Here is a 72,089-nt window from a genome sequence, read left to right as displayed (position 1 = left end):
ATCTTTCCCACCCACCCCTTACCTCTACTCACATAATCACCACCCTAGCTAAGGCCCTTGTCACCTTTTGTTGTAACTAATGATATGACCTATTCCTAATAGGTCTCCCTGATCCTGATATCTCCCTTATCCAATTCATCATCCACAGTTTTTAAAAATGGTCTTCCTAAATCACAGGTATGACCATCTCACTTTCCTGTTCAATAAACTTTGGTAGTTTTCAATATGCTTTGGTAGCAAAATGTTGTATCACTTTGAAGCCATTCTTGGTCTGACTCCAACCTACTTTTCCAGATTAATTTCAAACTATTCCCTTTATCTCACACTATACTCTAGACAAACTGACCTATTATGTGCTGATCCCCAAGCAAAAGGTTTCATCTTCCACCTCTGTCTCTGCTTGATACTCGAATGCATTGCTCTTTCACCTTTACTTCTTAGTATCAACTTCCTTCAAGGCTCAACTCAGGTGCCCCCTTTCATGTGAAGGTTTCCTGGTCCCCCTTGTTGTCAGTGTTCGCTCCTTCTTTAAATTATCTTGTATATACTGGCCTGTGTAAATGTCATGTTCCCTTAAATAAAATGTAAGACCCTTTAAGACTGTTTTTTATTTTGTTTTTGTATTTCTAGCATCTAGCACAATGACTTATGATGGTAGGTGCTTTAAAAGTGCTTACTAAATTGCATGGTTTTAATTGATGTTTTTATTTTAATTGCTTTTACCTCTAGATCTTTACTTTGTTTTTAAAGGTAAAAGTGCACAAACCCATTTTTGTTCTTAAGAAATTCTTAATTAAGAGTTAAATTCTTAATTCTAAGATTAAGAACTACTAAATTGGCTCAGGGGAGCAGACAGGATAGACACAAGCCTAAAGAATCCAAAATGATGGACCAGTGTTTCATAGACCTCAAAACATACATACTGGGAAGCAGGGCTCCCAATTTGACAAGAATTTCTTAAAAAATTGGTTACTCCCCTCCATCTGGTGCCTCCAGAGAAGCTACCAGGGCTTATTATCAATGTATCCTGTGAATCAGCACATTCAAAAATTTTAGCTACTTGAGCCCCCAACAATTTGCGTACTCTTATCAGCCAGTCATAAGGCACATTATTCCAAACAAACAAAATTAAATAGCAGAGCAAAGAAAGTAACAAGAGATTACTACCCCTCACCCTCTGTGCCCAATCTACACTTTGTACCTTCTTTCCCACATTATTTGGGGTAAGGAAACACATGCAAAAACTATGTGTACATGGAAGGCACATGTGGAAGGAACATGGATGGCCCAACATCTATGTCATTGATGGGCACATTGTCACTTACATGACCAGGACAGATTTTTGATCAGACTGCTCAAACCTCAGATGACATAAGGTTGATGATGTCCTCTGTTGATATCCTCAGGCTGGTCCCTGCTTTTCTCTGCTTGGCTTTGCAACTCTCCTCTCTATTAGGTACATCACTGCACTGGTCTTGTGGTTGCTTCGGGGCATGTTGTCTCTGTAGGACATTGCTCCATTGATCTAGTGACAGTCCATTATACCAGACAACTCCCTTACTTAGGGTTAGAAATTCTTAATATTCTCTCCAGGTTAACATGAATTTGAACCAGAACAACAACTAAATATAAGGAGCAAGGTTTTTGTCTTCAGTCTTCCCAGCCTGTTTTTTCAACTACTTTATATACCTCTGTCAGGAGCAAAAGACTCTGGTTTGGGACAATATTCTGGCCAAAAAAGAAGTCAAAAACTTTAACATCTCATTCGACTTGCAAAGAGAAGAGAGGAAGGAAGGAAATAAGTATTTATATTGCACCTACTATGTGTCATGTAGCCTATTCATACGTAGTATAGGTTCTGGAGCTAACCTCCCAAAGCCCCATTTGCACAGGTAGGGTAGGTCCTTCTTCTCCTTCTCATTTAATACTGGGAGAGTCTGAGGGGATAGGGGCAACTTTCTAATGAAACAGCTCGCAAGGCATCACTAGTACGCTTCCCTATAATGATTTTCGGTTGGCATCAATTAGCAAGCCAGACAATTTGTTTTTAGAAATGAATATTAACTAAGATGATATGGCAAGAATAATTGACACAACTATTGCCCCAAATAGGAGGCACAATCTCCCACAAATACATATAGAAAGTAAGGGAAAGCAGCCTCAAGATTAGAAGACATGTGATGAAGGGGGAAGTTGGTATGTAGAGCTTCTGAAAGGGGGCAGCCAGGTGGCACAGTGGATAGAGTGCTGGGCCTGGAGTCTGCAAGACTTGAGTTTGAATCTGGCCTCAGATACATACTAGCTATGTGAACCTTGAGCAAGTCATTAAACTTTGGTTTTGTTATCTGTAAAATGGGGATAATAAAAGCACCTGCCTCCCAAGGTTTTTGTGAGAATCAAATAAGATAAGACTAGTAAGGTACTTGGCATGCTGTGTCTGGCACACAGTAGGGATTGTTATTAGTTATTATTGTTCTGTCCTTCATACGGCCTTTATGAAGTTCCCCTTTCATGTGGCAAAGCTTTCTTCTGGGATCCTTGTAAAGTCCTGAAGCTACTTTTCCTCTGTGTGTCTAATTTGACCCTGGTTTCCATCACCAGTCACTGCTGTTCTGGGGATACTGTCAGGATACTGATAACAAATCCAAATCCTTCATCCTTCCAAAGTTCATAAGATCTTTCTACGGACCTGGGGTGGGGGATGTGACAGAAACTGAGGTTCACCTCTTTCCTCTTCTTCCTTCCCCCAACCAAGTGATTTCCTCTCTCAGACTTGGCTGTGCTGTTCTTTCTTCTAAGTTGCCAGGCATCCAAATTCTGGGTTAGGAGCTGGCTTGTTATTTTATAGAGGGCTCAATTTACTTCTGCCTTTCAGTACTATAACCCATTACCTTTCCTGATGTCTTCAACCAAAACATCTGAGAAACCTCAGCTGAATAGTTTGTATACACACAAACATCATACTGTTGGCTGCTGGAAGATTCCTAAAACTCTCCAAGTCATTGCATGAAATATAGAGAAATGATGGCTTCTATGCTAAAGGAGTTTGCATTCTGACATTTTGGTAATTTTATTATTCCTTCAATGTACAGCACTTTTTGGTGAATTATCTTATTCAGAGACTGCAAATGGAGGAGGTAAACCTTTTGAAAAAGTTGAAATCAGATTTTAGAGTTCAATAAGTCCTGAGACATGCTACTAGGCTCAGAAATTTCTGACTTTTTATTTCATTGCTGGCCAATTAAGATGAAATGATCCACATTTCCTTGAATCTTTTCCTGTGGCATTTGATCATTAGCTATTCTTACTTACATGAACTCAGTAATCATTGGCTCACTTAACATTTCTGCTTTGCACTTGTTAGAGTCAAAGGTAAGAATGATTGCTTTCATGGTTTATAATTAATTCATTTTCCTAGTTGGATTAACCTGATTTCAAAATTTGATAGAACCTTGAGTGATCTCATTGGCAGTGCACTCTATAAACTGAAGTTATTCTGAGGAAGAAAAGTATGTGTAATATTTATTCTTTGGATGAGGCAAGCTTTTTATCTCAGAGTTGGAAGAGACCTCCGAGTTTCTGTAGCCCTCTCCACACCTAAAATAAAATCTTCTTTACAACAATCCTGGCAAAAGATTGTTCAGCCTCTGCTTATCAAAAGTGGGAGGGACTCAATTGTCTCCCAAGATAGACCACAAATTTGGGATAATTCTGGTGAGTAGAATGTTTGTCCTCACATTGAGCCTATTTTTGTATTTTTATAACTTCTAGTCATTATTTCCAGTTCTGACCTCTGGAGAAAAGTAGAATAATCTATTCTCTCTTCAAAATGACAGCTCTTTAAGTTCTTGAATATAACTCTCATTTGTCCTCTAAGTCATCTCTCCTCTAGGCTGACCATTTTCATTCCTTTTAACCAGTAACAGGATCCTGAGGGTATTTATTATCCTGGTAATCCTCCTGTAATCAACATCTTTCCTACAATGTGGCACCTAGAATTGAACACAATACTCCAAATGTGGTTTAACCATAGAACATTAAGCTAGAAGGGACTGTATAAATAATGTATTTCTAGCTCTTTCTTTTTACCATTTCTAGAGGAAGGAATGGAGGCCTTGCTTAAGGTCACACAACTAGTTATAGAGCTGGGACTTCAACCTAGTTCATGGCTATCTGCTTTCACTGTATTGAATGCAATATTGTTGTTCATCTTTTGTTTTTGAAGAGGATCAGTGACATCACAGGTGATGTCTTGACTTGTGCATGAATTGGACATAAGGGAGTCAGAGTTGCACAAAGTCGGCAGTCTCCCTTTCTCTTCTAGAGTCATTGAAGTCCAGTGGCAGGACAAAAGTCAAGACCAGTGGTGATGGCCTGGAATGCAGTGGATAGCCTTGGTATCTTTAATCCCTGACCAAGCCCTAAGTGTTCCACAGAACAGACTTTAGCAGCCTTTATGGTCATTTGAACAAATTTTTCTCATCTACCCATTCTGCAGAGGAAGTCTTCACATGCTTGGAGTAGACATTCCCCTAACTCACCCATGCATTGAGGTTAACCTCAACCTGATTTGGCTTATCTGCCAAGATGGTTTTATCAAGGTATGGCCACTGCATATGTTACAGCTTCTTGGAGTCATAGGTGTGCGTTGACTGCCAGGTAGACACCAAAGGTGGATAGCAGCCTCGAAAGAGGGTCAGCAAGCCCTTGTACCACAGGTGCAAAGTCCTCCTTCAACACCTATACACCATACACACTGAATGCAATAAAACCTTACCTAAATATCTTGGGACGCTCAGAACAAAGGCACTGACTGTGAGACCCCAAAGAATTCACTTAAATTCTTTGTCTCAGGTTTTTCTTCTGTAAAATGAGGATATTAATTGTTCCTGCCTCACAAGGTTGTTTTGAGGATCAAATGAGATAATACATGTAAAACACTTTACAAATATTCATGTGTCATATAAATATTAGTTATTGTTTTTATTATTATAGTTGGAATTTCATCTGTCTTTGAATGTTTATATGGACAGAAGATTTTGAATTGTGTTTATTTGTACAAACTGTCATAAAAGTAGAAACCAAGTATGAAAAACAGTACTACTCTATCCTTAAATTCAGACAAAAAACTCATCTGTTAGGTGTTAGAAAGGTCATTTGTGATACAGGGGAAGAGCCTGACTTGGGCTTTGAAGTCCAAATATTCATTCCATAAAAATATGTCCATTCATATCAGGTTAAGAAAATGATGATCACACTGCTTGACAAAACAGAAGTGTCACCTGCAATGCATTTCTGGCTAGAGAGAATACCTATGTAAGACAGTTTAATGGTCTCTTTCAATCCTCAGTAAATCCCAATCCAAGGATTAGGGGATGTGATCATGCCTGAAAAAGCAACTTACTTCTCCCCACCTTGACTGTTTTTTCAATCCTAAATACCACGTTATTGCAGGTCACATACTGCCTCCTATGTAATGGTTTATTTTTAACTATGACTAAAAGGTTATTATTATTTTCTATACTTCATTCTTTAATCCATTCAAACAAGTATTTGTGCAACTACTATTTGGAAGGCTCTCAGCTAGAAGCTGTGAGGTATACAAATGTGCCATAAGCCTGCCCTCAAGAGACTTACAAAGAGGGTAGAGAAGATGAACACATATAATTATAATGTACCCCAGGAAGGGAGAACAATTCCATGAGAGAGGTAGGAATACAATATAATGGACTTCTACAGAAAAGAAATCATTTCTGGTTGGGCTGATTAGGAAGATATCAGGGAGGAATGAAAATTCTTGAAGTGGGTTTCAGAGATAAATCATCTATTCCAACCCCATTGTTTGTTAGATGATATGAGAACTTGATAGTGGCTGAGCTAAGATTAGAATCAAAGTCTAATGATTTCCTGATCAGAGTTCCTTCCATTATAACTTACCATCTGGTATTTGAGCAGGGGCTGAATGATGAATAAGATTTTAACAGGCAGACTTGGTCCTGAGGACAACTGGAGGTGGAAGACCATGGCATGAGCAGAAAAATAGGAAATATTTGGGGAACTGTGAGAGGAATTCAGTGTGGCTGTGCTATGGAGTTCTCACAAGGCCCTAGGGGAAAGGAAAGCAGAGATCAGATTGGAAAGGACCTTAATTACCCTTCAAAGGATGTCATTCTTTATTCTATAGATATTGTCACCCTAGAAAATCCCATGGAAAACACTGTTCTCATAGCAATTTCTAATCCTCCCCTATCCCCAAGGTAAATTCATGGGAATCCCTGTTGTGGCCAGCAATTTCCACCTGCCCTTGCTACCAAACAGAGATAGTTCCAAAGGACACTTCTGCTACCCTCCTTGAAGTTTAGCTATTCTGTTGACCTAACAGGTGGCCCTGGCTTGGGGCCCAGTCAGTGGCCTGCCTCTGTTAGGTAGAAGCAGCTTAAAACAGAAGCTCTGATTTTTCTGGGAATGTGCTATCACTCTGCGATAAATAACTTGTGAACCACCCATTGCTCCATCTTCCTGCCTACCTAGCCACCCCTGCTGAGCGCATATTATCTCTGTTTGTAACTTCTCTCACTGAACTTCCTTGTTTAAGACAGTGCATTTTTCCAGATTGCAATTCTTTGACTCTCAATAAATGTTTTACTCTATTAACCTTGTTAATCTTGTTTTTCTATAGGCTTGACAGTATTGAGGAGCCACTAAAGTGAGGGCTGTTAATCTGGGGTCTGTGTAATTGTCTTTAACTTTAAAATATTCTGAAAACTGTATTTCAATATAGTTGATTTCCTTTGTAACTTTATGTAATTTATTTTGCGTATTTATCAACCTTGGGCTTCACCAAACTGCCAAAAAATCCATAATACACATAAAAAAGATTAACAACATATGAAATAAAGGCTTTTGGGCAAAAGAGTACAGCAAGATAGATAGGGCAGTATGAAGTAGTGGGTACAGTGTTGGATATAGAACAAGACGTACGTAGATTTGAATTTTGCCTCTAACATGTTGAATTTGCCTCATTTCCTGGCTATGTAACCCTGAGCAAGTCACTTAAATTCCCAGAGTATCAATTACTTATCTGAAAATAGCACCTACCTTGCAGTGTTGTGAGAGTCAGGCTCTCGGCAAACCTTAAAACACTATATAAATGTGAGCTGTTACTAGTGTTGTGCTTGCAAACCTATGTAATGTAGACTAGAGTCAGGGTGGGGAATGGAGACAGGCCAATTAGGAGGCTATTATGATAGTTTAGGCGGACAAAAGTAATAGAATTGGATGTAAGAGATCTTGCAGAAAGATTATTGAGAGGTCTTAGAAAATAATTGGATGTAATGGGACAGGATGACTGAAATTTTGAGCTTGGGTGATGGCTATTTGGAAAATTTTATGAGAAAGAAAAACAACAAAATTACTATTGTGCTGGAATCAGGTTAACATTTTGATCTATATCGTGCAGGGACACTGGGCAAATACCTTGGTGACTAAGAGAGCTCTCAGTTTTTATCACTTTTATGAACCTTTGCCAAGAATTGATGAGATAAGGAAGAATGGTTAAAGCACATAGCACCTGTCCAGGGTTGATTAGAAAAATATTCTGTGAGAATTCTGGAATGATGGCAGAGTGAGAAGTAGCCTAAGGACAGTGCTGTCCTCACATCCACCAAGTAATATAAGTAAAGAACTTTCAATTGCAAAAACAAACAAACAAACAAAAAAACAAACCCAAAAAACAAAACAAAAAACCCCTTATCAATACTAAGAAAAGTAAAGGGGAAAGAATACGCCACAAATGATTCTTAAAAAAAAAAGTAACTTAAGACTAACTCATCAGCTCCTTTGTACTGGTTCTTCCATTGTGTTCCTCTTTCCCCTAACTTTTTCATCTCCCACAATTTTTTATATGGTCTGGGACAACTCTGAGACCCTCATGCTACAATTTTAGGCAAAAAAAACCTTGAATATTAACCATTTGGAAGTCTTGTGTGTTTGGGAGTGGAGCATAGTTCTTTCTCCCAGAGTGAGTTGAGATCCTATCTCTTCTAGCCCTCTTGCTCCCATGTTCTCCCTTGCCCTTACCAAAGCATTCAGGCTGGTTTGGATCAACCCTATGATCCTTTTGGTTATTACAATTTTTGGCATAGACTTTCAGAGTCAAATCTTAAGCAGCGTCTGCAGGGACAACTCTGATGGGCTGGCCATGTTGTTTAAATGAGAAATTTACATTTGCCTAAAAGATCATTTTATGAAGAACTTACATGAAGCAGGCTCTCCCATGGTGGTGAGAAGAAGCAATGCAAGGACATTCTCAAGGTCTCTCAGAAGAACTTTGGAATTGATCACGAGCCATGGGAGACTTCGGCAAAGGGATGCCCAGCATGGCATGCCTTCATTAAAGAAGGTGCTGTGCTCTGTGAGTGAAACAGAATTGCAGTAGCACAAAAGAAACATGAGGTGTGCAAATTTAGAGACAGCTCCAATTCAAATGTTCATATGGATTATTTGTGGTAGACATATGGTAGAGCCTTCTGAGCTCATCTTGGTCTGATCAGCCACAGTCAGACATACTGTAACTTGACTCTAACATAGTGATGTCATTTTCGTCCTCTTTGAGAATGAAAGACAACAACCAATCAATCAGAGAAATGCAAATGAAAGCAACTCCTGTCCCACTTCACACTCTCATCAGATGGGCAAAGAACATGTTGAAGTTCATAGTGAATCAACTCAGTCCCAAGGCACAAAAAGAATGAAATGGGCTTGTGTAGTAATAAGAAATATGGGGGATAAGAAAGTAAAATCAAGGTGTGGGGGGGAACTCTTACTATAATACTGGTTACAACTATTTGTAATAAGGGTCTGACCCATGCACAGACCCCATCAGGTTGTTCCATTGATACAACCTCTGCACGTGGAAGATGCTAGAGAGCCTGCTTCTAGGAGAAGCGTAATGATATATAATGGAAATGCTTTAGAAAAACTATAATCGTGTAATTCATTCCTAATAACTAACCTCATGGTGAATGTGAGTCTCTGATTGGCTATGGAGACATGCAAAAGGTTTTTGTTGTCTTTTTCTTTGTCTCTCTTTGGTGTATGATTCACTCATAGTGTCTGGTGATAGACTAAGTTTTAAGGGGTCTTCTCTCTCCTGAGGCCATATGTCCTTGACTTTTTCATTTATTCTTTTCTGTTCTACTAAAGGGAGTGGAATTTACAAACTTGGTGAGGAGAGCGAGTCACAGGAATGTAAGAATCAGAATTCAGGCTAAGTTGTGCAGCCAGCATGGCATCAGTGCCCCAAGGAGTAGAGAACAACTTTTGAGCGTAACCTTCAAGACTCAAGCCCAGTAATAGCTGAAATAAATGTATACTCATATGGCAAGGATTACTTTTAGACAATCATTTTTAGACAAGAAATTGATGAGACAAATGCAATCTTTGCACATGGAAAACCCTAGGGAGTTTACATCCTGAATAGTTATGACAATATATATGTTTACTTGCTATATCTTTGAAGTAAATATTTCTTTGTAAAAGTTAATTGATTTTAAGTAGTTAAGTGGAACTTAAATGCTAGAAACTGACCCCTGACAATGAGGAGGAAAATAGCCAGGGACACTTGAGCTAATGACAATAGTGAAGAGACTTTCCAAATATTCAGGGTTACCCTCTAGGATCCTTAAGGGAGATGTACCTTTTCTGGCTCTGGGAGAGAGGGTCAGAGCACACACAAGCTACATATTTAATGCAATACAGGAGGAAACAAGAAACAAGAGTGAGAGAGAGATGTAAAGAAGATCAAAGTGCAAAAGTTTCTTAGAGCACCTCTCTCTGCAGTGTGCCTTCACCCCAGGAATCTGGGGCCAGTCTAGGAACTAAAGAAAATCAGCTACAGATTCGATGATGAATTCCATAAAAGTAAAACTAGTGAAAGTTAAGAATAGACCCAGATAGAGTGGATGTTTGGAGTTTCCCGACCGCAGTGTTTCAACTGGCCAACATATTTCTCTGGGGGACCTAAACCTTATCTGAATCTGGTAGCATGAGAGAAGAGGAACTAGGCATCGAGATGTACAACATTCTTGGTACTTCAGAAGGTAAGGATTGACAATAAGTAATGTTTTCAGCAAGGGCAGCATAGAAAAACCAGCAAAGTAACTGATAATTATAGAGGAAAGGTGAATGAGGGAAAAAAACGAATAAACATTAGGAGAAAAGAACCATCTCAATGGACAAGTAGTTTATAATAAGATAAATTGTATCAAAATCTCCAGAAGCATGGGATAGTAGTACATTAAATTTGGCAAGGCTCTCTCACATGACTATGGATCTACTCCAAGAACCCCAGAAATGATGCAGAAGAGCAATCACAGAATTAGCTTCAAATCTTAAAGATAGATGGGTAGAAATTAAGACTCTTAAGGAAGAAATCAGCAAGTCTAACTGGAACATTTAGAACAAAAGATAGATTTTCTGAAAAGGGGGATTAGACAATTGAACTGGAAAAAAATGCTGGGGTAGAGAGAAAGGATAATAGCAGAGAGGTAGGTGCAAATCAGGAAGAACTTAGAGTTTGGAAATAGATCCCACTTAATATACTATATTACTTGATTAAAAGTCTGCTTCATAAAGAGGCTAAAAGCAGACAGATAAAATAGACTCTTAAGGGCCTAAGAAATCAGTCCATAGTACAGGGAAAGGGGAAAGCAGAACCTGAAAAGGGGGATGGAATGGCAAATCATGGACAGCATTTTCAGGGGGAAAAAAAGAAACAAACAACTACGGGTTAGCTTTTGCACCAGGTCTTAGCAGTATGCTGCACAAATGACCTCTGTCTCTCTCTTAAGGAAAGCAGTTTCCAAAGTCAGCTCGCTGTTTTATTTATCTGTTCTTTGTAATACAAAAAGAACTAATGATGTTATTGTGAGGCAGGAAACTAGGGGGAGGAGACTTTCCAGCAAGTTTCTTTGATAAAATCTCATTTTTAAGTTATATAGGGGATTTATTTCAAATTTATAAGAATAATTCGGTAATTGATAACTGACCAAATGATGTGAAAAGGCAGTTTTCAGAGGAAGAAATCCAGGTTATCAATAGTTACATGAAAAAAATCTTCCAAATAACTAAGATCACCTGGCAAGATAAGGTACCAGGCACTGAGGTTCTTTCTTGAGTTAAACTGGCAAACACTCAAATTCTACTAGAGTGCAGCTCTGATGGGTTGGCCACATTGTTCAAATGCCAAATGTACCTTTGCCTAAAAGACTATTTTACAAAGAACTCATACAAGGCAGGAACTCACATGGTGGTTAAAAGGAGAAATACAAGGACATTCTCAAGGTCTCTCTGAAGAACACTGGAATCTATTGTGAGACATAGGAGATGCCCAGCATGGTGTGCCTTTGTCAAAGAAGGTGCTGTGTTCTGAGTGAAGCAGAATTGTAGTAGCTTAAAAGAAACTTATGAGATGTGTAAATTTAGAGACAGTTCCACTCCAGTGTTCATATGGACTATTTGTGCCCGACCTGTAGTAGAGCCTTCCAAGCTCATAGTGGTTTGATCAACCACAGTCAGACTTACTGTACCTTGACTCCAACACAGTGATGTCATTTTAGTCCTTTGAGAATGAAGGACAACAACCAATCAGTTAGAGAAATGCAAATAAAAGCAACTCCTGTTCTACCTCACACTCATCAGATTGACAAAGTTGTTTGAAAATGACAAATAGTAATGGGACTGTGCAGAGAAAATATATTGTTGGTAGAGTTGTGAACTAGTTCAGCCTTTCTGAAACTATGCTCAGAAAGTTACCACACAGCAATACAAAGACAAAAGAAAGAGGAAAAGGACCCAGCTGTAAAAAATGTTCATAGTGGCTCTTAGAGGCAAAAATTGGAAACTAAAGGATTGTCTTCCTTTGGGGAATAGCTAAACAGTTACAGGATATGAGTATAATGGAGTGTTAATGTGCCATAAGAAATGATGAAATGGACATTTTCAGAGGAAACTAGGAAGACTCTTTGAAGTGATGAAGATTGAAGTGATCAGAATTGACTGGTTAGAGACAAACAACTATGAAAGACTTTAGAACTCTGACCAATACAATGACAAATCATGAATCCATAATCCTGAAGAGGAAGCACACCACTCACCCCAGAGGTTAAGAACTTAAAATGAAGATAAATGCATTTTTGGATATGAGCAATATAGGACCTTATTTTACTGGTCTTTGTATGCTAATGCTGAGTTTTCTTTTTCTTTCTCTCTCTCTTTTCTTTTCTTCTCTTTTTAAAAATTCAATGAGGGTAGACATTAGGTGAGACAGATTGCAAATGTATATAAAAATAGATAATTGTATTCTTATAAAGATTTGATATCTAAGATGTATAGGAAAGCCTCTAAATATATAAGGACAGGCAGCATTCCCAATAAATAAGCAGTCAAACTTATGAATCCTCAGTTCTCAAAAGAAGAAATGAAAGCTATCAATAGCAGATGAAAAAAAAAAGCTCCAAATTACTAGCAATTAGAAAAATGCAAATCAAAACAACTCTGAGTTTCTAAATCACATCTATCAGATGATCAATGATAAAAAAAAAAAGGAAATTATTGGAGGGGCTCTGGGTAGACAGGCATACTAATGGGCTATTGGTTGACCTGTGAATTGATCCAACTATTCTGGAAAATAATTTGGAATCCCAAAAGTCACTAAATCATACAAATCTTTTGATACAGGAATATTAAGGTTAAGTTTTTGTTCCAAAGATATAATGAAAGAGAGAAAGGAACATATGTACAAATATATATATATATATATCAGTATTTTTTGATAACAGTGAAGAATTGGAAACACAGTAGGTGTTCATGAATTGGGGAATGACTAAGTCAGTATGGCATATTAATGAATGAAAAAAAATTTACTGAATGCTTACTTTGTGTCAGGGGCTGTGTTAAGAGGCAAAATAAAATAAATAAGTTAAATAAATAAAATAAGTTAAAGAGGTAAAATAAAAAGCAAGACAGTTCCTGCCCTCAAGGAGCTGACATTCCAGCAGGGGATAGAATATTGCATTGTAAACTGATGAAAGAAATTGATTCAGATATTATGGAAGGCTTATACGAGGTGTAGCAGAATGATATGATCGGTACTAGAAGAATAATTTGTATGCAATTACTACAATAATGTAAAGGAAAGCAACTTTGAAAGACTCAAGAACAGTGATCAATGTAATGACCAATTAAAATCTTGACTTCAGAAGACTAACAATGAGGAGAGATTGATCTGTAATGCCTACTAAAGCTGTCTACAAATGTAGTCCTACTGAATGAGGGCAAACCACAGTGCTCACTCTCACCATTGGTCTGGTTTCTGTTGAATTGGGAGTCATCGTCTTTTTTTTTTTTTTTAAGGCAAGGAATGAAGGGATGCTGGTAAATGTTTGACAACTTTTTCTCTGGAAAAATGAATGTAGGCAAGACAAATTTCTAAGTTTAATCTCATTATCAACATTTTCTTAAGTCTAGACAATCAGCAAAACAATAAATCAAGGCTTGATTTGTAGAATTTGCTGATTTCTGAGGGATAGCTAGAGGTAGATAAGTGATTCAGTGGATAGAACACTGGGCTTACAGTCAGTTAGACCCAAATCCAGCCTCAGCTACTTTCTAATTATGTGACCTTGGACAAGTCACTTAATCTCTTTGCCTCAGCTTCTTTACATGCAAAATGGGGTTAATAATAACATCTTCCTCCCAGAACTGTTGGGAGGATCCAATAAGATATTTGTAAAAGTGCTCAACATAGTGCCTGGTACATTGTAGGTATTAGATAAATTCTAGTAGCTATTAGTGTAAATGCTCACACTGAAAATTTAATAGTAGCTCAGAATCTTTTCAAGATAGTTCTAGCACACCCCTGAAAAGGGCAAAAATACACTGATATTCATTGGAAGTATCTGTTTATTGATTTGATTTTAAGAAGTAATACTTTTTTTTCTCCATGAATCACCTCAATAATTTTTTTTTGTGGGATTGTCCTTTAAAAACAAAACTAAGCTAAAGAGTCTATCCTCCTCCTCCCTTCTCCCCCTTCATCTGTCTGGAGCAGTACAAGTATTTCAATTTTACAAACTTAATCACTTTAAATAACTGTGTTTCTGAATTTGTCACTTAAGCAGTAGTCCAGGAAGAGTTTAAAATAAGTAAAGTCACTGATTTATATAACTATGTTAGACCATGGAGATCATGCAGCCCAAAATGCTCATTTTGATAGATAAGAAATGTCTTGAGAGACTTGAGTCTTGAGAGATTTAGTAGCCTGCCCTTGGTCACACAACTAGTTAGTTGCAGAACTGCTACAAGAACTCAATTTTCCTGAGTCCTAATACAGTGCTCTTTTAAGAGGATATTCTCAGAATTATACAGTATGGGAAGAAGACCTTCAGAGATTTAAGTCAAGACACATAGTAAGAGAAATAAAATTGATAAAGGACTTTCAGAAAAGTTATACAGTCAGGAGACTCATACACTCTGAACTCAGATGGACTTGGGGTCAAATTATGGGGCCTTAAAATGGTAATTCACCTTAGCTGGATCATTTTTTTCCTGAATCAGTTTGAAACTAACCATATCTAAAAGTAACTCAAAATTGGAAATTCAATTGCCCTCCCCCTTCCCATGATAACAGACTTGGGCAAGGAAATGTGTTAAAGCAGAAAAATATTTGAGACAAATAGAAAGAAAAATAGCAGGACTTCACCTGACTTCATATAAATAAAATGATCAAGGGGGAACCTGACTTGAGCTAGCACATTTTGGCATGGTAGCCAACATCTTGAGGAGTCCATGGGGAGACTGTTGAGCAGATGGAGGTCAACCAGTATCATTTATTTCGGTTACCCCAGATTAAGAAGAAAGAGAAGTCTTTTAGGAAGATGAACATTTACTATGGATGTCACAAGTATGTTCAGAAGTATATGAGACAAATTCAAAGGTTATCCAGTGTACAACATTACAAAAATAAGCCATATTCCATGTTGTTTCTGTTTGTGTGAACACATACTAACACATACTGGCTATGTGACCTTAGACAAGTCCCTTAACTTGTCATTGTTCTAGGCAACTGAAATTGTAAATTGTAAAATTATAAAAAAACCCAAACACTAAAACTATTGACTACCTTCCTAATGCATGAATTATCTGTGCCAGTGAAAGCCCAGGGTCCAACTCTTATTCTCTATAAATTGTAAAACAGTGATGAAACTATCTCGCATGTTCCAAACAAATACATTTTCATTTCCCTTCTCTTTCAGTGCCTTGGAAAATAAACCCCTCTAAACTCATTATGCTAACAGAGAAGGAAGGTAGAAGGCCCTTTAAACAGCCAGTGTGGAAAATGGGTCACTTTACTCGTGAAGCATCTGCTTTTCTACAGAGATCATGAGCCAGTCTCTGTAGCTCAATCCCTCCTCACTCTGTGGTTCCTCAGAAATATTACCAGCCTTCTGGGATCCTAGATGCCACTTGCTGTACAATGACACCCCCCCTGTGGAATAAAAGCTTCCTGAGGGCAGGAACTGTTTCAGTTTTGTCTTTGAATTCCCAACATTTATCAGTATCAGCCATAAGGTTGACACCTAATACATACATGTTGATGGATATTTGTCTTAGGCACATCTCGAGTCTCTGTCATAGTTATTAACCCTAACAAAAACCTCTATTAAAACATATTTTCCTTACCATAACTTTTTGGTCCAGATTTATGATTTTATGTGTGTATGTGACTCCCAGGGGGAAAAACCACTCCCTACTCTTTTCTCTTCTGATACTATAGATCAATAGCTCATCTTTGAGTTATGGCTAGTGCACTTTGGGCTAAGTGGCTTGTCTTGTCTGTGGACACTTAGTTCATATTTATCAGAGGCAAGATTGAACCCAGATTTTCCTGACTCCAGCTAATTTGCATAATGATGAAGAATTAACAATAAAGTTGATGATGAGTAGACTTTGAATTTGAGGCCTACTTCATTCTAAGTAGCTCTGTGGAACTTACCCTCTGAATGCAAGATGGAGGGAGTTGCATTCAGAGGGTAAGTTCCACAGGGGATGGAATCCCAAGTCCAAGAAATTTCTCTAGGTCCACACAACTATAACTATTGTTCACAAGCCCTCACTGATACATCTGTCCTTCAGTAGTTAGCCAGAAGATACAATTAACTCAAAGAAAATTAATTTACTAGAATATCTTAGCAAGAAAATCTACAACAGAGCATGTCTTATCCCAATAAATTGAGGCATGCTATCTTGCAAACAAACATACCATTAATAGGGAAAGTGTGTAAGCACAGAGATTATACATGATGGGTTATGTGGGGAAAATGTGTGGATGGTTAGCTAATGACTCTTAGCACTGGCAGTGTAAGACCCCTTATGTCTTGTGATTTTCTTGTACAGATTTTCACTGAGCTAATGTCTTTGTTTGTTGCATCACTCCAGTGAGCTCCCTGAGTATAAATTGGTGTTCATTTATACTCAGTTACCAGTCAACCAAGAGCAGCTAGGTGGTGCAGTGGAAAGAGTACCAGGCCTAGGCTTAGGAAGACTTAAGTTCAAATCCAGCCTCAGACACTTCTAGCTGTTTAATCTTGTAACTCACTTAACCCTGTTTGCCTCAATTTCCTCAACTGTAAAATGAGCTGGAGAAGAAAAGAAAAGCAAGAAAATCCAAATGGGGTCCTAAAAAGTTGGACATGACTGAAAATGACAGAACAACACCATTCAACCAAATGTTGAACTGAGTTCTTAGAATTTCTGATTAAGTGTGGATCTTAGATGGACTCTTGGTTGTGGTCTCTAATGCCTCTTACTTCACTCAGCTTAGCTTCCACTGTCTTTAGCTTTGGGTTCCAATGTTGTCCTTCGCTATTGCACTGCCAGGCTCTTTTAGGGAGAACATGAACACTGACCTTAGGACCAGCAAGAAGTCTTCCTAGTTCTATTTCCTCTGACTCTCAGCTCTGAAGCCTGCCATTTCTAAAGCAGGAGGATTTCTGCCCTAGCCATCAAGTTCTTTCTCTCTTTGAATTTCATCTTGGCAAGAAGGTTGGCATTCAGGAAATTATGTCCTTAAATTCCCCTCATAGATTGTGTGTAAGCACATGTCTCCTTCTGCTATGTGCTTCTTCCATAAGACATTACCGATGAGATTAGCTGAAGTCTTTCTGGAAATGATAAGAAAAACAGAGGCTCCTCTTCCTTGTGTTAATAGACTGGTCAATGAGATAATGAAGTTCAAATAGGCTGGTCAATGAAATATGACACTAACAGAGGCCCCTAAGCCCTGGGCAAATGGGCCGAACAATGGAATAATGCTGTGCCTAGATATGTGGAAAACTCTGAGCTATCACCCCCTTGCCTTGATTACTTCATCTCCCCATTCGCAGCAAGTTTTCCTCTACAAGAATCCCCAGCTTCTCCTCCCTAGTGGGCATCTTCCTTAAGGAGATGCATCTCCCTTAGGGAGATGCAGCCCTTAAGCAGCCTCTTTCTTAGGGAGATGCCTCCCTTAACGGGCTTCAACCTCCCTTAAGGAGAAGCTTGGTTGGTGTGTTAGGAAGAAATGCCTTTACTTGATTTGGAGATAGTCTGAGTGAATTCTTTCAAGATGACACCATCACACACACACACACACACACACACACACACACACACACACACACACATCTTGCCTCTCAACAGTTTGTTGACCTTGCACCTCATCGTTACTTCCAGGAAAGAGAGGAGTCTCCTTTTTCTCTTCCTGGTTATGAAGAAGGTAGGGAAAGTTCTCAAGAGTCTAATGCTCTCAAGAAATGAATTTCTTTTTAACTCTCTTCTTTAATAGAAGCCTGGGTTTCAGGAAGTAGTATCTTTAGATTTCTCTATCAGTATGCATATAAGCATGTCTCCTAAAGCCATGTGCTTCTAATGTAAGACACCATTGCTTACCGGGGAGAGGAAAGGTACTTGGGGCAGAGATCTCTTGTCCTTTTGCTGCGTTCTGCAAGAGACGTTCTCAAGTTGACCAGAGTTGGCTTACTGTTTTAAACTGTAGGTCTATTCTGGTTTGCAGGGCAATGAGTGGCCAGAGAAAAAGACCACCATAACAATTCACACTTCAAGGACATTCAAATGTCTGAACCAATCCTCTGTCACTATTTCTAGACATTTTCATATGCAGATTGACCACTGAAAGTCTATTGCCTTTACAAAAAGCAAATGGACCTCTCAAGGTTTGACATCTAGTAATTTTGTTAAGTGAAATAGGGAGCTTTCTTTGATCAACCTTCTGCTACAAAGACAAATATTTATTAAACAACTACATTGTGTAAAACCTGGTGGGTGCTGAATGTTGGGGGAGCTAGAAAGATCTTTTTTTCAAATGTCACTAAGCAAGTCTTAAGATTTGCTATATCAGGGGCAGCTAGGTGGTGCAGTGGATAGAGCACTGGCCCTGGATTCAGGAGGACCTGAGTTCAAATTCGGTCTCAGACACATAACACTAACTAGCTGTGTGACCCTGGGCAAGTCACTTAGCCCCATTGCCTAACCAAAAAAAAAAAAAGACTTGCTATATGCCAGGCACTGTACTAATCCCTTAAGGAAATAGACAAAGAAGGCAAACACAATGTTCCTGCCTTCAAGGATCTCACTTTCTAATGAAGAAGACAATATGCAAACAACAAGACAGACAAGATAGAAGGTAAACTCAGGAGAGGCACAAGCAGTGAAGGAATATTGGGAGAGACCAGGAAAGGCTTTCTGTAGTAGGAAGTGTATAAAACTGAGAATTTGCTATTGAACAGAAAAATAATCAGAAGAAAGTAGTGTCAGAAAAGAGAGTTTCCAGGAAGAAGGATTATAATGCAGAAAAGTCAAGGGTAGTGAGGTCGCAGAGAAGGCCTTTAGATTTAGTGCTGCTCTAAAGGTGTGTGAGCCTGGCAAGTAATCAGACATTTGAGGATTTCTGAGTACAGCTATGGAGCTTTGTCAAGCAATGAAGCATGCAGGGGTGGCATTAAGAAGAACCACAACCACAATCATAACAACAAGCTTTGTCATTATTGGTCACCTGCATAAACCAAAAGTTAGGTTGCTTGAAAGTATTCTGTAATATAATACATTACAAAGCAATGAAATATAATTATGTATGTAATATAATAATACAAGACAACATAATATAATACAAGGCAATGCAATCCAATCCAATATAGAATGTAAGCTATTATGTAGCAATGCAGCACAGTAAAGTAGAAAGAGCCCTGGTTTTGGAATCAACAGACCTGAGTTCAAATGCTGCCCATACCTTGAGATCCTTGTAAGACTTTGAGAAAATCCTTTCCTCTCTCAGTATTCTCACTTGTAAAATTAAGACATTGTACTAGGTGAGGGGTATTCTGGGGTCTGTGAGTTAAAAAAAAATATATATATATATGTATATATATAGCTATTATAATTGGTTTCCTTTGTAATCCTATATTTTTTACTTTATGCACTTAAAGACATCCTTCTGAGAAAGTGCATAGCTTCCCCAGACTTTACTGAAAGGATATATGACACAAAAAGGGGAAAAATTCCTAGAAAAGATGATCATTAAAGTCTCTTCAAAATTATATATGTATCCTATGATCCAATTGCACGATTAAGGAGAAGAGAAAGGGGGAAGAAAAAGGGAAGGGAAAAAAAAGAGAGCAAGAAAGACATGGATTTGAAATTCCAGGTAATCATTTACTTTGACCACAAATGTTAATCCCAATCAATTTGACATAGGGCAATATTTTGGATTGTAGGATTGAAAAAAAAGTAACAAAAAAATCCAACACATACTGCCAACCCTAAGTTACTGGCTATAATTCAGAGATCAGTATGGGTGAAAGCTGAGGTTCACCCATGGTGATTTTCACCATGGAGTGAGTGAGGAAATGAGTCTCAGTCCTCACAGGTTCATTCACTGTACCGGGTAGCCACATTTCAGAAGTAGCTTGAAGGAATAAGGGGGTTTATACTTTCAATCACTAGTTTCTGAGGAAAAGACAATAATTTTCTCATCCAGTGGTGGAACTTTGAGAGGAAAACAGGGCATTACAGTCAGTAGGACACCTTGAGAGAATGATCCAGACAAAGTTCAGTGTATTCACAGATTTTGTGTATGTGTGTGTGTGTGTGGGGGGGTGCTTATCATTTAGTTGCTGTGAATTGGGAAAGATTTAGCATGTCAGCTGGCGAGCTGATAATTGAGTTTTTAATTCAACTCAGAATTACTGGATGTAATTTTTTTTCCCCCATCTTGATCTTGGAAACCTTAAGGGAATTTGCAATTCAGCATTTATATATTCAAGATGGGAGGAAGGATAAAGGATGGACTAGCTTAGCCAGTTCTCACAGAAAAGAGAAGCTGGAAACAGGGCCTATTTTGTGGTTCTGTGGATGAGTTGGTAAATCAAACAAAGCACTCTGCAGCTGAGGAGATGGTGAACAAGTGAAGCTTTCCATGGCCAGATGTCATTTGATGGGAGGTGAATGGAGTTAATGAACACAGGCAGTCTGGGCTTTGAAACAACAATTAGATTAGCCTTCTGGCCTAGTTCCAATCTGCCATGCCTTTGGTTATCCTTTCGTGGGGCTCCTCTTGATCATTTCCCCTCCTGTCTCCTTGTAACTCAGATGTTTAGAGTCACCTTGGGACTAGTATAAAACTTTCCCAAGGGCTTAGACCAGTGCACCTGACCCGTGATTGCGGACTGGGGATATCAAACACATCTCAGCTCCTGATAATGAGCCAAGCTCCAGCACTCTATCAAGTCTGCCTTGACCACTAAGCAGGAACAGGAATTGTTCATCTGACTTGACACTGTTTACATGTCTCCTTTTACCTGTTGCAACATGGATGATAAATCAAGAGTGACCATCTACTGTCGTAGGTCTCCCCTCAGTAGCCAAGACACCCCGTTCCCTCACACCCATCTGCGGCAGCCAGATCCTTTTTGTTTCTTGGGTCCCCTATGCTTTGTGACCCTATTCTTCCAATGCACCCACTGGGACCCCTTTTCTATTATTAACAAAAGGCACTTCGTATTAGCAGCTGGTTGTCTCAGTGGATTAAGCACAGGGTGGGAAGTCAAGAAGATCTGAGTGCAAATCCAGCTGCAAACATTTCCTAGCTCTGTGACCCAGGCTAATTACTTACACTTGCCTGAGGCAGTTTGATCAATTATAGAATGGGGATCACATACCACCTACCTCTCAGGGTTGTTGTGAGGATCAAATGAGATAATATTTGTAGAGAATTTTGTATAGTGCCTGGGAAATAGTAGGTGCTAAATACTTTTCTTCTCCCAGTCCCCCCACAAATATTCCTCACCTCCCTTCTGTTCCCCTTCTTCTCTTCCCTGGAAATTACTTTTTGAGTATAAAGCGAGGGCAGGGCTAGCAAACAGGCAGCCTAGTCCAAGCATGTACAGTTCACTTTGCCAGGTGCCAACACAGGAGGAGATCTGGAGAGCTTTGTTCTAGAAATGCATGCTCGGACATAATGGAGATCCCTGCCCTCCATTTCAGACATGCACAGGTATGCTATGACTGTTTCCTGTTGACTTACTATGGGTAAGGATTTTGCTGCTGAGCTGGAACTGAGTGTGTATACAAAAGTCTCCAATGGAGTCTTTAATATTTGCAGTGGTCTCTTCTGACTTAGTGCTTGGCTTACAGCGTCAGTAATCAGCTAGTTTTTATGCTACTCTCTGTGAGTGGGGAAGAAGTCAGAGGAAGCTTCTCAGGCCTTGTGCTTGCTGACCTGACTTGACTCGAACCTGACAGTGCCCTTCTGAAATCTAGATTGACAGCCATTCTATTACAATCCTTTAAATGCCCTGTATGTAGACTTATCTGAATACGTACTGTATCTACCCTCTAGTACCTAATATAATGTAGTATACAAATTCTTTTTTTTGGTCTTTGTACCCCCAACTCTTAATATACTTCCTTGCACAAAACAGGTGTTTAATGAATGTCGAATTTAATTGAATAGCAGTGATATATTAAAAAAAAATAGTGTGGGTTAAATAGTTTTAAGGAAGGATTACCTTGGGCAGGACACTCCATTCCCTTCTCAATCACATGTCCCTCTCCAGCCCCATCGTTGTTGTTCATCCTTTGTTTTTAAAGAAGTCCTATGACATCATGTTGGAATCAAGGTTTAGTGTGTTCTTTTCTTGCTGATCAGTCCAATAGGAGTTTGAAAGGCTCTGCCACAGGTCAGCCACAAATAGCCCATTAGAACATTTAGGATGGAGACATCTCTGGATTTGTGCAACTTGGTTTCATGGCAGCATGCTTGTGCAGGTTCTGAATAATGGACAATGCTCTCATGCTTTCCCAGTTATCAGTGGAATGAAGCAGGGTGCTCACTTCTGTGTTATTGTCTGAAGCCTTCAGTGAGAACAAAAAGCATTAAGGTCAGCTACCACATGATTATAAATTATTTAACTTGAGAAGTCTACAAGCCATGACCAGAGGGGAGGGATAGTTAGTATGCTACTTTTTGTTTGCAGATTATGGTGTACTCAATGCAGCCTCTGAGGCTGAGATTCAACACAGTATGGATCAATTCTCTGCTGTTTGTGTTAATTTTGGCCTGACAATCAACATCAAGAAAACAGAGTTCCTCTACCAGCCAGCACAGCACTGGAATCATGGAATCATTGGTCACAATAAATGGAGAAATTTTGAATGCTGTGGATAAATTTACTTAACTTGTCTATAAGGACACACTATCCTGGAAATGTCATTAGGTGGTGAATATCAATAAAGACAACTCTGAAAAATGATCAGTCATTTATACAGAATCCTATATGAGAATCTATCGGAGGACATAAATGTAACAGACATGTGAACAGAATCTCCAGGGTCTAAAATTATCACTGGAATATCTGGAATTCTTAATAGAAATTTGAAGAAGCTTGTGAATTTCTAGGTAGCATGTGCGAATTTAGGGGAAAGAAATCATCATATGTCAGAGCTGGAAGGAGCCTTAGAGATTATCTAAACCAATGCTTCTGAAACTTGTGGGTCAGAGAGTTTATGCAAGGGGTCTATAGATCCATGTGGGAGCCACCATCTTTTCTTCCCCTCCCCAATTTTATTAATTAATTTATTTTGTTTTCAACATTCGCTTCCACAAGATTCTGAGTTCCAAATTTTTCCCCATCTTGTCCCTCCCCCCACCCCAAGATGGCATACATTCTGAATACCCCTTCCCCTAATCTGCCCTCCCTTCCATCTCCCTCCCCTTCTCTTATCCCCTTCCTCTTCTATTTTCCTGTAGGGCAGGATAGATTTCTATATCCCATTGCCTGTATATCTTATTTCCCAATTGCACGTGAAAACAATTTTTACTATTTGTTTGTAAAACTTTGCATTCCAAATTTTCTCCCTTCCTCCCTCCCCACCCACCCTCATTGAGAAGGCAAGCAACTTGATACAGGTTATACATGCACAGTCATGCAAAACATTTCTATAGTAGTGATGTTGTGAAAAACTAGCTTTATTTCCCTTTATTCTATCCCACCCTCATTCACCCCATTTATTCTATTCTCTCTTTTGACCCTGTCCTTCCTTAGAAGTGTCTACTTTTGATTACCCCCTCCCCCAATCTGCCCTCCTCTCTATCATCCCCCTGCTCTCTTATCCCCTTCCTCCCTTAATTTCCTATAGGGTAAGATAGATTTCCATACCCAATTGAGTGTGTATGTTATTCCCTTCTTAAGCCTAATCTGATGAGAATAAGATTCATTCATTCCCTCTCACCTTCCCCTGCTTCCCATCCACTATAAAAGCCTTTTCTTGTCTTTTCTATGTGAGATAATTTACCCCATTCTACCTTTCCCTTTTCCTTCTCCCAGTATAATCCTCTCTCATCCCTTAATTTTATTCTCCAGATATCACCCCTTCATCTTCAACTCACCCTGTGCCCTCATCTCTCTCTCTCTCTCTCTCTCTCTCTCTCTCTGTCTCTCTCTCTCTCTCTCTCCATACTACATACATACACACACACACACACATACATACATACATACATATGTATATTTCTCTCCAACTATCCTGATACTGACAAAGGTCTCATGAGTTGCAAATATCATCTTTCCATGCAGAAATGTAAACAGTTTGACCTTAATAAGTCCCTTATGATTCCTCTTCATGCTTCTTTTGAGTCTTATATTTGAAAGTCAAATTTTCTATTCAACTCTGGTCTTTTCATCAAGAATGCTTAAAAGTCCTCTATTTCACTGAATATCAATTTTTTACCCTGAAGGATTATACTCAGTTTTGCTGGGCAGGTGATTCTTGGTTGTAATCCTATTTCATTTGACCTGTAGAATATTACATTCCAGGTCCTCCAGTCCCTTAATGTAGAAGCTACTAAATCTTGTGTTATCCTGATTGTGTTTCCATAATACTTGAATTGTTTCTTTCTAGCTGCTTGCAGTATTTTCTCCTTGACCTGGGAACTTCGGAATTTGGCCACAATATTCCTAGGAGCTTTCCCTTGGGGATCTCTTTCAGGAGGTGATTGGTGGATTCTTTCCATTTTCATTTTGCCCTCTGTTTCTAGAATATCAGGGCAGTTTTCCTTGATAATTTCTTGAGAGATGATGTCTAGGCTCTTTTTTTGATCATGGCTTTCAGATAGTCCAATATCTTTTTAAATTTTTTTTATTATATATTATTATATTAATATTATATTAATTATATTAATATATATTAAACTTTAATTTAAATTATTTCTCCTGGATCTGTTTTCCAGGTCAGTTGTTTTTCCAATGAGATATTTCACATTGCCCTTAATTTTTTTTCATTCTTTTGGTTTTGTTTTACAGTATCTTGATTTCTCATAAAGTCACTAGCTTCCATTTGCTCCATTCTAATTTTTAAGGAAGTATTTTCTTCAGTGAGCTTTTGGACTTCCTTTTCCATTTGGCCAATTCTTCTTTTGAAGGCATTCTTCCCCTCATTGGCTTTTTGGACCTCTTTTGCCATTTGGGTTAGGCTATTTTTTAAGGTGTTATTTTCTTCAGTATTTTTTTTGTGTGTGTGTGTCTCCCTTAGCAAGCTGTTGACTTATTTTTCATGATTTTCTTGCATCACTCTCATTTCTCTTCCCAGTTTTTCCTCTACTTCTCTTACTTGCTTCTCAAAATCCTTTTTGAGCTCTTCCATGGCCTGGGACCAATTCATATTTTTCTTGGAGGCTTTGAATGTAGGAGCTTTGACTTTGTTGTCTTTCTGGTTGTATGTCTTGATCTTCTTTGTCACCAAAGAAAGTTTCTATGGTTTGACTTTTTTGTGCAGTGAACTCGTGATCTCAGCCAATTACTTAAGTTATAAACGCTTAAGATAGGGATCTACTTCCAGTGTGAAGAATGTACTATCCCAAGTTTTGGGGGTTTTGTACAGCTGTTTTTAGAGACACTTCCAGGGACCTGTAAGTTTTCAGTTCTTCCAAGGAGGTACGATCAAGTGTGAGGTGTTTACTCCTTTCCTGGTCTGTGCTCTGGTCTATGAGGGACCACAAGCCCTCTTTTCCGTCTTGTAACTGTAAGTAGAATTTCCTCTGTACCACCACTACAAGCTCCACCATGCCAGTGCTCCTCCTCGCCCCAGGACTGCCACCCAGAACTGTGACCCAGATCCAAGCACAGGCAAAGCAAGAGATTCCTGCCTCAGCACCAATAAAGAGATCCCTGCAATCCTCCTCTGATAAGCCACTTGATTATCCTCAGTCTATGGGCTGAGAGGTCCATAAGCAGCTGCTGCCCTGGAGCTGCTCCCAGACTGGGGCTGGGACCAAGCTTCTCTGTCACAGTGGTCACAGACTTTTCCTACTGACCTTCTAAGTTATCTTTGGTGTTTGTGGGTTGAGAAGTCCGGAAACTGCAACAGCTGCCCCTGATTCAATCCCTTGAGGCCTGTTTCAGATTTACTGAGGCCTGGTCTCTGCCTGTGTGCCCGCACTGAACTGTGTTCCTTTCCCTACCAGGCGCAATAGACTTTTCCATTCAACCATGCAGGTTGTCTTGGGCTGGAAATTTGTTTCTCTTTGTCTTTTTGTGGATTCTACTGCTCTAGAATTTGTTTAAGCAATTTTTTACAGGTATTTGAGGGGTTTGGGGGAGAGCTCAAGCAAGTCACTGCTTTTACTCTTGGCTCTGCCCTTCCTAACATCTTTTCTGTAGACTGGCCAGATAAGTCTCACACACATACATGTTACTTTTGACTTGTAGCAGTAGCCCCAAATTTATCTTTTACATGTTCTTCCCTGGAGCAATATGTAAATCAAATCGTAGGAATAGCCTTGAATTACTCAGCTTAGATCATTGACTAAGAAATAAAAGAAATTTCAGAAATCATTTATTCCAACGTCCTCATTTTGCATCTGAGGCCCAGAGAGAAGTGACTTGAGCTTAGGGACTGGAACTCAGGTCTCTCGATTCCATATCCAGTGCTTTTGCCAAAGGATCATGCTGCCTACTCTTAGGAAAACTAACTCTAATAGTGATCTTTGGTTGCATATACTTTTATCAACATGTTGCAAATGCAATTCTTACTCTCTAGGGGCTTACACTCTGTCTTATACAAACCTTTTCATGTTGTTGGTGATGGCAGTGTCAGTCAAATCATCTGTGCATTCTAGTCAAGGTTTAAAAATTGCGTCCCTTTTTTTCAATGGTGAGCTGTAGCCAGCTCAAATCTCCTCTTGGAACTGATTGTTAAATTTCACTGTGAACATTTATATGTTGGCAACTGCTATAAATCAGAGCTTGATTGATTCATTGTTTTGTTGATTGTCTAGACTTAAGAAAGTGATGGAGAAAATATTAATAATGCAGATTAAATGTAAAAGTATGTCAAGTATTTTTCTTCCCTGAGAGCATTATCCGACACTTAGCAGCACACCCCTGCCTTTTTGCTACTATTCAAAGGAGATTTTGGACTTTCTCTGTAATATAGGCAATGATGGCAGCATTGTACTGTGTACACTTAATAAATATTTGGTGTTGCTGTTTTCTGAATGTAATGACTTCAGCACTGTCTGAGTTCACTGTCTCTATGGATTAATGCTAATAACAACAATAATAATAATAATAATTGTTATAAATTCCATTTATGTAGCATTTTAAAGTTTGCAAATGTATTTCATTTTATACTTACAATTAACCTTGGGAGATGTGTGCTATTATTATTTCCATTTTACAGATGAGAAAACTGAGGTAGACAGAAGTTATGTGACTTGCCCAGTGTCATACAGCTAGTAAGTAAAACTGTATTTCAACTGAAGCTTTCCTGATTCCAAGTCCAGTACTCCATCCCACTCATATTTTCTCATCTTATGTTATTCCTATCCATGTTCTTCCATGGATTGACTCAGCATTTCTGGAGATCTTCTTCTAGTATCTTTCCAGAGTGCCAATGGGACATTCAAGTGGATCATCTGTCATCTCTTGCATATGCTACCTTTTTTTTTCCCCAAAATAAATCTCCTCTTTTATCACAAAAAATGGCCATCTGTGTGGCATGAACAGAAGAACTTTCTGACATTATAATTTTATTTTTAACTCAACATTCAGAAGTATACTCTGTGTTTTCTCATAGTACCATAGGTACCTGCTAAGCCTGCCTTGCTTAACCCTAACTTTGGATCAATGATCCAATAAATGATGCTCCAAGTATCTTGCCTGAAGCATTACTCCTATGTGTCAGATGTTTTTCTTCTGAAATGTCAAGGGGAAGACATTAACACGTGTGTACTTCAAGCCCTGGCTCTGGAGTCAAGATGATCTGGGCACAATTCCTACCTCTGATTCTTATTACCTATGAGGCCTTGGACAGAAGACCTGATGAGGCCTTTCTGAAGATCCCCCCTTTCCTTTTTTTTGTGCATCCCGTTCCCACTGAAACTATTTTGAGTTTCCTGTGTATTTGGTTTAGATTTATTTTTGTGTATGGTATTCTCCCCCTACCTTCTGCCCCTATTAGAATGTAAATTCCTTGAAGGCAGGGATTTTTTGCTTTTGTTTTTGTATTTCAAATCCCTAGCATAGTCTCTCACAGGTGCTCGGGAGGTTTTCGTTGAATGAATGAAGAAGATGACAATGTTCATTGCATTCACAGAGTGGAGGGGAAATGAAGAAAGGGGAATGGCAGGTTATATGCGTGTGAGAGACAAAGAGTACCTAAACAGCTCTAGAATGTAATGGACCAAGAAATAATCTCTCCAGAAAGTGATGAAACTGTCATTGAAAACATTTAATACTGAAATGGACACAGCCCAGGAAAATGAATAACTGGCCCTTGGGAAATGGACTGTATGACTTATAAAAAATAAAAATGGGAAATAAAGCCCTTTGACAGCTCTCTAATGTTCTGAATATCATGAATTGTTCTGGCAGTTTACTCATTTGGATAAAGAGTTGGAAATGCTTGAGGATCTTTGTTTTCCCTCTCCAAGTGAGCACACTGTGTTTGGGTGGCTGTGTGCTGATTACCTAGGAAGCTCTGGAAGGACAGGATTTATTTGGGTGTGTTAACATGCTCCAGGCACTATGTCAAACAGTGCAGATCATGGGCAAGCAAACAGAGTAAAGGATGGATATGCTCCAGGATAAGGTTTTGTGCTTTCTTATAAATGCAAAGAAACCACTACTGGTAGAAAATAGGTGATTGTTATAAATTTCAGGGGCCTTTTCAGGGGAAGTTCCTGGTTAATTCAAATTGAGGGATTCATTGACCTGATTTTCCCTGTGGTCAGAAAGCTCCTTGTTTACTATGATGGACCGGGCAATGTAACCCATTTTGGAGTGCTATGTTTATGAAGCAATCTGTTGTGGAAACAGCAGCAGTGACAAACCCAGTGGACAGATTAGACACCTGTTCATTTTTTAAAAGAACTTCAGATGACCTGGAAACACCTCTATTAGTGATATCTAACAGCTCAATTAGCTAAGCCAATAATGATGCATGGGATGATTTCATTTTAAAATTAAAAGAAAACAACTTTGCAATAACAACTATAAGCAGAAACTTTCTAATCCTCAACAGATGACCCACTAATTTTAAGCAATTATCAATTCAACACTTTCTAGGCCAATGAAAGATATTGGACTGAATTTTATTACAAAAGAGTCTGACCATATATGACAGTTAAAAAGGAACCTGGAAGGAGAATAATTATAATAAAACTAATAGGTATCATTTATATATAGTTTTAAGGTTTGTAAATTGCTTTATGTTATGTTATATCTTTCCATTCTCTCAACAGTCCTGGGAAGTAAGGTTCTATTTTTCTCCCCATTTTATAGATGAAGAAACTGAGGCTTAAAAGGGTTAAGTGACTTGCACAGGGTCATATAGCTAGTAAGTGTCTGATATGGACTCAGAGCTTCCTAACTTCAAATCCAGTGCTTTTGCTAGGGAAGGTAGGAAGCACAGTGGAGTCAGGAAGTCAGGAAGACCTGAGTTCAAATCTGGCCTCAGATGCTTACTGGCTGTGTGATCTCACGCTATCCATGTTAACCTCTGCCTCAATTTCCTCAGCTGTAAACTGGGGATAATACTAGTGTTGCGGACTGAGAGGTTGAGAGGTTATGACCCCTCAAAGACCGGAGTACAGGACGGGTCGTCTGGAATGAATTCACAGACTCAAGCATTCTTTAATTCAAGGTGGCAAAGATTTATTGTTATGCTTTTCAGCGGGCAAGGATTCTTAAAGAATCCTGCAACCTTAGAGAGGTACAGGTAAAGTTTATATAGGATAAAATACAATAAAACATGTGTCAAATATGCTAACTAGGGGATTCAGGGTAGAATTAGGGAGTGGTTAAGGAGTGGTCAGTTCTCAATTGAAACTCAAGATAAGAAAAGTCCCATTACTCAAGAGAATATCTAGTCCCAGACATCCGGGCCCAGTGATAACAAACAGGAAGAATACTGATCAGTTCTATCTGGTCCTGGAATTTGCTGACACAGGAAGGGGTGTTTTTAGTTCACTCAGAGAGAAAAAGATGAATTTAGGTTTTTGGCTTTTTATTGGGGCTCAATTGATCTTAAATGATTATCAAGGGACAGTGTTTCTGAGGCTAGGGAGAAATTGGGGCCCAAGTACAAGCACCCAAACATAAGCACCCCAACGCTAGCACTTACTTCACAGGATTTTATCGTAAAGATCAAATAAGACAGTGTTAATAAAAGTGCTTAGCACAGTACGTGGCATATAGTAGGCATTACATAAATGTTTATTTCCTATTCCCTTTTCTGACTCCATGCCCTACAACCCTCAGCTTCTTGACAAGCATGTTGAAACTGGAAAGCTAAGAGTATCTTGGCTTTGCAGTAAAATGAACAATTGTTCTCTTTGCCATTATCCCTTTATTCCCTGTGAGGGAGAGAACTACGAATTAATCTAGTATGATATAGAGAAACATTGCTAGCTCTGGAGTCAGATGACCTGAGCGCAATTCCCACCTCTGATGTTTATTATCTGTGAGACCTTGGACAGAAGAATATTGGATTGAGAGAGGTCCAACATACATTGTTCCTGTCTTACAGGCAGAAGGAGGCATGTTGGAAAAAGCAGAAACTTACAACTTGATCTCCCCATACCTCCCTCAGTTTTTTTGTTTTTGTTTTTTATCTATAAAATGAGAGTGTTGGGTTAGATGGTCTCTAAAGCCTGTTCTAGTTCTAGGGTTCTATGATCTGATGCACCAGATAATTGTTTGACCAATATGGGGAATTTGGGAGAACCTGGAGAAACATTTAAGGAGATCAGGGAAGTAGTATGGTTCTGTGGTAAGAGCCAGAGAACTAGGTTCAAATCTAGCTTCTGATGCTTACTACAAGGGTGTCCTTGGACAAGTCACTTAACCTCTGTGGACCTTAGTAAAATAAGGAGATTGGACTAAATGGCCTCTGAGTGTCTTTTATTCTATATCTCTGAATTTATATGGAAGACTGTAGGAGCATAGACAGCGAGAAATGGAAGGGACTTTAGTCTACACCTTCTCATTTAAAAAAAATATGGAAGGTGAAGTGAGGCCTAGAGGATTCTGTAAAGAAAATGAGAACCCAGTGATGGAAAAGTACTCTATATGCACACAAGTCAGAGAGGATGGAAGAAATGGACAAAGGAATTTGTAGCCAACTGCGGCAGAATATGACCCAATTTGGAAAGGTGAGAAGAATGAATGAATGAGCTACTTCTATACTAATTACTGTTAAGCATTTAAAGTGTTTACCTGTGGCAGCCAGGTGGTACAGTAGATAGAGCACCAGCCCTGGCGTCAGGAGGACTTGAGTTCAAATCCAGCCTCAGACACTTACTAGCTGTGTGACCCTGGGCAGGTCACTGAACCCTGATTGCCTTAAAAAAAGATTTAAGAAAATTAAGTATTTGCCTTAGATGGCTGGAGATATAGGAGCTTCTGGGCCCTTTTAGAAATGTGATCCTAAATGAAAAAAGAGGGGTAGTGATCAAGGCTTAGTTGTAAGATAAAGAAAATTGTTATTTTACACCAGTGTTTCTGGGGCCTATGATCAAAGGTGCTAAGCCCATAAAAAGTATTTTCAAATGGCGACATTACTTGCCACAGTTTAGATCTGCAGACTGAACATTTTTGATTTAAATCATGTCCTCCTCTATTCCTTATCTTAATTATGAATCATTTTAATGTCAGGTTCCTCTTTTCTATAAAACAATTAGAGGGTAATTGTTTTCAAATAGTTAACTATAAGCTTTGTGTTTATTTTTTTTTTTAATGCTAGTAAGACATCCCAGCTGATTCTTTCTGCATCAGAAGAAAGTTACTCTGTAGACAAGAGAAGCAGCTGTTTCTTGGAATATTATAGGATTGTGAATCCTTTCCTGTGAACAAAATGCAATTATCCCTTTTATTTACAAAGGTAGGAACGATTAGCTCCAGATAACAGATAATCAGAAACAAAAGTGACTAATAATCCTCCTTTATAATCTCAGCCTATCTATGACCCTGCTGTTCACCATTTTTAGTTCTCTCCTTCATAGTGAATAAAGGGAAAATGGCAAGTGGAACAATATTATTCCCAGAAGAATGCTTCAGATTTTGCATAGTTCTGTTTCTGCCAATGTCAGTAGTGAAGAATAGGCTCAAATAGCCCAAGGTAGTTTCCAGAGATTTTGAAAACAAGTTCTAACAATGGGGAAATCAGGTTGTATCAAATCAACTTGGGCCATTAGTGAGGACCATTTCATCCATCTATCAAACAAACATTGTTGAACTTCTGTCAAATCAGCTGTTCAGATTAACATAGCTCACAGGCTGGATGCCCAGTAGAATTTTACTGGATCTCAAAGAAATAGGGCTGTGCCAAATGGGCTTTGAGGAAAACATGCTGTGTCATTATAAGTGCCATTTCTGAGATTAAGGATGCCTGTTTCTTCATGAATTAATGAATAAAAAAGTATGTATTAAATGCTTACTACATGCCAAGCACTGGGCTAAATATTGGTGACAGAGATGGAAAAGAAAAGCAGTCCCTAATCTAAGGGAACTCACATTCCAATAGGGGGAATCAACACTAATCCTGTTGGTATTGGCTGTTCTAAACCTTCTCTCCTCAAGTTTATAATTCCAGTCCTAATTCCTCCTACTAATTTCTTAGGTGAGGACCTTGACTCATATTTCACTGAAAAAATTGAGACTGCTTAATGAGAGTTCCCTATTCTCACCTCCTCCTCATCTCATATTATTCAGGCACCTACCTGCACTGTATTTCGCCTTTCTCTTTACCAAGGCAAAGTCCTCTGCATGATAATACCTAATGTTTACATAGTGCTTATTTTGTGCCAAATGCTTTATTTACATTTATCTCATTTAAGACTTACCACTCTATAAGTGCTATTATCATCTCTATTTTACACATGAGGAAACTGAGACAAACAGAGGATGAATGATTTGCCCCAGGTCACACAGCTAGTAAGTGGCTGAGGCAGGTTTTGAACTCAGGTCTTGCATTTTATCTACTGTGCCACCTAGCTACCTCTGCATGTACCCTTAATCCCTTCCCCCTACTATCTTTTTTTTTTCCGGGAGATTGCTCCCATTGTCATCCCTACTCTTTCCTTTTCTCCCATCTTCATTTTCTCTTTATCTTTCTTCCCTGTTGCCTACAAATGCCTATGTCTCCTTCATCCTTATAAAAACATTCTTACTTGATCTTACCAGCTACACTAGCTGTTATTCTACACCTCTCTTCCACTTTCACACTAAACTCTTTGAAAAAGCTCTCTACATTAGATGACTCTAACTCTTCTTTTCTCATTTTCTTTTTAACTCTCTGCAATCTGGCTTGAAATGTCATCAAGCAATCCAAAAGTTACTAATGATTTCTCAAATGCCTCTTTATGCCTTTTGATCTCCTGAAGGAATTGGTATTGCTGGTTACTTTCTATTCTGAGATAATCTCCCCTCTCTAGGTTTTCATGTCATTATGTTCTTTAACATTTACACTGCCAATCTGTCCACTCCTTATTCACCTTTGTTGCTGGTTCTTCATCCATGTAATATCCACTAACCAAGGTTGCCTCTCAAAGTTCTGCTCTGGAATCTGTTCTTTTCTATACTATCTTGCTTGATAATCTCATCAGCTTCCAAGGGTTAAACTATATCTCTTTACAAATTATTCCAGCACCTATATATTTAGCCCTAAATTTTCTCCAGCTAGAGTAGACCGTCACCAACTATCTAGTGTACGTCTCTAAATGGATGTTCCATGGCATTTCAAACTCAATATGTCTAAAACCAAACACATTATCTTTTCACCCCTTCTAAATTTTCTTCCCCCCCCATCTCCTCATCAATGGTTCTACTGTTCTTCCAGTCACTCAGATTCACAATCTCAGTACCATTTTCCACCCCTCATTTCACTCACCATAAATCCAATCTGATGCCAAATCTTGTCACTTCTGTCTTAGTGATGTCCCTTATATTTATCTCTTTCTCTGCACTCATAAGGCCACCACTCTAGATCAACACCATATCATCTTTTGCTTCGACTTTTACAGTAGTTTTCTAATTGACATTCCTCCTTCAAGTCTCTGCCACCTTCCGTCAATCAGCTGTTAAAGTGATTTTCTAAAAGCACAGGTCTGACCTTCTCATTTCTCTTCTCCATAAACTCTACTAGTTTCCTCTTACCTTCAAGACCAAACAAAATCCACTATTTGGCATTCAGAGCTTCTCACAATTGAATCCCTTTCTATCTCTTCATGATTCATAGAGTTTACTTTCCTCTATGTCCTCCTTGCCATTCCTTACAGATATGACGCTGTCTCTCATTTCTGTGTCTTTTCATTGGCTGTCCCTCATTCCTAGAATACTCACCCTTTTCAACTCTCTCTTTGAATTTCCCTGGATGTTTTCAAGGTTCAGTGGGTACCAGAGCAACAATCACTCTCAACACAAAACCAACCTGATTCATTTTCTGATCATGCAATATCCTTCATTACTTGTATGTAGGTCATCACTGAAAATATGCTACAGCTTACTGAGATCCATTATGAGACTCTCCATCAATCAACCAATCAACATTTATTAAGTGCCTACTATTTTTCAGGCACTGTGCTAAGTACTAGGGATACAAAAAGAGGGAAAAAGATAGTCCCTGCCCTCAAGGAATTTACAATCTACTGGGTAAGAAAACAAGTAAACATATACATACAAACTATATATGGGATAAAGAGGAAACAATTAAAAGAGGGAAAGCATTGGAATTAAGAGGGGTAAGGGAAGGCTTCCTTGAGAAGATGGGGTTTTAGTTGGGACTTAAAAGAAGCCAGGGAGGTCAGTAGTTGGAGTGGAGATGGGAGAACATTCTAGACATGGAAGACATAGCCAGAGAAAATGCCCCAAATCAAGAGAAGGAGCATCTTGTTTATGGGACAGCCACAAAGCCATTTTCATTGGATCAAAGAATATGTGTGAGGGAGTAAGATATAAGAAGACTGGAAAGGTAGGAGAGGGCTTGTTTATGAAAGTTTTTGAATGTTAAACAAAGAATTTTTTATCTTCTCTTGGAGGAGATAGGAAGACTATTGTTGTGGTTGAGTCATTTCAGTTGAGCCTAACTGTCTGTGACCCCATTTGGGGTTTTCTTGGTAAAGATACTGGAGTAGTTTGCCATTTCCTTCTCCAGCTCATTTTACAGTTGAGGAAACTGAGGCCAAGAGGATTAAATGCTTTTCCTAGGGTCACACAGCTAGTAAGTGTCTGAGGCAGTGTTTGAACTCAGGTCTTCCTGACTCCAGGGACAGTGCTCAATCTATTGTACCACTTAGCTGCCCAAATAGGAAGGTGAGGGTTTATTAAATGTGTGTGTGTGTGTGTTGTGTGTGTGTGTGTGTGTGTGTGATGTGATTGGATCTACATTTCAGGAAAATCATTTTAGTGGCTGAATGGAGAATGGATTGGAGAAGGGACAGATTAGAGGCAGGCAGACCGACCAGTAGCCTATTGCAATAATCAAGGCGTGAGGTGATGAGGGCACTGGAATGGTGGCAATATCAGAGGAGAGAAGGTGGCATATTCAAGAAATGTTGCAAAAGTGAAATCAGCAGGCCTTGGCAACAGCTTGGGGTTGGGGGGAGTGAGAGGGTGTGAGAGATGGTGATGATAACTTCTAGGTCATAAGCCTCAGGGGCTGGGAAAATGGTATTGCCATCTTTAATAATACAGGAAGTAGGAGGGGTTAAGGATTTAGAGGGAAAGATTCTGTTTTGGACCTATTGAGTTTAAGATGTCTAATGGATAGCCAGTTCTAAATGTCTGAAAAGCAGTTCAATATGTGAGATAGGAGGAGATTGGGGCAGGAAAGGTAGATTTAAGATTCATCAGTACAGAGATGCTAATTAAATTCATGGGAGCTGATGAGATTGTCAAGTGAAATGGTATAGAAGGAGAAGAGAGAAGAGAGCCCAGGACAGAACCCTGAGGGACATCTGTGGTTAGAGGGTGTGATATGGGGCAGGGGAACCAACAAAAGGAGACACAAAAGGAACAATCAGATAGGTGGGAAGAAAATTGGGAGAGAATGAGGTCCTGAAAACCTAAAGAGAAAAGAGTGTTAAGGAGGAGAAGGTGATCAGCAGTGGCAAAGGCTACAGAGAGGTCAAGGAAAATGAAGACTGAGAAAAGGCCATTGGATTTGGCAACTGACAACTGCAGCTTTGATTCTTTAGAGATTATGGTGTTCAATAAGGGTGGTTAGGTGCCATAATGGGTAAGTGAGCTGGATCTAAGAAGACTTGAGTTCCAATTTCAATTCAAACACTTTCTAGCTGTGTGACTCTGGGCTAGTCTCTTTACCTCTCTAGGCCTCAGTTTTCTCATCTGTAAAATGGGGAAAATAGCATCTACCTCCAAAGGTTGTTGTGAGGATCAAATGAGATAGTATTTGTAAAGTACCTTGCAAACCTTAGGATGTTATTTAATTGATAGCTATTATTATTATTACTAATAATAGTTTATAGCTATCTTAGGTCTATGGGAGAACATTGGTGTTCAAAACAAAGACTGGGTTTTGTGGTTGGGAACTGTTTGGGATCACTGAATGCTCTCTGGAACTTAAAAAATTATAATCTGGGCTGTTCTCTTCTTCCTTTTCCTTTTTTTTCCTTCCATATGTTATTAATTTATTTTGATTTATCAACAATCACTTCCATATGCTTTTGAGTTTAAAATTTTTCTCCCCCTTCCTCCCTAACTCCCTCCCCAAAATGGTGCACAATCTGATATAGGCTATACATTTGCATTCCTATTAAGTATTTTCACATTAGTGAAGTTGTAAGTAAAAATTAAACCAATAGGAGGAACCATCAGAAAGAGGAAACAAAACTCAACAGAAGAGAAAAAAAAAGATAGCATTCAACTTTCACAGTTATGATTACTATCTGTGTCTTTTTCTCCATCCTTTTTTCCCCGTTTATGCTTTTCTTTCTCCTCTCTCCCTTCCCCCCCTCACCAGTACTTTGCTTTTGACCACCACCTCCTTCAGTCTCTCCTCCCTTCTATTTTCCCTCCCCTCTTCCCTTTGCCCCATTGCTTCTTCCCTCCCTTCATCCCCCTCCCTTTTCTTTCCCTTTTCCCTCCTACTGCCTATAGGGCAAGTTAGATTTCCATACCTGACTGATTATGTTATTCCCTTCTTGAGCCAAATCTGATGAGAGTAAGGTTCAAACAATGCTCACCCCCTCACTTCTTTCCCTCTGCTGTAATAGGATTTTCTGTCTTTTCCTGTAATGTAATTTACCCTTGTCTGCCTCCTCCTTTCTCAGTACATTTTCTAAGATCAGACTAATCCACTTACTTGGATCCATTTAACCCACTTGATTAGATTTTTTTTTATCATTACATCAAAGTCAACTAATATCCACCCCTTTATGTATACTCCTTTAACATGGTGTAATAACAATACAGTTCTCAAAGTTGCAAGTGTCATCTTCCCTTGTAGGGATGTAAACAGTCCCCTTATTAACAACATTTTGTATCTTTCTGTCCCATTTACCTTTTTATGTCTTTCTTGAATCTTGACTTGAAGATCAAATTTTTTGTTGAGCTCTGGTCTTTTTATGAGGAAGGTTTGGAAGTCTATTTCGTTGAATATCCATCTCCTTTGAAAAATCATGTTCATTTTTGCAGGGTAGTTGACCCTTGGCTGCAATCCAAGCTCCTTTGCCTTATGGAATATCATGTTCCATGCCCTGTGGTCTTTTAATGTAGAAGCTGCAAGGTCCTGTGTAATCCTGACTGTGGTTCCATGATATTTAAATTGTTTCTTTCTGGCTGCTTGCAGCACCTTCTCTTTCATCTGGTAATTTTGGAATTTTGCTATTATATTCCTTGGCATTGTCAATTTGGGATCTCTTTCAGGTGGTGAGCAGTGTATTCTTTCTATGGTTATTTTACCTTCTGGTTCTAGGACTTCAGGGCAGTTTTCCTTTATGATTTCCTGAAAGATACTGTCCAGGCTCTTTTTTTCATCATGATTTTCAGGTAGTCCAATGATTTTTAAATTGTCTCTCCTGGGTTGATTTTCCAGGTCGGTTGTTTTACTGATGAGGTATTCTAAGTTTTCATCCATTTTTTCATTTTTTGGTTTCATTTGACTGATTCTTGCTTTCTCATAGAGTCATTAGTTTCCATTTGTCCAATTCTAGTTTTTAACAGATTGTTTTCTTCTGTTAGTTTTTGTACTTCCTTCTTCAATTGGCCAATTGTATTTTTAAGGGATTTGTTTTTTTCAGTACACTTTTTTTTCCAGTTTGCCAATTGTGTTTTTTAGGGACTTGTTTTCTTCAGTGTACTTTTTTTCCAATTGGCCAATTGTATTTTTTAAGGACTCTTCTACCTCTCTCATTAGACTTTTAAAATCCTTCTTGAGCTCTTCTAAGAAGGCTTTTTGGGCTTCAGACCAGTTCATATTCCCTTTTGATGTTGCAGATGTGGGTTTGTTGACAATGTTGTCCTCTTCAGAATTTCTGTCTTGATCCACTCTTCTCATAATATGAATCTATGGTACTTTTCTTTTTACTCATGGTGTTTCTTTATTCCCTGGCCTTTAAAGAGATTGAGCTCTCCTGCTGGGGAACAGAGGGCACTGACCCAAGCTTCTTGTATTGGGAGCCTAGGTCTTGGTCACTGGCTTTGTGTGCTGGGGCCTCTTATGTTGGCAATTGGAGGCTGTAGGGTTTTGGCAGCTTACCTTATGTTGGGCTGGAATCAGCAAGGCTGGAACTTTCAGGCAATTCTAGGTTGCCTGCTTTTCCTTTCCTTTAGCTTTCTTCAGCTCCTTTTAGATGGGTGATGCAGGGTGTTTATCTGCCTGGGGCCCCTTGCAATGCTGCCTCCCTCCTTTCTGCTAATGCAGTGGGAAATTGCTTTGTGGTAGATTGCTGAGGCACCTGGTGTTTTTCTGAGCTGGTTTCCACCAGTTCCCCTGCCCTCATGGAGGCACTCAGAGGTCCAGGTGTTGGTGTTTGCCTGCTCTATCACCTGGGCTTCAGGATCTCCTCCTGGTTGACAGTTGGAGGTGTTGGGTTGGAATGAGCAAGGCTGGGACTTTAGGAAGACTCTAGGTTGTTTTCTTCAGCTCCTTTCAGATGAATGCTGCAGGGTGCTTGTCCACCTGAGGCCCTTTGTAGTGCTGCTTTCCTTATTTTTGTTGAGGCACTGGGAGACCAGTTTGCTGGGTTGCTGCACTGAACTTTTAGTTCAGCTGTTCCAGGTTTTTTTTTTTCCTAGGGTGATATTTTCTGGGTTTTCAGAGGTTGGTAGGGGAGCATGAGAGCAACTACCTTTTCACTCCACCATCTTCTCTTCTTCCTTTTCCATCATGATGCCAGTTCATTGCCCATCTGTAAAGCCTACCTTGGATATAAGTAATTATGGACAAACTTGGTCAACCAGGATTGTCAAAATATGGTGTCACAAGACAGTATAGATTTGAGTGGTGTGGTTTGTGCCATAGGTTTATTGCATTGCATAGCTCATGTAACAGACATCATAAGATTACTCATGTAAGAGACATCGCTGTAAAATTGGGAGATCCATGAAGATATCTTTGAAGAAATAGGATATAAGGTAGCATGGTATAGTAGAAAGAACAATGAATTTGGTATCATAGGACCTGACTTCAATGGCCACCCAATACCTGTGTGACTTTGAGCAAGTTACTGCACTCTATGTGGGCCTCAGTTTCCTTAACTGTAACCTGAGATTGTTGCTGTTGTTCAGCTATTTCATTCACATCTGACTTTCTCTGACCCCATTTGGGGTTTTCTTTGCAAAGACACTGGAGTGATTTTTACAGATGAAGAAACTGAGGCAAACAGGGTTAAATGGCTTGCTCAGGGTCACACATCTAATAAATATCTGAAGCCAGATTTGAACTTTGGTCTTCCTGACTCCCCAGTGATCTATCCACTGTACCACTTAACTGCGCCATAACTTGAAAAGGTCGGGTTAAATGACCTCAGGTACTCTTTACGACCCAGTCTTCACTTTCTGAACTTTGTTTATAATGCCACAGGAAGCTCTTGACTCTAGAAGTTCAAGTAACCCCTGAATCTCTCTCAGTGGAATTATTGTCTGCCGTTGTGGGCTCTTTATCTGATTGGTTGCTTCTTCCCATGATGTCCTTTTCATGAAAAATGCCAAGGACAGCCATATATCCTCATTCCTGTCTAGATTTCATTCCTGACTCTTTAGACTTTCTACCATGACTCTCACAGACTCCCCTCTTCCTTTTCAGTTTTTGTGTTTCTCCATTATAATGTAAACTCCTTGAGGTCAAGGACTATCTTTCTGCTTGTATGATATCCTTAGTGTTTACTTAGCACTGGGATCTAGCACAGGGTGCTATGTGCCTGCACATAAATACTTGACTTAACTCTAAGGTCCTTTCTAACTTTAGAGCTATATGATCAGATAATCCAAAGACTCGAACTGTTTTAAAAATATTAGAATGTAGATATGAGCCCCCATATCCCATGGCCCAGTAGGGCAGTAATTAGTGTTGAGTTTTAGATGGTAGAGAACTGTCCAAATGGAAATGTCTATCTCATTGCTGGAAATTTTCTGCCTGGACTTCAGAAAAGAAGTCAGATTTAGAAATAGACATTTATATAGTAATAAACATCAAAATATTAATCAATTACAAGCATTTATTAAGTGCCAACTCTATGCCAGGCACTGTACTAGGTATTGGGGAGATGAGAAAGCAACAATTAACGTGAAGGCAAAAACTGAAGACATAAGAGTGAATGATAAGAATTTTGAGTTTTTGTCACACATGTATGTTGTTATGATGTTTGTCATCTGTAATTTTGACATGTGTATTCTCAGTGATGAATGGATGTGTGTGTGTGTGTGTGTGCGTGTGTGTGTATGTACATCTTTCTAACTTAAATTTAGGCACTACCTAGCCTAACATTGACACAATAATGTACAGCATCTATTAGAAGCTCATCTACATAAGGGCAAGAATTAATTTATTTTTTCACCTTTGTATCTTTAGCATACCTTGCATATGGTGGCCATTCATAATTATTGAATTGGTGGCATTTGTCTATAATCTCTGCTTCTGGGTAGACTGAAGCTGGTGGATGAGCAGCACTAAAGCTCAAGATGAAACAAGTATCTTCACAAAATTCAGCACCAATATGGGTGAGCTCCCTGTCTGTTGGAAGAATTGAGGAGGGAGAGAGCAGTAACAATTGGGGGGATCAGGTAGGGCTTCACAGAAAAGGTGATGGGCTGGGGGAGACCAACTAGATCTGATGGCCCAGATCAGAAACAGAGCAGGTCAAAGTTTCTGTGCCAGTTAGCAATGGAATCAAGCTGAGGAGTGACAATTATTCCTCCAATATGGATGAGATGGGGAGACATTATTAAAAAGAAAAAAAAGTGCTAAATTGAATTACTATGGGGACCTTGATTAGTGTGGGAAGTAGAATTTTTCTTTTCCCAAATCAAAGCACTTTGTTCTGTTTTAAAGTATTACTTAGAAGAGAAAAAATGGTGAGCTTGCAAAACTAAAGCTTCCCTTCTGATTAACTTGACATCAGAAGAACTACTTAAAGTCGGCATATTTCACAAATTTGAGGCTCATTTTTCAGCTTGCAAAGATCAGATACTGTTATTTTCTGTGGTGCCTATTACCGTTGCTAGGGTTGAGGAGATAATATTCTAAGCTTCAGATTCAGGGGTGTCTGAATAAAGGCCTTTGTTTATCTATGAAATGTCAAGAGAGAGTTGGGCTGCTTCACTTCAGGCTGATCTCTTTTCAGTGTGTGTGTGTGTGTGTTGTGTGTGTGTGTGTGTGCGTGTGTGCGCGTGTGTGTGTGTGTGTGTGCGCGCATGTGTGTGTGTGTTTGTGTGTGTGTTTGGTTTGGTTGTCTCATGACAACTTAGGGATTTGGGGAAGAAAATAAGCACAGTTCCAGGACTTCATTTTTAAAACATCTTTATCAAAGCTCAGGGATAACCCTTTACGTTCTCCCCAAGTTTGGTATTTGTCTTAGAGTTTCGTTTTTTAATTTTTTTCCCTTCTGATTTTAGTCCTGGCTATATCAAATATACGATCAACATATATAGCTTATGGGAAAAGATAGATTGGCCCATAGCAAGACTCACTTTGTTACATAGATGTTAAGGTTTCTTCAGATCAAAGCTATTGTAAACTAAGTAGAGCGCCACCAGCCACCATTTTTGGGCACAGAGGAATTTCAATTCAATGAAATTCAACACATTTTTACAGACTTACTATATTTGAGGAACTATACCAGGTCTTGGGGAAACAAAGATATTTCTTTTTGGAGGTGGTGGTGGTGGTGGTGGTGGTAGCAGTAAATACTTAAAAGGCCGCAGGCTTAGCAAACAACATTAACAGTGGGATTAAACATTCTCATAACTGCCAGTGGGTATATGGAAGAAATTAGTGTTTGGTGCAAATCTGAATGGTCTGGTATATCCCCCATACCTAGATTCTTATTTCTTCCCTTAAGAATCTTAAATTCTATTCTTGTTGGGAGAATCAAGGAAGAGAAATAACAGCTGACAGAGGATCAGAAAAGACTTTGCAGAGGAGATTATGCCTGAGTTGAGTCTTAAAGGAAGACAAAGATTCTGAGAGGCAAAGATGAAGAGGGAGTACATTCTAGGTAGGGAGAATGGCTTATGAGAATGTGCTGAGGTGGGAGATAGAGCATTGAGTTTAGGAAATAATAATAATAACACAACAGTAATAATTAGCATTTATATAGCACTTTAAGGTTTGCAAAAAGCTTTACAAATATTATCTCATTTTATCCTCACAGCAACATGGGAGGTAAGTGCTATTATTTTCCCCATTTTTTAGGTGAAGAAAGTGAGGCAGACAAGATAATGGCTGGTAGTCCAATTTGGCTGGAATAGAAAGTTCATTAAGAAGAGAAACACAAAATAAATGGAAAGCAAATTGGGAACCGCACTGCAGAAGGCATTATGAGACTAAACATTCTAGAGCTGATGGGGAACTTGTTCACCTTTTTTCAGTCACGTCATTCATGACCACATTGGGGTTTTCTTTGCAAAGATACTGGAGTGGTTTGTTGTTCCCTTCTCTAGCTCATTTTACAGATGAGGAAACTGAAGCAAACAGGGTTAAGTGACTTGCACAGGGTCATACAACTAGTGTCTGAGATTAGGTTTGAACTCTGCTCTTCCTGACTCCAGGCCCACCACTCTATCCACTTCACCACCTAGCTGTCCAAAGAGGAACTACTGAAATATTTTTAATAAGAGATGTACTCACTCCCATGCCTTAGGAAGATTATTTTGGCTCTTATGTGGAGAATAGATTAAGAAAGGCAGAGATCAAAAAGAGAGAGAAAATTTAGGAGGTTATTACAATAGTCTTGGCAAGTGGTGATGAGGGCCTGAGCTACGGTGTAGATATGTGAATGGAAAGAAAAAGGAGATTTGGGATATTTTGCGGAGGCAGAATATTCAAGACTTGGCAGCTGTGATTTGCATGGGACAGACAAGTCAAGGATGACTTGGAGGTTATAGACCTGGGCAACTGCAATGATCACGGAGCCCACAACAAAAACAGAAATTCAAAGGAGTGAAAGACTGGGGGAGGTGGGGATAATAAAGTACAACTCTGCCAGTTGAATTTGCTATGCCTATGGGATCCTTAAGAACAGAGTTGTACAGACCCTTCTCTCTTCTTACGTGTTACCTCTTTAGCTCATGATTTCATCACTTCTCTACTGAATCATTGTGATAGCCTAATTATTCTTCCTGTCTCATCTCACCTCTCTTGGATTTGTCCTTCACAGAACTGCTAAATGATTTCCTTAAATCACAACTCTGACCATATTACCCCCTTGCTTGATAAACTCTCATAGCTCCCTATTATCTATATGATCAAATATAATCTCCTCACTTCGGCGTTTTAAAGCTTTCACAACATGGCTTCAAATTGCCTTTCCACCTTGATATATGTTAGCTCCTTTCATATACTCTACAGTCCGGACAAGTTATCCTTTTTTCTGTTCTTTACATATAACCCTCTACCACTCACCTCTGTGCTTTAGCCTTCACTATTGCCCATACCTCTATCTCTTTGAACCCATAAGAGAATAATACATATAACAACTGAATATTTAATAATAGCTGAATATTTAATATAAAATAACTGAAATTTAACCCTTGAAGCAGTTCATTATAATGGAAATTGTTCTAAAATGAGTTATATGTTCCCTTCCCTTATATCACAGAAGATTCAGTGCACAACTCAATGATTTCTAGATGAATCAATATAATTACCCACTATAGTGTTCTATGTTATTTCTTTTCACACATTCTACAGTCTTGCTAAAGTGTCCCTTTTTCTGTTCGTCACACAACACACATCTCTCAAGCCTGTGGTTTTTGCTCTGCTTCTCATCTATACCTCCAATTTCTCAGAATTCCTAGTTTCCTTCAAAGCATAGTCCAAGTACTCTAATACAATGACACAAATTCAACAGAATTGCTGTCTAATATACAAGGAGTTATATTAGACACTAGGAATACAAAACCAAAACTTAAACAGTCTCAGACCTCAAAGACTTTATATAGGGAAAATAGAGAGGGTTGGAATGATTAGAGGCTATGTTGGGATGGTGAATGAATTTAGGAAGGATGAACTCCTTGGGGAACTAGAAGGACATGAAGCTGTTGTCAGATAGAAGAATTTCAGAGTTATAGATTGTGGAATTGGAACACTTGAGAGTGATGTCAAGATCAAGAACATGGCCATTTTTGCATACCTTAGAGGTAAAATGAAAGTAGAGTTGTCAGAATTGAGGGGGCTGATGAAGCAAGGGTATTTGAGGGGATATTAACATATAAGTTGAAGCCCCAAAATACAAGGGCAGTGATTGAGGAGAAGAAGACTGTCAGGCAAGTACTAAACTCTTAAGAAAGGAAGGAGAATAAGCTGAGGCAGGGATAGGGGGAGTTATTAGATAACAGCAAACAAAGGTTGGATAGTCTGATATATTTGTATACATTGGATATTTAAGGAGAGGTTGCTGAGTCAAGGTGGTAAAGGAAAGACCTAGAAGTGGCAGAAAGGAGCAAGAAGGGTGCCTACCTCCTTTGCTGACTCAGTTTATCAGGGGCCATGAAAACAGGCACATGCAGTACTAGAGAGGGAGGGAAACAATAGCAGCAAGTTAGAACCTGGTTTCTTTGACTGCAAAGAGATGGAAAGACCTGAGAGAAAGAGTTCTAATACAAAAGATAGTTAAAATAGACTGGGGCTTCCATGGGGCACAATGCAGAAGGAAGTAGAGTTGAATAGAACCCTGGAACAGGAAGGCATAGGGAGCCAGGAATGGTGGTGAGGGAAAAAGAGCTTTAGGGTAGGCAGTCTTCAACTCAGAATTTAGAATGACAGGAATTCTGAATGGAATCATAGGACAGTGGATTAATGTGCTTTTCCCAGTAGTGACAGGAATGTCCTTATTAATCCCTTAATAAGAGATGCAAGGGGACGGAGTACACGAAGAAGTAGAATGTTTGGCTAGATGCGACTAGCAAGAATAAGATATATAGTTAAGTATACTGAAGAGAACAAGGAGAAAGGTCTCTGGTACCTTGGTTGGATCCTCTTCAGCAAATTTGTGGGAAATATGGATAAGTATTGCTTAGATGTCAAGGGGGTTGTAATCTTTATTGCTGGAGGCAATGCCTACACCAGTGAAATCATGCTTCCAACAAGGAATCTGATGCAGAGAACCAAACTACATTTTAAGGCATTCTTTTTCGGTTTAAGATGTAGGCTGTAACTCAGGTTATGTTTATAATAACCCTACTGTGATAAGGAAGTATCTGATATTCTTTAAAAATATTCTTGGATTGGTCTAATGAGTTTTTAACCCCAGATTTAGCTCTGAGGTTCACAGGATTATAAAGAGTAAATTTAGAGCTGAAAGGTTGAGTCCAACTCCCTCATTTTATAGATGAGGAAACTGAGGCACAGAAAGTTTAAATGACTTTTCCGGGGTCACACAGCTAGTAAATATCTCAGACCAGATTCAAATTCAGGTCTTTCAACTACAAGTCCTTCTGTCTTTTTTCTGTTTTGCATTTAAGCATTAGAAAGTAAGCTCTTTCAGAGTAGGGAATTTCCCCCCCATTTTTTTGGTGCATATCTGTATTTCCAGTGCTTAGCACAATGCCTAGCAAATAGAAAATATTTAATAAATGCCCTATCCATCCATTTATCTATCTATCTATCTATCTATCTATCTATCTATCTATCTATCTACCTATCTATCTATGTATCTACTACCCCATGTTGCTGCTTAAGTGTTCAATTAACTTCAGTGTTATCAGGGTTATTAATGATACTCCCTTCTACACTTCTGACCTAAAGAAAATAAACAAGCTTGCCTAGTATAAATGGGTACATTTTTTCACTTTCTGAACTCTTCCTTGACAGCCCTAAACAGATTTGCAGCAAAATCAGAAAGTAAGCATCCTTTCATGTAGTGGGAAAGCAATTGGATGATAAATAGACGCTTATCTGTATTTTACATACTTTTGGCAATAGCATTTCCCAGTTAGGGAGACAATTTAGGATGACTTTGCCTCTTGACATGTTCAGTATTCTGGTCCCATGATTTGTTTTCACAAGGTCATTTAATTAAATGGCAGGCACCATTACTAATTGGAGAATTTGTCCTTTCATTATCCAGTCTTCTTTGTATAAGAAATTTAAGGTGAATGGTCTGATTGCTACTCATCTATCCAAGCCATGAGATTATAAAATCCTTGATATGGCCCTCTGTCATTTTATTATGGAAGGAAATTCTTCTCCACATTCTAAAGAATAGCTAGCTGTCTGTTGTCTTATATCAGCTAATCCCCTTTTGATCCTTCATTTCATTATTCACAGGAGGGAACAGATAAACTTCTTAAAATTAACTCAGAAAGAACAGCATCTTGGGTCTTGCATGAATGATTAATTTGAATCCCCTTGTATAACTTTACTTAATTGCTGGTTTAAGGTGCATTTTCAAATATGTCTTTATCTCTGCTTGGAGACTATTTCACCTTCTCCCTGGTGACCATATGAGTACGACAGGATTTGGGCTTGTTTGTTTCTATTTAAAATGGCAGATCGTGCTAACAGGGCTTCACTGCACCATTCAAGGAATTAATTTACAATTTTAGATTGAAGAGAGGGATACAGGTCAAATACTATTACAAGAAATAGTTTTATAATGGAAATGTTATTACAATAAAAAAATTCTCAAGCCTAAAGTTGACTCACTCACCTTGGACAGGGTTGGTTACAACAAAATCTTGGACTCATAGAAGGACTTGGGTGATCCTTGAGAGCTTATTATGACAAACTCTGACCATTGTCACTTTCCATTGTAATGAGCACCCAATTCTTCATTCTAGGTCTTTTTAAGAATAAAAAAATAGCACTTGCAGGAAAATTATAGCTGAATAAAGAAAGACAATGTTTCCTTATCAGGATGACCATTTTACTTTTCAAAGTGTTCAGGTTTAGTAGAAAATATTTCTCAGACAATTCCTAATTATGGTTTTAATGCAAAAACCATTGACCAGTTATGGTTGTTAGGGACAGCGTGGTGTGTAGTGCATTGAATATTTGATTTAGAGTCAGGAGAACCTAGGTTCAAATTCAGCCTTAGAAACTTATTAGGTGTATCAAGTTATCTTGCCTCTCTGAGCCTCTGTTTCCTCACCTGTAAAATGAAAGGGTTGGAATTAATGACTTCTAAGGTACCTATCAGCTCAAAATCTATGAATTTATGACTTCTGGTAATAGGATGTGCTAGCTACATTGGCTATACAGTACTCCTAAGCATCCATTTTGCTAATAATTGAAAAGGACAACATACAGAAAATCATACTTTATCTCTTCAGGGCCTTATCAGTGGGCTCAAGAAATAATCATTTCACCTTCATAGCATACCTTAGGGGACATGGCCTTTTGAAATTAAATGCTCTTGAGAAATTAGTAATAAAGAAAATGAAGATTAATGAGAATAGCAAAATTCTCCCAATAAAATTCACTGGCCACATACCTTTATCCATTATATTAGTAGAGTTGGACTTATTTTTCAGGGGACTGGATTGAGTTGCTAGAAGGTGCCATATATATCTCACAATGACAAATAAATATCTCCCTATCTAGCTCTCCATGGTATTATCACCAACAGTGAGTCAGTCCTTTCATTTCTACTTTTGGGTCTCCAGTAATCTTCTGATAATATGCAAATAGTGGTAAAGAAAAAACATATTAACTTATTATTAGCCATTAACACTTTAGCATGGATTTATCCAGTATGACCCTTTGAAGGAATAAAATTCAAGAAAAGTAGAAGGGGGTCTATAAGAGTTATTGTACTGGGGAAATCAAGCAAGAGCACAGTATCATAGATGAAGAATTGGATATGGCCTAATACATCACTTAGTGCAAAGCTCTCTTTTTATAGATGAGGAAACTGAGGCTAAATTACTTGCCCAAGTTCAAGCAAGTATTAGATGGTAGATCTGGGATGTAATAAAGAACCTGTGACTTCAAACTGAGCACTCTTTTCACTGTTCTAATGCTATCTCTTCATTCAGATGATTGAATGAGTGATTACTACCCCCTTCATCACCTCCAAACTGCAATAGAAGTGCCAAATAAAATGAAATAACACTAACAACAAAAAAGATGGGGAAGGGAAAAAATTCTCACAAGGAAAATCAACTCACAGGAAAATCAAAAGACTGAAAAAATGAGTAAGAAGAAAAAAGACTACAATTAAATGAATACACGTTTCAGAAAGAAAAAAAAAAGACAGGTCTCCAGAAGGGAAGAGTAATATAGCAACAGTGATATCTAGAAACAAAATTGGATTCAATGCAAGAAACTTGAATGATTATTAGATTCATTAAGTGAAATGAAAAAATACAAGGTATCTCTAAAGACCAATGCAAAATTTATGAAAGGAGAGGAAAAAAAGTCAGTCAAATATTTTTTAAGTGCCCACTGTGTACCAGGCTCTGTGCTGAGCACTGGAGATACAAATAAAAAAAAAAAAGGAAGAAAGAAATAAAGAAAGACAGTTCTTGCCCTTAAGGAGTTTATAATCTAAAGGTAATGGGGAACAGCACACAAAAGAAAGCTGAAAATCTTTTGGGGGAGGGGGTGAGAAAGTGAGGGGCTGCCAGCAAAGGTATTTGAAGTGGGGGCGTGGAGGAAAAGTTGGAAAAGTCCCAAAGTTGTGGAAGAAGATGAGAAATTATGAAATATTCTGACTTGGGATCTCTTAGATTGAGGCTTTGGAGTTCATGGCTCCACCCTATAGTCAGAGGTGATGGTGGTGATGTGGTGGAGTATCAAGGCTGATGGGATCTTGAAGGATGATGTTTTCCCAATAGTGAGCTTCTTGGGGGCACAGTGGAAAATTCAGAGAAATCTCAAAGTTGTGTAGCCAGAACTAGAAAAAATAGCTAGAATCCTCTCCATTCTCATCTCTGCGTTTGGACTTCCTAACTCCATTCAAGGATCAGCTCAAGTGTTACTTCCTTTAAGAGGCCTTTACTAATTCCCATTAATTAGTAAACCATACTGCTGCCTGCTTTGTCAAATAGCTGATTATTTTATAAATATTTGGCATTTATTGGGATTGTGAATATGATGTAATCCACTCCTAGAATGTAAGCTATTTGAGGTCAGGGACCATCTCACCACTGCTTTTGTATTCCCAGCATCCTAAACAATACCTGGTACATAGTTGTTGCTTAATATAATTGCATAAATTATTAATAGAATAACAGTCTGTAAGAGTAAAGGTTGGATGCTGATCAGGATTTTGAAGGTGTTTGATATCATAGCATATAAGAAATAAATGAAAGACTGGAGATGTTTAGCCTGGAGTCTTAGAGAAGACATAATAGCTGTCTTTAAATACCAGAAGTGCTGTCATGTGAAATAAGGAATAGGGGTGTTTGCTTAGGCCATGAGGCAAGAACAAGGAATAATGGGTGGAAGATATAAGGAGATCAAGTCAAGCTTAATGTAAGGAAACACTTCCTCATAATCAAGAGTTGTCCCAAAGTGAAATGGGTTATCTCAAGAATTAGGGGATTCTCATCACTAGAAAACTTCAAGTAAAGGCTAGATGATCTCTTGTTGGGTGTGATGGTCAGGTATGGGTAGGCTCAGTTGACCTTTGAATTCCCTTCCTATTCTGGGGTGTTATGCTTCTAAAAAGCTTAAATGAAAGGAATGATTGCCTATTGGACTTGGCATGTCATGCTACTTTCCAACTATTAGATTTGAGGAGTGGAAATCATACTGTGGGAAAGAATGCTGGAGTTTGAGGATCTGGATTTGAATCCTGGCTCTGACATTTAACTAGCTATGTGGTCTTGGTCAAGTCACTTGACCTGAGCTTCAGTTTCATCACCTGCAAATGGAAAAGATTAGATTCTTAGGTTCTTTCTAGCTCTTTATCTGTGATCTTATGCACTGAATGATTGCCTCCTGGTTGACAGTGAAGCCACCATCTTTTAAAATATATTTCTACTTACTCAGCCCTTATGTATACTGTATTGATACTCAGACTTTTTTGGTCTATAGCACTTTTTTTTAAAGAAAGAAAAGAACAAAGAAGGGCTATGGGGCAGGTGGGACATACTGAATAGATGCCTGCAGTGGAAGACCTCTGGAGTCAGGACCAATATGAAGACATAGGGCATTGAAGGATTTTGGGAAGGTAGGATTGACATACTGACAAAGAAACAAAGGAAGTGGTAATAATCAATATACCAACTTCCCAATATGGTCTTGTACCCAAACTTTACTGTTAGTTATGGGAGTCATCAGACACAATTCTACTCATTACTTATCCTTCAAGTCAGTGGACCTGGAATGCTAAGTGTATATTTCTTTGGACATGAAAGCTCTTTCACATTTCACTGATTCTTTCCCATTGCTCCTGATATGAGGAGTACAAAGCATGTAAATATTTCATGAGATTAGCAGTGGGTATTAATAGCATACTGTATGCTTATACAACTTGACTTTTTTTTTTTTAGTGAGCATTGCTATTTTGTGAAATGCTATCATTCACAGGCACATTGTTTTTTGTTTTGATATTTGAATTTGTAGAAAATACAAGAAAGATGAATGACATTACATTACATATTGAATTAATCTTGTTCCTGAGAAGCTTTAAATTATTTGTATATGTTATCTCTTTCTCTTAAGCCTAGGCTTTTGAGGCAGGAAAAATTGAGGTAGGCATGGAGGACTTGGTGGTTTCCTCAGTCTTCAGCCTGTTAAAAAAAAAAGAGACAGTAGTGTTTGTGGCGGTGCCAGGGCTTGACCCTCTATCCTTTAATGGTTGCCAGTGCACATATGGCTGAGACACAGTATTCTCTTAACAAGCCTGATCTCTGATTCTTCTCCTACAGACAGATATTTCATAGCATTCATAGGCCACTCTCCATCATGTTACAAGGAAATATAATCTTCACATAACACAACACCAAAGACTAGCAGCAGGGTCATGGGAAAGAGGAAACATAAACCCCAAGGCCAAGAATGGAATTTTTCTAGTTTTTCACCAAAGTGATCCAGATATGAGAGCTTCAACTTTCTATTAATTAGATAAATTACTTGAATTATGGAATTCAAAGCAAAATTAACCTAAAATTATAATTAGTTTAATTCTTATTAAAGAAGAAGCTGTTACATTTAGTATATCTTTAAGGGAAGTGAATTAGTCAAGCTTACCTGTTTCTTTACCAAATCACTGAACCTCAAAATCTCTACTTTGTGAGAGACCTCACAGGTGACTTTCTCCAACCTGCAGCTGACCAGTAATTCCTTCTGCAACTTCCTTAACAAGTGGTCATCCCGTTTCTGCTTAAAGACCTTCAGGGAGGGGAAACAGATTGAACTATCTTCCAGAAGCAGCCCATTCTAATTCTAGACCAATCTGTTAGAAAGTGAGTTCCTTGAGGACAATGGTTATTGCTTCTTTTCTTTTGTATCCCCAGGGCCTAGAAGAGTTTCTTGAACATTATAAAGATTATGTGGTAGGACTTGAGAGACCTATGTCCTATGGTGGAAAGGAATTCTCCAATATTTCTCTACTGAACTTCTGAAGAACTTAGTTGCTTCCATTCTAAGAGAAGGAACTCCTTGAAATATACCTGAGACAGAGAGCAGAAGAAATGGGCAGGGGCAGCAGCGGTTTCACCACAGACTGACATACCTTGGGGCACTGCCACTACAGGTGAATGTAGAAATACCAAGGGTGCTAGAGTTGTTGCTGTACCTGTGTCAGATGTGGGAGTGGGTTCTGGGACCCTGGCAACAGTTTCACCAGACACCAAGTGGAGGAATGACAGAACCATGGACAGCAGGTGCCATGGATTCAGGAGCAGATCTACAGTGAGGAGGTTGCCAACCCTAGCCTATGGGTCTAGGACAGGGATGGGGAACCTGCAGCCTTAAGGCCACATGTGGCCCCCTAGGTCCTCAAGTGAGGTCCTTTGACTGCATCCAAACTTCACAGAAAAAACCCAATTTGAGGACCTAGAGGGTAACATGTAGCCTCGAAGCTGCAGATTACCTACCCCTGGTCTAGGAGAAATGTTTAGGCAGATTCTGGTTTTGCTGACTTTCCTCAGAAAGGTCTATCCAAGATGGAATTTACATTTTCCCTCTACCTTTCCCCTACATATATTCATTCCAAAGCTTATATTTGTTTCTTTAAAGTTCACTTTACATTTCTGCTCCTCTGATTTCTCAAAACTGGTATTATGATAAAGCTATGGTTAACCATTGTGTAGTTGGCCCGAATGTTTTTTATTTGTTTAAATTCATCTGAGGGAAAGGCAATGAGCAGTAAAACACACAGAAGAGACTAAAACTCCAATATATATTTGCCAGGGAGACAGAGATGGATTCTCTTCCTAATTTCTGGGAATTTCCCAGCTGGAGGCTCAAGCTGGACAAAAGAGAATTATTGATTTATTTCTTTATGGTCTCCCCAAAGCAGGGAGCAAATAAATCCACACCATCCCAGACATCGAACAGGAGTCAGTAGTTTCTGATAGAGGGAGGTTTTTAAGTGAGCTGCCTTTCTGAGACAATTGCCTCAGGCATCTCCTCTTCCCAGGACAGATTTGAAAGGAAAAAAAAAAACAACAAAAAACCAAAAAAAAACCAACCAAAAAACATTTCCTCAAGGAGAAGAATTGAGGGGTGTTGACTAGAGAGAAACTCATTCATGGCTGAAGGGAGGAGCTGGAGGAAGAGAGAGGTACTGGTCACACAAGGTCCTGGGGGTCAAGCAAGAGAGAGAGGAGCTAGTTCCCTACTCACCTGTACTTTTTACTTCACAAAGGTGGTAGACTTAATAAATGTTTGTTGAGTTGAGCTGAGGACATTTTTCTTTTTCTCATAATGAGTTGAAATCTTCCCTTCTATACTTTCCACCCATTGCACATTGTTTCTAATCTTGGACTCTCTCCAGGGCCAAACAAGAAATCTAATACTTCTTTTATATGCTGTCCCTTCAAATATGTGAAGGTGACGACCACATATTCTTTTGTCTAGGTTAAATATCTCCAATTCTTTCAGCTGATTTTCATATGACATGGTCTCTAGTTTGTTTAATATCTGTATTAATATGCTCCAGATATGCCCCCAGTTCCCAAATACCCACATGTGACAACTAGAACTGAATGAATTCTACAGGTGTTCAGACCAGATCTGAATCTAGGGGACAATTCTACTATTCCTGCCTTTACTAACACCTAAGATTATAGTAGGCATTTGACATCATGTCATACTGTTGCCTCATACTGAGCCTGAGATTCACTAGAATTCCTAGATCTCTCTCTCTCTCTCTCTCTCTCTCTCTCTCTCTCTCTCTCTCTGTGTCTCTCTCTCTCTCTCTCTCTCTCTCTCTCTCTCTCTCTCTCTCTCTCTCTCTCTCTTTCTCCTCTCTCAAAAGATGATGATATATACATTGCCTTCATTTCAAATGTATCCATCTTCCTTCTCTCACCAGAGGAATCATCCTTTATAACAAAGAATAAAATGAAGAGAAAAAGATGTTCAGCAAAACTAACACACACATCAGTGAAGCCTGATATTATATGGTGTTCCATACCCATGGACCTACCCATCTCTGCAAAGAAGGGAAGTTGAGACATTCTCAAATCTCTGTTTTAGAACCACGCTCAGTTGTTATAATAGTGTTTCATTTCTTTTGTTCTTTGCATTTATATTGTTCGAATGAGTTTATATGAATCTTCCCATGCTTCTCCATAACCTTCATAGTCATCATTTCTTAAAGCATAGCAATATTCCATTATATTCATGGTCCATTATGACTTTATTCCCCAGTCAATGGTAATCTACTTTAATCTAGTTCTTTGTTGCCACAAAATATGCTGTTATAAATATTTTGGTGTGTTATGGCATCTTTCTTTTTGTCTGTGACATTTTTATGGCATACATATGCTAGTAGGAATTCTGGATCAAAAGATATGGACATTTTAGCCCTTTTCTTAGCATGATTCTAAATTACTCTCAAGAATGGTCAGACTAGTTCACTGCTCTACCAACAGTGTGTTATTGTGCCTATCTTTCCACAAACTGTCCAACACTGACTCTTTTCTTTAACTTTTTCATAGAAACTGCTATGTTGCTATGATTCTCCCGTCATCTATTTGTGAATGTGATTATTTTTAATCCAAGCATAGAAATTACATTTATACAGAGATAGACAAAAAGCTAAGTAACTCTATTTAATTAGATAATTACATCCCTGCTTTTGGAACAACTACTGTTTGCTAGGATATGGCAGGAATGTGCTAATTGTCAAGTAAAGGAAGCTGAACAGATAACCTTTTCTTTTTGGGAAGATACTTGTCACAGATAAATTAAATCTCCTTTAGGGGTCCCTCGCCTAATGAGCAGGAGTAGTAAACAGCTAATTTGACATAATTTCAAGAAAGTATAGAAGGCAAAGAGAATTTTGCAATGACTTATCTCTTTCTTTGTGCTTAGCATTTGAGATAAGCCTTATCTCTTTTTGGATTTTACATTCCTGAGACTTTGCTTATGATATTGTGTCATTCTTTTGCATTACCTTCCTTTGCTTCCATTTAGTATATATTCATTTAAAAATCTATCAATTAGTGAGTTTCCTAGACACCTATATATATCTCTTTAGACAGGAATTCCTTTGCGTATTCTAAAATTTTGATATGCCTTTATATAATTTTTGACAGCATTTCATTCCTCCCTATAACTGACTTCCTCAGAAGAATTTTAGGCCACAGAATTCTACAGTGGGATGGTCTGAATCTGTGATTTCATCAACGGAACAAAAACTCATTTTACCAATACAAATTAGAAACTGTTCTGCAATCTTAGAGATTGCTTGGACCACTGATAGATTAAGTACCAGCACAGTCCTGGGCAAAGCACTTCATCAATGCTTATTGGTTAAATGACTAACCTGAGGTCACACAGACAGTATGGATCAGAGGTCATGCTTGAAAGCAGGTAATCCTTACTCTCCATCTGGCACTCTATCAACTATACTGTTTCCTCTCAGATACTTTCTCTGAACTTATGAAATCTGCTTCCATTGAATCATTCAATTAATGAGCATTTATTAAGTACCTCCTGTTTACAAGTTACTGTGCTAAACCCTGAGTATACAAACACATTCTATCTCACATTCTAGGGGAAGTATATGTTGTACTATCTCTGGTTTCTCCCACCTCTATGTATCATGAAATCAGGGATAGAATAGGCATTCCAATCATTACTATTTTCAGAACCTTCTTGCTGGTCAGAATCATTGTTCTTCTTATCATTTCCTCTACCTTTTGAAGGATAAAATTGTTATAACGCAATTAAAGCTTAGTTGATTTTACTTTTAACGAGAGAGAACTTAAGGAGATGTCCTGATAATTGAAAGTCATCTATTTCCACCATATTATACTTCCATTGCTAGATTTGTGATATGTTTCATGAGCTCATCATCCATGATGGTGGGCAGAAGTACATGTCTGTCAAATGATCTCTCCTTCCCTTTGATCCTTATTCAAATTTTCTCTTTTATGTTTCCCCACTGAGGAGTTCCTCAGATAAGTATTTTTTTTAATATAATGCTATTCTTCTATCTCCTTTATCTTTTTTTTTTACCTATGTATAGCCTTACTCCTATCATATCCCAGTCATGAGTGATGCCTCTCTTACTCGTAAATTTCAGCACTATCCAAAAGATTACATTTATCTCCTTGAGCTATGACTCAGTTTCACTTAACTTTTATTTTGTTTTGATGCACAACTATTTAGAGACATCAATTAATTAATCAACAAGCATTCATTAAGTGGCCACTACATGGTGGGCATTGTGGTCAATTATAGGAATGGGAAGACAAAGTCTCTTTCCTGGAAGAACTTACATTCCAACTAGAGAGGTATGTACATATAGAAGTATATACAGAATCACACATATATCACATAAATCTTGTTCTTGTTTAGTTGTTTTCAGTTGTTTCTGACTCCCCTTGGCCCCATTTGGGGTTTTCTTGGCAAAGATACTGGAGTAGTTTGCCATTCCCTTCTCCAGCTCAGTTTACAGATAATGAAACTGAGGCAAACAGGGTTAAGTGCCTTGCCCAAGGTCACACAGTTAGTAAATGTCTGAGGCCCAAATTGAACTCAGGTCCTCCTGACTCTAGGCCCTGGGCTCTGTCCATGGTGCCACCTATCTGCCCTGTACTATACCTCTATATCTGTGTGTGCGTGTGTATATGTGTGTGTGTGTGTAGATGTGTACGTGTGTTGTATATGTGTGTATATATAACACATATACATCTACACACATACATATACATATATATGCATTTCATGTGTGTATACATATATTGTGAGTGTGTATTTACTATCCCTGATTAAATGGTCTTTAATTTATCCAGATGCCAAGTTATGGAAATCCTGAGCATGAAAAGAAATCACAAAGAAATAGAAATGAAGATTCAGTGGGAAAAATTAATGTTGAGAAGCAGCAGGAGAATCTGGAATTAAACCAGGAAATAGATACAATCCTCTTTCAAGGTAAAGACAAGTATTTTCTGGACTACCACACGTAGTTTAATTTTAATGTTGGATTAATTTTACAGTAAAGGACACCTGTCAAGCCATATGTTTCCTCCCTTTAATTGACTGTCAAAATACACATCCTTTTAGTAAATGACCTCGGATCAATCTGTTTTAAATTATTGTACTTCTGTTCACTGGACACATTTCTTTGTTTATGAGGTTCTGTAATTATAGTAAGATTCTGTGATATTGAGTGCTCAATGAATGGTATTGCCTATGTACAACTCATGGCATTTAAAAATACAATAGAGAAGAAATCTGATGCATTAAAATGAAGTAAGTCAATACCTGAAAAAATGTTTATTGATATCTTGTTTTTTATTTCAGCTACATTTTTCAATTTATTCCCACAAGCTTCTCCACTGAGGGAGCCATCCCTTAAAACAGAATTAAGAAAAAAAAAAAAGGAGAAAAAAATATCTTTGTAAAATTAACCAACATAATTAAAAAATCTGACTTTGTCTTCAGTGTTTCCTATCTTGTCCCCCGCATCTGAAAAGATATCTCAAATCTCTTCTTTGAGTCCATGCTTGGTCATTATTAACTACAGCATTGTTTCAATTATTTTGTTGTTATAGTTCTTTTCATTTACATTACACTCATTGTATATAATGTTGTCCTGGTTCTCATACTTTGTGGTTTTGAATTAGACTTTCTGGTCCCCAAGTCTTTACTTTCTCTTTCTCTTTCTTTGGTTTATCAACCTCAGCTCACCCCATATTTTTTTTTTAACTTGATTCCTGGCCATAACTCTGAGATTTCAGGGATTCCCTCTATCCTTTTATACTCTGCGGTAGACTTTTCTTTACTCATAATGCAGCACAGGGTCCTTTCTGTACTTCTTACCTACTTCAACATTTTCCCAACTGTCAGTGGTGACAAACAGACCTATAGCCCACTTGTGCCTCTTCAAGTAGAATTCAGATACTCTCTATTGCTTTCTATTATAATTGTAGGTTTGAGCAATTCCTATATTAGGCTTGATTAGCCCTTTCACTCCTGACATTTTAATGCGGCATAGTGCCTGATTATATATTCTTGGTCCCCAGATATTATGCTTTTGTTTTCAAATATATTGTTCTTTATGACAACAATAATAATAATAATGAGTCGCATGCATGTGGTGAGGTTGTCCCCTCAAAGCTGTCTTAGACCTCTTTCTTTCCTTCTCTTTTTTTAAATTTTATTTTTATTTTTATTTACTAACAATCACTTCCATATGCTTTTGAGTTGAAAATTTTTCTCTCCCCCCCCCCCAGATGGCGCACAATCTGATATAGGCTTTACATTTACATACCCATTAAACATATTTTCACATTAGTGAAGTTGTAAGTAAAACTTAAAACTAATAGAAGGAACCATCAGAAAGATGAAACAAAACTCAACAGAAGGTAAAAATAAGTGATAACGATTCGACTTCCATAGTTCTTTCTTTGGATGTGGACAGCATTTTCCATCCTGAGGCCTCTGGAAGTGTCTTAGATCCTTGTAATGCTGAGAAGGGTTCAGTTTAACAATATTAGTCATTGTAATGTGGCTGTTATTGTGTACAAAGTCCTCTTGGTTCTGCTCACTTCACTCAGCATCAGACCATATAAGTCTTTCCAGGCTTTTCTGAAGTCAGCCTGTTCATCATTTCTTATAGCACAATAGTATTCCATTACATTCATATACCACAATTGCTCAGCCATTCCCCAATTGATGGGCATCCTCTCAATTTCCAATTCTTTGCCACCACAAAAAGAGCTGCTATGAATATTTTTGTACGTGTGGGTCCTTTTCCCTTTTGTTTGATCTCTTTGGGATATAGCCCTAGAAGTGCTATTGCTGGATCAAAGGGTATGCACATTTTTGTAGCCCTTTGGGCATAGTTCCAAATTGTTCTCCAAAACGGTTGGATCATTTCACAACTCCACCAACAATGTATTAGTGTTCCAATTTTCCCACATCTTCTCCAACATTTATCATTTTCCTGTTTTGTCATGTTGGCCAATCTGATAGGTGTGATGTGGTACCTCAGAGTTGTTTTGATTTGCATTTCTTTAATCAATAATGATTTAGAGAATTTTTTCATATGACTATAGATGGTTTAATTTCTTCATCTGAGAACTGTCTGTTCATATCCTTTGACCATTTATCAATTGGGGAATGGCTTCTGTTCTTATAAATTAGTCTTAACTCGATACATGTTTTAGAAATGAGGCCTTTATCAGAGAGACTGGTTGTAAAAATTCTTTCCCAATTTTCTACCTTCCTTCTAATCTTAGTTGCATTGGCTTTGTTTGTGCAAAAACTTTTCAATTTAATGTAATCAAAATTATCCATTTTGCTTTTCATAATGTTCTCTATCTCCTGTTTGGTCATGAATTCTTCTGTTCTCCATAGATCTGATAGGTAAACTATTCCTTGTTTTCCCAGTTTACTTATGGTATCAGCCTTTATATCTAAGTCATGAACCCATTTTGACTTTATTTTGGTATATGGTGCGAGATTTGGGTCTATGCCTAGTTTTTGCCATACTCTTTTCCAGTTTTCCCAGCAGTTTTTTTCAAAGAGTGGGTTCTTATCCCAGAAGCTGGGGTCTTTGGGTTTATCAAATAATAGATTACTATAGTCATTGACTACTGTGTCTTGCATATTTAACCTATTCCACTGATCCACCTCCCTATTTCTTAGCCAGTACCAAGCAGTACCAATTTAAAATCTGGAATTGCTAGGCCACCTTCCCCTGCATTTCTTTTCATTAGTTCCTTTGATATTCTGGACCTTTTGTTTTTCCAAATGAATCTTGTTATTATTTTTTCTAACTCTATAAAATAATTTTGGTAGTTTGATTGGTATGGCACTGAATAAGTAAATTAGCTTAGGTAGGATTGTCATTTTTATTATATTAGCTCGCCTACCCATGAGCAACTGATGTTTTTCCAATTATTTAGATCTGATTTTATTTGTGTGAAAAGTGTTTTGTAATTGTGTTCATAGAGTTCCTGGGTTTGTTTCAGGAGGTAGACTCCTAAATATTTTATAATGTCTACAGTAAGTTTAAATGGGATTTCTCTTTCTATCTCTTGCTGTTGGGCTTTGTTGGTAATATATAGAAATGCTGATGATTTATGTGGGTTTATTTTATAGCCTGCAACTTTGCTAAAGTTGTTTATTATTTCAAGTAGTTTTTTACTTGATTCTCTAGGATTCTCTAAGTATATCATCATGTCATCTGCAAAGAGTGATAGCTTTGTTTCTTCTTTGCCTATTCTAATGCCTTCAATTTCTTTTTCTTTTCTTATTGCTAAAGCTAAGTTTCCAGTACAATATTGAATAACAGTGGTGATAATGGACATCCTTGTTTCACCCCGATCTTATTGGAAATGCTTCTAGCCTGTCCCCATTACATATAATGCTTGCTGAAGGTTTTAGATAATGCTATTTATTATTTTAAGGAAGACTCCATTTATACCTATGCTTTCTAGTGTTTTTAATAGGAATGGGTGTTGTATTTTATCAAAAGCTTTTTCTGCATCTATTGAGATAATCATGTGGTTTCTGGTTTTGGTGTTGATGTGCTCAATGATGCTGATAGTTTTCCTAATATTGAACCAACCCTGCATTCCTGGTATAAATCCTACCTGGTCATAGTGTATTATTCTTGTGATAAGTTGCTGCAATCTATTTGCTAGTATTTTGTTTAAAATTTTTGCATCTATATTCATTTAGAGAAATTGGTCTATAATTTTCTTTTCTATTTTGACTCTTCCTGGTTTAGGTATCAACACCATATTTGTATCATAAAAAGAATTTGGTAAGACTCCTTCTTCACCTATTTTCCCAAATAGTCTATATAGTATTGGAATTAATTGTTCTTTAAATGTTTGATAGAATTCGCATGTAAATCCATCTGGCCCTGGAGATTTTTTCCTAGGGAGTTCATCAATGGCTTGTTCAATTTCTTTTTCTGAGATGGGGTTATTTAAGTATTTTACTTCCTCTTTGTTAATCTGGGCAATTTATATTTTTGTAAATATGTATCCATTTCACTAAGATTGTCAAATTTGTTGGCATATAGTTGGGCAAAATAATTCCTAATTATTGTTTTAATTTCCTCTTCCTTGGTGGTAGCTTCACCCTTTTCATTCTTCATACTAGTAATTTGGTTTTCTTTCTTTTTTTAAGTAAATTAAACAAAGTTTTATCTATTATTTTGGTTTCTTCATAAAACCAGCTCTTAGTTTTATTTATTAGTTCAATAGTTTTCTTAATTTCAATTTTAATTTTTCCTTTGGTTTTCAATATTTCTAATTTGGTGTTTAGTTGAGGATTTTTAATTGTTCTTTTTCTAGTTTTTTAGTTGTATGCCCAATTCATTAATCTCCTCTTTTTCTATTTTATTTATGTAAGCATTTAGAGATATAAAACTTCCCCTAAGAACTGCTTTGCTGCATCCCATAGTTTTGGTATGTTGTCTCATTATTGTCATTCTCTTGAATGAAATTATTGATTGTTTCTATGATTTGTTGTTTGACCCAATCATTTTTTAGGATTAGATTATTTAGTTTCCAATTATTTTTTAGTCTATCTTTCCATGGCCCTTTATTACATATAATTTTTATTGCATCATGATCTGAAAAGGATGCATTTAATATTTCTGCCTTTCTGCATTGGATTGTGAGGTTTTTATGCCCTAGTACATGGTCAATTTTTGTGTATGTGCCATGTACTGCTGAGAAAAAAGTATATTCCTTTCTATCCCCATTCAGTTTTCTCCAGAGGTCTATCATACCTAACTTTTCTAATGTTCTATTCACCTCCTTAACTTCTTTCTTGTTTATTTTGTGGTTAGACTTATCTAGTGCGAGAGGGGGAGGTTCAGGTCCCCCACTAGTATAGTTTTGCTCTCTATTTCTTCCTGTAACTCCCTGAACTTCTCCTGTAAGAATTTGGATGTTATACCATTTGGTGCATACATGATATTACTTCATTGTCTATGGTGCCTTTTAGCAGGATGTAGTTTCCTTCCTTATCTCTTTTGATTAGATCTATTTTTGCTTTTGCTTTGTCTGAGATCAGAATTGCTACCCCTGCTTTTTTTACTTCAGCTGACTCATAATATATTTTGCTCCAGCCTTTTACCTTTACCCTGTATGTGTCACTCTTTTTCAAATATGTTTCCTGTAAACAACATATTGTAGGATTATGGTTTTTAATCCGTTCTGCAATCTGTTTCCATTTTATGGGAGAATTCATCCCATTCACATTCACAGTTATGATTACTATCTGTGTCTTTTGCTCCATCCTTTTTTCTCCCTATTTATGCTTTTCTTTCTTCTTTTTCCTTTCCCCCCTTCACTAGTGTTTTGCTTTTGACCACTGCCTCCTTCAGTCCCTCCCCCCTTTTATTATCCCTTTCCATTTTCTTCCCCTTTACACACAGCTAGAAAGTACCTGAGGCTAGATTTGAACTCATGTCATTCTGATTCCAGATCCAGTGTTCTATACACTGTGCCACCTAGCAGTCTGCTATAAGGGAAAACACCCTTGATTTGGAGTCAGAGGATCTGAGTTCAAGTCCCAGTATTCCAAATTGTTGGCTGTGTGACCTTGGGCAAGTTACTTAACCACTCAGCTTTATTTTCATTGTCTATAAAATGAGAGGATTAGACTTGACAACCTCTAAGTTACCTGGTCTGTGTACTTGTTGTGATTCCACAGTAAATTGTTAAGTCCTTGAGGATAAGGACAGTTTCATTTTTGTCTTTGTACCTCTATCACCCAGAACAGTGCTTTGCATGTAATAGGTGCCTAATAAATGCAAGTTGAATAGAAGAATGAGTAGTGCTTAAAGTTTACCAAGCATTTTGCTTCTTTGTTTTTCTTCACTCCTGCCCTTGACAGGAGAGAGGGAAGGATTGAAAACTCTACCTAACCATTCAGTTCTGTTCTGTAACTCACAGACAAGGGAAGACTCTTCTGTTTTCACAACTTAAAAAACCCATAAATAAAGGAAAGGAGGAATGTGGTGAGCCAGGAGTTTTTATCATGAACAATATAGTTCAAATTAGTGCCTCACCTAGAAGTGCTCAATTGTTATCACAGTTGTTTGCTTTATGCTTCACTGAGCTGGCATTTATAAATTATCCCTTAATATGCTTTGGACTGGGTGGGTTTTCTTTGGGAGGGAGGGAGTGGGGAGGCAGGGAATGTTCCCTTTTGCTGTAGAGCTAATGAAAATTCATGGTGTTTGCCAATCCCCTGCACTTCATCGCTAAAATCAATGTCTGGGATATAATAGCTGCATAGTGATGATCTGTGGCTTGGGGTCTTGCCATCTTGCTGCAAATGGGCTGCTCAAAAGGTAATCTTTCTGGCTCCCCCTGGAAAGCATTGGCATCATGTGTCAGCTGCCTTCCTGACCTCATGCTTTCCATCTTCTAACTAGGCCAGAAAGTTTTCTGTTTTCTTCTTTGGAAACTTTAATAGTTTCCTGTGGGGTGGGCCAGCAGGGAGCTGTGCAGCATACCTGTTGGCAGCTGGGTGGCCCCCACAGTCTGCCAGATCCAGGTATAGCATAAGATGAGTATTATAGGACTGCCTTTTGATTTATGAACAGAAGGTCTTGCTTAGGGTGGAAGAATAATATTTAGTAAGGCCATAGCATCCAGAATAAAGGGCAGTTAAGGTGAACAGTTGATAGAATGCCAGAGCTGGAGTCAGAAAGACTCATCTTCCTGAATTCAAATTTGGCCTTTGACATTTATTAGCTGTGTGACCCTGGCCAAATCACTTAACTCTTTTTGCCTCAGTTTCCTCATTTGTAAGATGAGCTGGAGAAGGAAATGGTAAACCACCCCAGTATCTTTGCCAAGAAAACCCCAAATGAGGTCACTGAGAGTCGGACATGACTGAACAACAACTAAAACAAAACAAACAAACAGAAATGAGATGATTGTTCCTTTAACACACTTTCTCAAATCTGAAGGTTTGCTGAAGCAGAATAGAGGATGGGTGCAGGATTCAGTTCCTTCTACAATGAGTATATTTGCTTTAAAGCTAGTAGTTTTCATCTTTGGATAGTACTTTCTGTAGCATTTTCCCAAGGGCAGAGCAAGGAGTTATAAGAGATAAACCACCATTTACTAGGTCACTTTTCACCATCCTCCTATATTCCAGGCCAGATTCTTCAGTCCTTCATATATTGACCAAAGAAAGACACAATATGGCAGGAGTCAATTACTCAAGAATGGAAAATTCAGCAATTCAGGAGAATTAGTCTTTCAAACTTGAGAGAAATAATTCAAGCAGAGTATTAACCTAGTTTCTATTCACTAGCTGTGTGACCTTGGGCAAGCCACTCATAGCATTATAAATTTAGAATTGGAAGGGACCCCAGAGGCCAGCTAGTCTAACCACCCACATTTTACAGATGAAGAAACTGAGGTTGAGAGAGGTTGTGACCTGTCCATGGGGAAACAGGTAGTAAGGAGTAGAATTAGATTAAAAGGTCAGAAGTAGCAGAGTCAGGATTTGAACTCTACTCCTTGCTCTCAAAATCTAGTATTTCTTCTATTGTTCCATGCTGCCTCAGTTTCCTCATCTGTAAAATGAAAGGACAGGATCAGCACCCAGGGATTCTTCACTTTTTTTTTTCAGTCATAACTCCCTTTGGCAGTCTGGTAAAGCCTATAGATCCCCTCTCAAATTAATGCAGTAAATAAAATAAGATTATAAAGAAAACCAATTATAGTATTATAATTATATATATCATCTATGTAGCAGTGTATCTATTTATCAATCTACTTATGTATTAATGTATTTATTAATCTATGTAGATAGTAGTTAGGGAGGTATCTATCTATCTATCTATCTTTCATCTATTTATCTACGTTTTAAATTCCTCAAGTTAAGAATCTCTGCTTTAAATGATGGAACAGGTGGAAATCTGAATTGGTATAGGGTGTTTCTTCATTAGGAAATACCAGTAAAAACCATCTCAAGTTAAAAACAAACACATAAGCAAGAAAACAGAAAGGATTATATTATTAAGAGGCAGGTTTATACTTTCTCTGTGTGTACCAAGCACACCACTCAGGGATGGGAATTGACAGAAATACCCAGAATATTGCTGAGGCTGCTGCTTTCTGATTGGTTCTCCCACACCTGTACTTTAAATGGTTAGTGGCTCCAGTGACCCCGTGCCAGTCTCCTTATTAGCCAGTGAAGTAACACTCCAGATCCACCTTGATGAAGGGCACCGATGAAATGACACATCCTTTCCTCCCTGTGATGTTCGGGGACGGATAACCACATATCTCATCAAGTGTTACTCCAAATTACCAGCACGTCCTGGCTCCCTCCTTATCTATGTTTTTGCTGGCATGGAGGGACTGCTATTGCTTTCATCCCTCTCACAGAGAATCACTCCCATTTGGGATGCAGAGCAATTTCAGCGTCTCAGTCTAATGTATGGAACAAATCTCCCGTTTCACCTCAACACGGGCTCATTATGTTTTGCAACTGGGCTCCTTGTTTTATTTACACCTCCAGTAATTATGGCGGCAAGTCTGCCAGCCTTCACTTCTCCAGCTTCCTAGTGTTTTCAACGATAGTAAACAAGCATCAATCACCAACTTAATGAGCAAAATTTGTTTCAAGTTAAACAAATCACAACTTAACCCCAAAGCTGGACTGAGCTTTGAAGTGCTGTTGAAGGCACTAATATACTGAACAGGGAAATTGAATAGAAGGAAATGTCCTATGTCCTAAGCAAAGAAATATCTCTTCCCAGAACTTCTGCACCTCCTCAATGCATTGTCCTTTATCCTTACTTTCTCACTCCAGCTCTGAGAACAACAATGAAATCAACAATTCCATTCCTGCAGAGGACATCCTAGGACTCCAATCATCTTTTTCTCAGTCTTCTTTGTCTAAAATACATCTTTGTGGACACCAAGCTCCATTATAGGTGTTTTCCCCTATTAGGATGTAAGATCCTATAGGATCTTTATGAAAATTTTATGAAATTTATATTTATTTCTTTATGAAAATTTCTTTGGCTGCTGGGTGGAGGATGGAAGGGGGGGCAAAGGGGAGAAGAGAGAGAGAGAGTGAGAGTGAAAGAGAGAGAGAGAGAGAGAGAGAGAGAGAGAGAGAGAGAGAGAGAGAGAGAGAGAGAGAAGTGATTGATCATTAATTTCGGGTGAGACTCACATGGCCCAAGAGGAGAGTTCCTGAACAATGTTGAATTTTTGACCCCAGCCTTGGTGAAGTGGGGTTTATATCTATTTCTCAACTATATGATAACTACAGAGAGGAACCATGTGGCCAGGTGATTAGAATTCATGAAGATTGCTGCTCTAGAAATTCCAAGTTGGAGATCTCCAGAACATGGCATTCTAATAAGAGAAGGGGGAATTCCTAAAATGCATAATCTTAAAATTCAGCCTTCTTGTAAGAAAAAGGGCACTTCCTAGTCACTGTCACCTTTGAAGTTGTATTACATGTAACTCCACATTTAACAGCTTAGGTATCAGGCCTTCTAGTGAGAGCAAGGAAGTTTTCTGAATAGCATAACTCTTAGAGATAGAAGACTGTATTAATTCCATTGCTCATAGAAAAAGACTATTACCATGACATGGAGGGGGGTGGAGGGAAGAGAAGAGGGAGTTCAAGGAAGTCCTCTGTTTTCCCTCTATTTTTACTTTATTATTTTGATGGTGTGATCATGATGGGAAGAAGGGTGTCCTGTCTAGCTGCCCCAACTATGCTTCCCTTCTAGGGGATCCCATGCTTCAGAGTAGTGCCGTAAGGCTGAATATCTTTATGGGTTTTTATAGCATGAAGAAAAGACTCATCAAAATGTCATCATGTTGCCTTCCATGTAACCCAAAATGGGCTTCTTTTGAAGTCCAAGCCTTCAGAGGAACTCTGTGGGTTGAAATTGGAACTCATCTAAACAACATCACTGTCTGGAAACCTCAAACATGTTTGCCTTCTAAAAAGATTCCAAACAAGAGGGGACTTTAGGACCTTGTGGAAAGTGAGACCTACTGGAGAGGAAGGATAATTATGTTCAGGTTATAATGGACTTTTGTGGGTCCCTAGTGTGTTTTCTGCATTTGTTTATGGGTTACTTTACATTTTCTATGGGATGGAGAAAGGCTTTTCTTTACAGAATAAATATATTGTTACATTGAATGCTTATATAAGTTAGGTCAACAAGCATTTATTAAGTGGCTATTATTTGTCAGACACTTTTCTAAGGACATACATAATGCTTTTACCTACATTTGTGGAGAGAAAGACAGGAGCCATATTTGGAATTTTTCCCAGAGTAAACTCTAGGTGAGGACATAATGAGACAAAGTATTTTTGGTTTCTTGGTGGTAGCTTCCATGATCAAACCTGATCCATGTAAACTCAGAATATAGGCATTATCAACCATGCTATAACAGCAAGTGTTTGATAAATGTTGATCTGAATGGTTCATTCAGTCATCATTGTTTGTATACAACAAGGAGTTTTCAGGCACATTGAGTATTTTTGAAATAAGATGAAGATGAAGATCATGAACTCCAGGGATACAAGAAGCAGAGGTCTTCAATATGGAACAGTCAACACAAAGAGGAGAGATAAGCGAGCAACGTATCTTGTTAGTCTTCCTTGACCATTTCCCCCGTCCATCAATACAAATTGATAAAACTTAATATAAAGAACAGAGGGACTGAGAGTGTAAGTGTCTTTCCCATAGTTACACAGTTTGTATGTCACAGAGAGTGCTTTAACTCATGTCTTCTAAATTTCCAAAACTTACATAACCAGCTATATCTAGCTGGCCTCAGGTATCAGATGAGACTACGCTTCACCTTTACATGCATCACTTCAGGACATCTTGTCATCTGCTTGCTGCTGCCATTGCCGGTCTTCACTTGCCAAATATTAGCCCTGGATTATTCACACCATCCATTTCTTCCCCTCCTAACTCATAATACAGCTGGAGGAAGTCTCACAACCATACTTACTACTGAGTACATTACAAATTCATGTTACAACCTCATCTGGGATCTCATGGTACTAAGGCAGTTTTTTTTATTCCTCCCTAATTGATTCCCTATCTCACTGCCCACAGAAGCTATTCCAAACTTTCTCTACCCTCCTCAAGCCTCCCAAATCTCCCTCTTGGGCCCCCTTCTCCCCTAGTTGAAGATTCTGTTTCTTACTTTACTTAGAAAATTGAGGTCACTTCATGAGAACTCCCCCTTCTCTCATTCTGTTCCTCTTGAATCTTACCTTCCCCAAGTACTGACAAAGAAGAGGCCTTTCATGACAAGGTCAACCCCTCTATGTGTGCACTTGATCCTATCCACTGTTGTCTTCTGCCAGTAGATTGCATCTTCAGTTATTCTTTCTCTGTCTCTGTCTGTCTGTCTCAGCACCTTCCCTACTATCTTTAAATCTACCTATCTCACTCATCATTATAAACAAAACAAACAAAAACAAACACTTCCCCACTATCAAATTTCACTAGAATCTATCGTATCTTCAAGCTATTAGAGAAACTTACATCTTTCTTCCCTTTCTCAGTAAACTCCTTGAGAAAGCTGTAAACATTTGCCACCTCCATTTCTTTTCCTCTTACTTATTCCTAAACCTTTTGCAACCTGATTTTCATTTTCATCATTCAACTGAAACTTGTCTCTCCAAAGTAACCAATGATCTTATAATTGCCAAATTTGATGGTCTTTGGAGAATCTTCATCTTTCTTGATCTATGATTTGACACAGTTAACTATTCTCTGCTCTCTCCTCTTTGGGTTGTTGCTTTCCTCTGTTCTGTTGCTTAAAAAAGTTTCCTAGCTCTTTTCACACTTCATCCCCACCAGCAGCTTCTATTACCTAAGACCCTTCAGTCCCTCCTTCCTGGTAACAAAAAGTATACTTCCTATGAGCCTCATTGCCAATAAAAGCTTAGAGCTATTTATTGGAAAACTTGATCTTAAAAATCCTACTCTGAATTTATTGGATCTTGATTGGCAAGATGCTGAATTTTTGTAAAGAAAGACCGAGAAGGAATTGGATAAAGCTAATTGAAACAAAAGGAAAAGGAAGATGTTCAGGGGCGAGAGTAGGTGTGGAGAATCTTTGCAAGTAACAATGATAATATCAGTAGCTAACATCAATATTACACTTTACATATATGGTCTTATTTGATTTTCACAATAAGTCTATGAAGTAAGCTCTATTATATATATATATATATATATATATATATGTATTGCATTTTTACTGGTGGGGAAACTAATCTAAGAGCTCAAAGGGAAGTGACTTATCTGGAGTTTTATAGTGTCTGAGGTGGAATTTGAATCCAGGATTTTCTGGCTCTGAGTCAGAGTGCTTTCCACTAGGCCAGGCTGGGTCTTAGTGCACTGGGGAATCACAGTGACTCTATATCGAATAACCAGTAAAGTTTCACTAAATGCTTACATCATGAAGAGTCTCAAGTTCTTCCTTCCTATCTCTAGGGACTATGGCTATAGGATATAATGAAAAGAGTTAACAGCCATTGTGGCATTTAACAAGGTTCAAGAGACATACTTTCTGGGTAATTTGATCATTCTATTAATATTAGGCCATCTCTTTCTTAGACCAAAAGCCTTCACATCTGTGGGCTTCTGGCTTATATGCTCTTGTGGAAGAGGCTATGCCCCAGGTTGATAATCAACTCTGATTGGCTAATAATTGATGAGAGAATGAAATATTTGTGAAGATCATTTGATCTTCAGAACAACTCTGGGAGGTAGGTGCTAACACTATTCCCATTCCCAGGTGAGGAAATTGAGACATACAGAGGTAAAGTGATTTGCCCAAGGTCACCCAACTCATAAGTGTCTGAGGCTGGACTTGACCTCATTTCTTGATGATTCCAGGCACTCTACATACTATACTACTGGCTTGCTTGCCTAGATGACAATAACTGTGGCATAATATCTGAGGCTGAGGTGGGTCATTTCTGTTTGATCTGGGGATGTTGTATTTGATCTAATTTTGGAACTGATTTTATGAAACTGGAATCCATGTGCATGACTTCATTGCTCACCAGCAGATGGCATATCGCAATTTTCTAGTGTTCATTTCAGGTTTTTCTAAATATCTTTGCTGATGTCCATAAGTCCATTATCCTGACCTGGACCTCTCGCAATTTTCTCTTGGGGAGAGTGTGACTTTCTTGATCTCCTTGGTATTTCAAGGATTGTACAAAAGTGAATAAAATGTGACTGTTTTATGGATCTGTAAAGAATGAAACTAGCTTCTACAAAGAGCCAGGGCTTAATAACTCTTTGTTGAATTTAGATCTGAATATAAAAGACAAACCTGATTGTGCATCTTCTGCTATGTTTCCTCAAGGGAGCCTCCAAGGTAATTTTCCTCCTTTCTTTCCCTTTGTCACATTTTGCAATTGGTTAAGGAAACATTTAGACCAATGTTTTACATTATTAAAGTGATGAATAATGCATACTTTTTTGTCCACCAGATGATGTTGCTGGTTCTGGCACAGTGCAGTTGGTGACATGCCACATCTATTATGTGAATAACTCAGTTAGGAGGAGAAGTTCATTCAATTTTCACTTCTACTTTGCACTCTAGGATGAAATCCATGTGGACAATAGAACCTGTCAGCACTGGAGTTCCATGGATAGCAGAGCACGCCAGAACCTGGATATGAGACAGATTCAAAGAAGTAGGGGAGCAATCTGGGAAAGAAGATCCTGGCAATGCAGACCAGGAAGAAGTTGAATAACAGGAGAAAACAGCAGAAGGCAGCAAGTGGAGATCCACATAAGAAGACGGTTGAGACAAGGAGTTTCTAAGGTAGATTGTGAGTATTTCAGCAAGTGGAAATAGCATAGCATCAGGGTAGTTTGGGGGCAAATAGTGTTTGGTGGAGATCCTAGCTAGCAACTAGTCAGCATGCATGAAAGATTGGAAGAAGGTAGTGGGGACCCAGTCATAGAGGTGGTGGTTTGGGTATATGGCTCAAAAACATGAGGATGGGTCTAGAGTGTAGGGCACAGTAGCTCCAAAGATATTACTGATTGTAATTTCCCTGTAGGTCTGTGAAAACAGGTGGAAGGGACCTAAATTAAGCTGGGCTAGGTATGATAGAGAACTACAATGAAGCAAAGGATGTGGTTCATTTTGGTCTTAATCAAAAAAGTGGAGATAGCACTATCACTGATAAAAATTCTTTCACTTGGGGCAAAAACAGTTGTGTAAGTGAATATATCAAGAGGACACTCCAATCCTGGCTGGAGGTACTATAATATGGAGTAACCCAACCGCTAGAGAGTATAACCTATGTTTCTATGGCAGTTAATGGGAAAGTCTCCTGAGAGAGAAGATCCACAACACTCTGAGGAGGGGGGAGATGACTCAATGCTGGACAAATGAGTAGGGGAACACCACATGCTGAAAGCTATCAGAGGACCATGAGAAAGGACAATTGTAGGGAGGAAGCAAGTCCCTCTGCAAGCTGGCACCCTGAAGCAAAACTCCGTAGGCTCTGTCCTAGTTGTAGCTCTGAGGGAGAGGCATGGTGAGAGGAAGAAAATGAAGACAAAGTCCATAGGCAAATAGGTCAGACAGTCAGAAAGTGCAAGCATAGAGTGATGCTAGGGGTTGAGAGCATCAGTAGAGCTTTGCAAGGTGATCTGATTGTTTTAAACATGCCTCCTTGGGCAATGCAGGAATTATCAGGACATATAAGAT

Source organism: Phascolarctos cinereus, unplaced genomic scaffold (genome assembly GCF_003287225.1).
Source record: "Phascolarctos cinereus isolate Bilbo 61053 unplaced genomic scaffold, phaCin_HiC Scaffold_5;HRSCAF=322, whole genome shotgun sequence".
NCBI classification, from domain to species: Eukaryota; Metazoa; Chordata; class Mammalia; order Diprotodontia; family Phascolarctidae; genus Phascolarctos; species Phascolarctos cinereus.
The sequence above is the reverse complement of the archived record's forward strand: the minus strand, read 5'-3'. Positions refer to the sequence as shown.